At 39.9% G+C, this 72,089-nt stretch overlaps 1 pseudogene; it reads left to right on the top strand.

The window, feature by feature from the left end:
- Nucleotides 1-71,697: 71,697 nt before the first annotated feature.
- The window catches only part of LOC118982603 (39S ribosomal protein L48, mitochondrial-like), an 823-nt pseudogene continuing 431 nt past the window's right edge, over nucleotides 71,698-72,089 (top strand).

Consider the following 72,089-nt stretch of genomic DNA (forward strand, 5'->3'; position numbering starts at 1 on the left):
ATAATAATAGTGCCTATCTCAGAGAGCTGTGTATAAAACTCAGTAACACATGTTATTATTCCAGATCCTATATGTGCTAAAGTAGATATTGAATAGATGAGTGTTGTTACAACAGCTATTCCTTGTTTTTTAAATTTTTATTGAATTTATTGGGGTGACATTGGTTAATAAAATTATACAGGTTTTAGGTATACAATTTCATAATACATTATCTGTATATTTTATTGTGCATTCATCACTCAAAGTTAGGTCTCCTTCCATTAACATTTATCACCCCTTTACCCTCTTCTGTTTCTCCCACCCACTTTTCCTCTAGTATTCACTATACTGTTGTCTGTATCTATGACTTTCTTTTTTTGAATATCTTCACATTTTCACCCAGCCCCCCAAATCTCCTCCCTTCTGACAGCTGTCAGTTTCTTCTCTGTATCTATGAGTCTGTCTCTGTCTGGCTTGTTAGTTCAGTTTGTTTATTAGATTCCACATGTAAGTGAAATTGTATGGTACTTGTCTTTCTCTGACTGGCTTATTTTACTTAGCATAATAGTCTCCACGCCCACCGTGCTGTCACAAATGATAGGATTTTCTTCTTTTTTACAGCTGAGTAATATTCCATTGTATATATACCACCACATTTTTCACATTCATCTACTGATGGGCACTTGGGATGATTCAAAATATTGGCTATTGTAAATAATGCTGCAATGAACAGAAAGGTGCATATATATTTTCAAAGTAGTGTTTCAGGTTTCTTTGGATATATTCCCAGAAGTGGAATCATTGGGTCAAAAGATAGTTTCATTTTTAAATTTTTGGGATAACTCCATACTGCTTTCCACAGTGGCTGTACCAGTCTGTATTCCCACCAACAGTACAAAAGGGTTCTCCAGTCTCCACATCCTCAACAACACTTGTTGTTTGTTGACTTATCGATGATAGCCATTCTGACCAGTGTGGGGTAATATCTCATTGTGGTTTTAATTTGCATTTCTCTGATGATTAGTAATGTTGAGCATCTTTTCATATGCCTGTTGGCTGGCCATTTGTATGTCCTCTTTGCAGAAGTGTCTATTCAGGTCCTCTGCCCATATTTTAATTGGATGTATTTGTTGTTGTTGAGTTGTATAAGTTCTTTACAAATTTTGGATATTAACCCCTGTGCAAAAACTTGTTAGTTTGACATATTCCCTTTTGTTAATTTTTTCTATTCTTTCCCTTGCCCTAGGTAATATATCAGAAAAAAAAACCCCACTGCTATAAGAAATGTCTACGATTTTACTGCCTATGCTTTCTTCTAGAACTTTTATGGTTTCAAGTCTAACATTTAACTGTATAATTCATTTTGAATTTATTCTTATGTATGGTGTAACAAGATGATCTAGTTTCCTTTTTAATTTTTGCACATATCTGACAAATAATCCCAACACCATTTACTTTTTCTAGTCTTTTATAAAATTTTAATTGTTGTTCAAGTACAATTTTCTGTCTTATAATCCCATCCCAGCCCACCCCCCCAGTGCTCCCCAACTCCCTCCCATTTCCTCCCCCTTAGTTTTTGTCCATGAGTCTTTATACTTGTTCTTGTAAACCCTTCCCCTTTTTCCCTGAAATTCTCTCCCCTCTCCCCTCTGGTCACTGTCAGACTGTTCTGTATTTCAGTGTCTTTGATTACATTTTGCTTCCTTGTTTGTTTTGTTGTTTAAGTTCCTGTTAAAGGTGAAATCATGTGGTATTTCTCTTTCACCACCTGGCTTATTTCACTCAGAATAATGCTTTAAAGTTCCATCCATGCTGTTGCAAAGGGTAGGAGTTCCTGCTCTCTTTCTGCTGCATAGAATATCATTATGTAAATAAACATACCATAGTTTTTTGATCCATTCATTAACTGATGGGCACCTAGGTTGCTTCCAGCTCTTGGCTATTGTAAATTGTGCTGCTATGAACATTGGGGTGCATAGGTTCCTTTGGATTGGTGTTTCAGGGTTCTTAGGGTATAATCCTAGCAGTGGAATTGCTGGCTCAAAAGGCAGATCCATTTTTAGTTTCCTAAGAAAATTCCATACTGTTTTCTATAGTGGTTGTACCAGTCTGCAAGCCCACCAACAGTGAACTAGGGTCCCCTTTTCCCCACAACCTCTCCAACATTTGTTGTTTGTTACTTTGTTTATGATGGTCATTCTGACTGGTGTAAAGTGGTATCTCACTGTGGTTTTAACCTACATCTCTCTGATAGCTAGGGGTACTGAGCATCTTTTCATGTGTCTCTGGATCCTCTGTATGTCCTTTTTGGAGAAGTGTCTGCTCAAGTCTTTGCCCACTTTTTAATTGGGTTGCTTGTTTTCCTAAAGTAGAGTAGTTTAAGTTCTTCATATATTTTGGAGATTAAACTCCTTTCTGAGGTATAATTGGCAAATATGTTTGCCCATAAGGTTGGTTCTCTTTTTATATAGATACTGTTTACTTTAGACATGCAGAAGCTTTTAAGTTTGATGAGATCCCATTTGTTTATTCTTTCCTTTATGTCCCTTGCTCTAGGGGACATATCAGTAAAAAAGTTGCTGTGTGAAATATCTGACATTTTCCTGCCAATGTTCTTCTCTAGGACTTTAATGGCATCACAGTTTGTATTTAAATCATTTATCCGCCTTCAGTTTATTTTTGTGTATGGTATAAGTTGGTGCTTGAGTTTCATTTTTTTGCACATAGCTGTTTAGTTCTCCCAACACCATTTGTTGAAAAGGCGATTTTTATTGCATTTTATGTTGCTGTCCCCTTTGTCAAATATTAATTGACCATAGAGATTTGGGTGTATTTCTGGGCTCTGTTCTGTTCCATTGGTCTATGTGCCTGTTTTTATGCAGTACCAGGTTGTTTTGATTACAGTGGCCTTGTAGTACAATTTGGTATCAGGTATTGTAATACCTCCTACTCTGCACTTCTTTCTCAAAATTGCAGCTGCTACTTTGGGTCATTTATGGTTCCATATAAGTTTTTGAACTGTTTGGTCTATGTCTGTGAAATATGCCATTGGTACTTTAATAGGTATTGCATTGAATCTGTAAATTGCTTTGGGTTGTATGAACATTTTGATGATGTTAATTCTTCCAGTCTATGAACACAGTATATGTTTCCATTTGTTTGTGTCTTCCTTGAATTCTTTCCTCAGTGTTGTGTATACAGGTCTTTCTTCAGTTTCCTGCATATAGGTGTTTTACCATGTTGGTTAGGTTTATTCCTAGGTATTTTATTTTTCTTTTTGTTATCTCAAATGGGATTTATTTCTTGATTTCTTCTTCTGCTGTTTCATTGTTGGTATACAAAAACGCCTGTGATTTCTGGTTATTCATTTTTTATCCTGCTGTTTTGCGAAATTCATTTATTAACTCGAGCAGTTTTTGAGTGGAGTCTATAGGATTTTCCATGTACACTATCATGTCATCTGCAAACAGTGACAGTTTTGTTACCTCCTTTCCGATTTGGATGCCTTTTATTTCCTTTTCTTGTCTGATCGCTGTGGCAAAAACTTCCAATACTATATTGAATAGAAGTGGTGAAAGTGGACAACCTGTTCTTGTTCCTGATCTTAGTGGAAAATATTTTAGGCTTTGCCCATTGAGTATGATGTCGGCTGTAGGTCTCTCATATATGGCCTTTGTTATGTTGAGGATTGCTCCCTCTATTCCCACTTTGCTGAGTACCTTTATCATAAATGGGTGTTGTACCTTATCAAAAGCTTCTCTGCATCTATTGATATGATCATGTGGTTTATGTGTTTGCTTTTGTTTATGTGATGTATTACATTTACTGATTTATGAATATTGAACCATCCTTGCATCCCTGGAATGAATCCCACTCGACCATGGTGTATGATCTTTTTAATGTATTGTTGGATGTGTTTTGCCAATATTTTATTGAGGATTTTAGCGTCTATGTTCATGAGCGATATTGGCCTGAAGCTTGTTTTCTTTGTTGTGTCTTTATCTGGTTTTGGAATTAGGATGATGCTGGCTTCATAAAAAGAGTTTGGGAGTCTTTTATCATTTTGGATTTTTTTGAATTGTCTGTGAAGGACAGGGGTTAGCTCTTCCTTAAATGCTTTGTAGAATTCTCCTGTGAAACCCATCTGGTCCCTGCCTTTTGTGTGTCAGGAGTTTTTTGATTACTGCTTCAATTTCATCTGCTGTTATTGGTCTGTTCATGCTTTCTGCTTCTTCTTCATTGGGTTTTGGAACATTATGTTTTTCTAGAAATTTGTCCATTTCACCTAGGTTTTCAAATTTCTTGGCATGCAGTTCTTCATAGTAATTTCTTACAATCCCATCTATTTCTGTGGTATCAGTTGTTATCTCTCCTCTTTCATTTCTGATTGTGCTTATTTGGGTCCTCTCTCTTCTTTTCTGGGTGAGCCTCCTTAAAGGCTTGTTGATTTCATTTATCTTTTCAAAAAACCAACTCCTAGATTCATTGATCCTTAGAATTCTGCTTTTAGTCTCTATGTCATTTAATTCTGCTCTGATCTTGGTTATTTTATTTATTTTACTTGCTCTGCAGTGTCTTTGTTGTTGTTCCTCAAGGTGTTGCAGGCGTAGGGTCAGGTTGTTTGTTTGAAATGCTTCTATCTTCTTTTGGTAAGTCTGTATTGCTATGAACTTCCCTCTCAGAACTGCCTTCTCTGTGTCCCGTAAGTTTTGGGTTCTTGTGAGTTTATTTTCATTTGTTTCCAGAAACTTTTTGATTTCTTCCCTAATTTCATTCTTGACTCATTCGTTGTTTAAAAGCATGCTATTCAATCTCTGTGATTTTGGATATTTGGGGTTTTTTTCCTTTGGTGTTAGTTTCCAGTTTCAGTCCCTTGTGGTTAGAGAAAATGTTTGGTATGATTTCAATTTTCTTGAATTTATTGAGGCTTTTTTTCCTATCATGAGGTCCATCTTTGAGAATGTTCTATGTGCATTTGAAAAGAATGTGTATTTAGCTTCTTTGGGATGAAGGGCTCTATATGTAGCAGTTAAGTCCATTTCATCTAGGGCATTGTTCAGTGCCACAGTGTCTTTGTGGATACTTTGTTTTGAAGATCTGTTAATTTTTGACAGTGGGTTGTTAAAATCCCCAACTATCATTGTGTTGCTGTCAATATCTTTCACGAATTCCTCTAAGATTTTCTTTATATATTTGGGTACTCTTATGTTGGGTGCATATATATTTATGATGTTTATGTTTTCTTGGTGGATTCTTCTTTTGAGTATTATGAAGTGACTTTCTGGGTCTTTCTTTATATCCCTTATTTTGAAGTCTGTTTTGTCTTATTAGAGTATTGCTACCCTGGCTCTTTTTTTCTGTTTGTTTGCTTGGAAAATTTGTTTCCAGCCCTTCACTTTTAGTCTGTGTAGGTCTTTTTTCCTGAGTTGTGTCTCCTGTAGGCAGCATATATATGGGTCATGCTTTCTTATCCATTCAGCTATTCTATGTCTTTTGATTAGAATATTTAATTCATTTACATTTAAGGTTATTATTGATAGGTGCTTATTCATTGCCATTTTTGTACCTGTTCCTCCATCTCTCCCTTTTCCTTTCTTTCCTTAAAGCATTTTTTGTAGCATCGCTTGCAGAGCTAGTTTGGTGGAGGCGTATTCTTTTAGGCTTCTTTTGTCTTGGAAGCTCCTCCTTATTTGCTGTCTATCTTGATTGAAAGCCTTACTGGGTAAAGTAGCCTTGGTTGCAGGCTTCTGGTTCTCATTACTTGGAATATTTCTTGCCATTCTCTTCTTGCTTGAAGCGTTTCCACTGAGAAGTCAGCAGCTAACCTTATAGGGGTTCCCTTGTATGTTACTTCCTGTTTTCCCTCACTGCCTTTAAGATTCTCTCTGTGTTGGAATTTTGCAGTCTTAATTATGATGTGTCTTGAAATGGGCTTCTTTGGGTTTCTTTTGATTGGGACTCTGTGTTTCCTGGAGTTGTGTGACTTTTTCTCTCATCAAAATAAGGATGTTTTCCATCATTACTTTTCCAAATAGGTTTTCTATCCCTTGCTCCTCCTCTTCTTCTTCTTCTTCTCCTCCTCCTCCTCCTCCTTCTCCTTCTCTCCTTCTCTCCTTCCTCTCCTTCCTCTTCTCCTTCTTCCTCTCCTTCCTCTTCTCCTTCCTCTTCTCCTTCTTCTCCTCCTCTTTCTTCTTCTCCTTCTTCTTCTCCTTCTTCTTCTCCTTCTCCTCCTCCTCCTCCTCCTCCTCCTTCTTCTTCTTCTTCCTCCTCCTCCTCCTCCTTCTTCCTTCTTCTTCCTATCCCCATTATAGGGATATTATTATTTTTCATGTTGTCTTGCATTTCTCTTAATCCTTCTTCACTCTTTCTGAGCCTGTTTTTTTTCCTACTCTTTCTGTTTTTTTTTTCAACTTTGTCCATCAACTCGCTGATCTGATTTTCTGCTTCATTGATCCTACTTTTGATTCCTTCCACTGTGTTCTTCAGTTCAGAAATTGTATTCTTCATTTCCTCTTGGCCCTTGTTGATAGTTTCTATTTCCTTTTTCATGTTTATATAGTTTGCAGTGAGTTCATTGTAGTTCCCCTGTAGTTTCTGGTAGCTCATTGTTAGCTCATTGACCTTCTTGATAACCAGTGCTTTGAATTCAATACCTGATAGCTGACTTGCCTCTCTTTCATCTAGCATTCTTTCTGAGGCTTCCTTCTTTCCTTTCATTTGGGGATTGTTTCTTTGTCTTCCCATTGTTTGTGATACTCTTTTTGGTAGCTTCAGTGTCTTAAATTGATTTGTTTTGGCTCCCTTGGTTTATGGTATGAACTTCTGTGGTAAAATACCTTTGAGATTCAGTGGTGTAATCTCCTTGATCTCCCAAGCTCATTGGTCTTGGGCTGTCCTTTAAGTTGGCTCTGTGTTTGTCTTTGTGTTTTGATTGTTTAGGGGTCTTTCTTTTGTGGGCTCTTCCCACCAGCTGGTTAAGTGATGGCCCCTCTATCCACCACCTCTTATAATTTGCTGTGCTGGTGAGGGCAGGTTGTGTTGAAGCTAGCTCTTCCATGTGTATAAATTTTTTTTGATTTTCTTTTGCTCTTGTTTTGTTGTTTGTACTCGGTAGTTTCTCCACTATTTAATTGTATTTCAAGATAGGTCCTTGATTGGGGTTTGTGCGGTTTCCACTCCCTCCTTCACCTTTTTCTGTTGTTATTTGTTGATGGTTCCCTTGTTGTTGGGTTTCCTCTTCCAGTGGGTATCTTTGTGTTCAGTGCTTTCACCTACTCTTTTTTTGTGATCAGTTGGAGGGGAAGGCAAAATGGTTTATGACAGCAGGAGAGTATTCTATGATATTTACAGTAGCAACCTGTAGAGAAGAGTTAGGAGGTCCTTTGGCTATGTATAGTGTTAACCTTAATCTTCAACCCAACTACCCACTTTTAAGAAAGGATGGAAAGTAGATAAGACTCTTGGGGAGGGAAGGATTATGAGTAGGATCTAGAAAGCCATGAGGTTGTGGAAGGTCAGATTCTGAGGTAAGGTGAGAGTAAAGGATAGTAAAAAAGTGTAGTGTGTGAGAGAATAGAGTTAACCACTACCATAATAGAGTTCAGGAGACTTTGAAGTGGGCTAAGATCCAGTAAGGGTAATGTGAAGTATTTATAATTGTATGGAACAGCTATTATTTACAATAATATTAGAGCAACAATTGTATGATAGAACTTATATGATCTGGATAACATGAATAGGGGTTCTAGAACTTTGAGTAATGTGCTAAGGGAACACAAGTTACATGAAGGATAGTAAATTAGCAGCACACCATGAAAGAGAGAACAGAGGAAACCTGTCAAATGATGCAGTATAACTAGACAATCAAAGAAGGTTATACAAAAAGAAGAGGAATACAAAACTACTATTAAAATAAAAGATTTAAGAATAATTAAAAAATACTAATACAACTATACAGTAGCTTGTAGTTTCTCTGCAATATCAAAGTGAAATTTGTCTCACTGTCTCAACTGTTGGGATGCCTCCTCTTTGGGTCCAACTCTGGTCCTTTCACAGTTCCAAGTTTTTTTGTCTTACTTGTGGGTATTAAGTAAAAAGGCAGGAGAAGGGAGGATGGAGTGACGAGATTGGAAAGAAAGGAAGAAGGAATAAAACAGGAGAGAAGGAAAGAGAGAAAAATGTTTTTGAAGATAAAACAATAATACAAGTTAAAAAAATAAAGGATTACTTAAAAAACCCACCTCTTGTTGGTTTCAAACTGGTGAAACTGGTATTTCTGGTCTTTCTGGCTGCAGCAGGCTGAGGGCCAATTGTTGTGGCCTTTCTCCCTTTCCAATGTGTACTGAGCTAGTCTTGGGAGCTCTCCCCCAAGAGCTATTCTGGTGCCTCTCCCCAGTGCCCCAGGCAGGGGATCCAGGTCTTCTTTAGAGCACTCTTTCCTCTGGGGGTCATCGCTGTGGTCTGGGGTGCAGGCACACATGCCCAGCCAGGCTGCCTGGGTCCTGCGGGCCTGGGCAGGAACTCTTCCCAGTACTATGGGGGAACACAGAGACTTCTGCACAACCTGGGGATTGCTGCCTGACTGGGTGGGGAGTAGGTGTAGGAGCAGCTGTCTCAGGAGAATCCTCCAAATAGTTTTACTTTTTTGAGAAATTCCTCCTTCTCAAGGCTGCTGCTCAGTACATCCCAATTCTCCAGCCAGACCTGTGACTATCAGGGTCAGTGCTCATTACTGCAGGGCTCTCAACTTTCCCAAGCCTGTGACCACAGGCTCCATAGGTGATCACAGCCCTTGTGTGTTTCCCTCTTTGCCCTTATTCCCCTCTCTGCAACTTCAAGCAACAAGGTCTCTCCTGGTGATGTTCAAACCTTCCTTGGCTGGGGAAGGATGGAGCAGTTTACCTGGCTCTCTCCCAAGGACTCTGTGGAAGGCCTATGGCTCCCAAAGAGTCTGTGGTAGACCCAGCACCAGGTGCTGGGCCTGGGGCTACAGCCTTGTCCCTGTGCTGTTCCCTGGGACCTTATTGCTGTGCAGCAGTCTCCTTACCGTCTGGTTTTTCAGTGTCTGCTACATTTTTTTGTCTCCTACTTTCATATATGCTGGGGTACTGTTGGCTGTTTGCTCTGTTCCTCTGTAGATCAGCCAGGTTTTTCTTCCATTTGTAGGGCGATGTAGAATCTGCTCCCTCCTACTCTGTCACCATCTTCCACACTGCAATACCATTTATTGAATAGACTATTTTTACCACATTGTATGTTTTTGCCTCTTTCATCAAATATTAATTGACCATGTAGATGTTGGTTTATTTCTGTCTCTCTATTCTGTACTATTGATGTATATGTCTTTTTTTATGCCCGTACCTGGCTGTATTGATTACCATGTTCTTAGAGTATAGTTTGATATCACATAGCATGATTCCTTCAACTTTGTTATTTCTCAGGATTGCTGTGGCTAGTCAAGGTCTATTTTTCTCCCATATACACTTTGGAATATTTGTTCTAATTCTGTGAAATACAGTGTTGGCATCTTGATGGGAATTTTTTGGAATCTATAAATTCCTTTGGGTAGTATAGATATTTTAATTATGTTAATTCTTCCTATCCATGAACATGATATATGCTCTCACTTATTTGTATCTTCTTCAGATTCTTTATTCAGTATCTTATAATTTTCCAAGTATAGGTCTCTTACAAAATTGGTTAAATTTGTTCTTGTTGTATTTTATTCAATGTTGTATTATATTTTTTATGCAATTGTAAATGGGATTGTTTACTTAGTTTCCCTTTCTGTGTACAGATGCAAGGGATTCCTGGTTATTTATTTTGTATCCTGCTACTTTATTGAATTCATTTATCAGTTCTAGTTTTTTTTTGGTAGAATCTTTAGGGATTTCTATATATAGTATCAAGTCATCTGCAAATGAGTTTCACTTCTTCCTCTCCAATTGGAATGCCTTTTATTTCTTTTTCTTCCTTTTTGTTGTTTTTCTATTATAGTTGTCCAAATTTTTTTTCTTTTTTTTTCAAAATATATTTTATTGATTATACCATTACAGTTGTTCTATTCCCCCCTTCATTCCCCTCCACCCACACACTCCCTCCCCCACCATTCTCCCCCCTTAGTTTATAACCACGTGTCTCAAGTTCTTTAGATTCTATATTTTCCCCATTACTCTTGCCCTCCCCCTATCTATTTTCTGCCTACTGTCTATGCTATTTTCTGTACCTTCTCCCCCCTCTCCTCCGCCCACTCCCCTGTTGCTAACCCTCCATGTGTTCTTCATTTCTATGGTTCCACTCCTGATCTAGCTGTCCTCTTGGTTTGCTTTTGTTTTAGGTGTGGTTGTTAATAACTGTGAGTTTGCTGGCCTTTCACTGTTAATATTTTTCATCTTCTTTTTCTTATATAAGTCCCTTAGGCATTTCCTATAATAAGGGCTTGGTGATGATGAACTCCTTAAACTTGACCTTATCTGAGAAGTGCTTTATCTTTCCTTCCATTCTAAATGAAAGATTTGCTGGATAAAGCAATCTTGGGTGTAGGTCTTTGGATTTCATGACTTGGAATACTTCTTTCCAGCCCCTTCTTGCCTGGAAGGTCTCTTTTGAGAAATCCGCTGACAGTCTGATGGAAACTCCTTTGTAGGTGACTGTCCCCTTATCTCTTGCTGCTTCTAGGATTCTCTCCTTCATTTTAGTCTTGGCTAATGTAATGATGATGTGCCTTGGTGTGTTCCTTCTTGGGTCCAACTTCTTTGGGACTCTCTGAGGTTCCTGGATTTCCTGGAAATCTATTTCCTTTGCCAGACTGGGGAAGTTCTCCTTTATTATTTGTTCAAATAAGTTTTCCACTCATGGCTGTTTCTTTCCCCCTTCTGGTACCCCTATAATCCGGATGCTGGAACGTTTAAAGATGTCCTGGAGGTTCCTAAGCCTCTCCTCATTTTTTTGAATTCTCATTTCTTCATTCCTTTCTGGTGGGATGTTTTGTTCTTCCTTCTGGTCCATTCCATTGATTTGAGTCCCAGTTTCCTTTCCATCACTGTTGGTTTCCTGTGCATCTCCCTTCATTTCAATTAGTTTAGCCTTCATATGTTCCTCTAATTTGTGACTATAATCTACCAGTTCTGTGAGTATCCTGATAAATAGTGTCTTGAATTGTGCTTCTGAGAGGCTGGCAATCTCTTGGTTGCTTAGAGTTATTGGCTCTGGGACTTTGAGTTCTTCTTGCGCCATCTTTTGGGCTGTTTGTGCCTGTTCTGTAGCAGGATCGGAGCCCTAAAGTGTTCAGTAGAGCAGGGCAACTAAGTGGCTGGGTTGTGACGTTGTATGTGGGGGCGGGGTCAATGAGGAACTATGGCATCCCATCTGCCACCTCCCACTGTGGCCCCCACAGGTGCCGCAACTGTGACTGTCACCGAGGTCCCGCGCGTTTCATCCCACTACACGCGAGTGTGCCACCGCCGTCAGCCCTCGCCCCTTGGGGCCTGCGTGGTCCGTGTCACTGTGCGCAAATGTGCGACCGCGGTCAGTCTGCCCCAAACCCTGACTGGGTCCGGGCTGCCTGCTCGACTAGGTCGGGGGATCCTTTCTGCCCGACCCTGCTCGCTGCTAACTCTGCCCCTCTTACCATCCCAATTGAACGGTTCGTTGTTGTCAGACTTCCATATAATCCAATTTTCTGTTCTTTGGCTGTGTCTTTGTTCTCCAAACCTTTGTTGTATTCAAACTTGGTTGTGGGAGAAGGCACAGTGTTTCCACCTATGCCTCCATCTTGGCGGAAGTCCTAGTTGTCCAAATTTTTCTCCCTTTAGCCCAGCTCGCTCCCCCCTCCCATAGTTAATACCCACACTGTTGTCCATTCCCATGGATCATTCATACATGTTTTTTTGGCTAGTTCTTTCACCTGTTTCCACCATTATTCACCCCCTTCTCCCCTCTGGCCACTGTCAGTCTGTTCCATGTTTCCATGTCTCTGGTTGTATGTTGCTCATTAGTTTATTTTGTTCATTAGATATCACTTATAAGTGAGACCATATGGTATTTGTCTTTCACCCTCTGGCTTATTTCACTTAGCATAATACTTTCCACTTCCATCCATGCTTTTGCAAAAAGCTATGTAGTATTCCATTGTGAAAATGTACCACAGGTTTTTGATTCGATCATCTACTGATTGGCATGTAGGTTGCTTCTAGCACTTAACTACTGTGAATAATGCAGCTATGAACATTGGGGTGCATAGGTTCTTTTGAATTGGTGTTTCAGGATTTTTAGGCTATATTCTCAGCAGTGGAATTACTAGGTCAAAAAGCAGTTACATTTTTAATTTTTTGAGGAAATTCCTTAGTGGTTGCATAAGCGTACATTCCCACCAGCAGTGCACTAGGATTCCACTTTCTACACATTCTTTGTCAGAACTTGTTTTTTGTTGATTTATTAATGATTGCCATTCTGACAGGAATAAGGTGATATCTCATTGTGCTTTCAATGGGCTCCCCTCCCATGGCTAACAGTGATGAGCATCTATTCATATGTCTATGGGCCCTCTGTATGTCATCCTTGGAGAAGTGTCTATTCAGGTCCTTTGCCCATTTTTAATTGGATTCTTTGTCTTCCTGGAGTTTACTCATATGAATTCTTTATATATTTTGGAGATTAAACCTTTGTTCAATGTATTGTTGACGGATATGTTCTCCCATATGGTTAGTTCCCTTTTCATTTTGATAATGGTTTCTTTAGCCATGCAGAAGCTTTTTATTTGATGTGGTCCCATTTGTTTGTTTATGCATTTATTTATTTTTTGTATTTCCCTTGCCCTAGGGCAGTGGTGTCAAACTCATTTTCACCATGGGCCACATCAGCCTTGTGGTTGCCTTCATAAGGCCGACTATAATTTTAGGACTGTGTAAATTTAACTACTTTTTAACTAGGGGTAAGGAGCTCGGCACTGCCTCTGGGTAGAAACAAGGTGCTGGGCCAGATAAAACAAGGTGGAGAGCCAGATTCGGCCCAGGGGCCTTGTGTTTGCCACCTGTGCCCTAGGAGATATATCGGCAAAAAGATTTCTATGTGGGATATCTGCAATTTTACTGTTTATATTTTCTGCTTGGACTTCTATAGTTTTACAGTGTATCAGAGGTGTCCAATGTTTTGGCATCTCTGGGCCACAGTGGAAAAAGAAGAGTTGTCTTGGGCCATACATTAAATACAGAAACACTAATGAAAACTGATGAGCAAAAAAAAAGCTTTATGTAAATTTACAATTTTGTATTGGGCTTCATTCATAACCTTCCTGGACTTATGCAGCCTGCAAGCCATGAATTGAACACTCCTATATAAGTTTTTATCCATTTTGAATTTATTCTGGTGTATGGTGTAAGTTGGTGATTTAGTTTATTTATTTATTTTTTGGCATTTACTAGTCCAGTTCTCCCAATACCATTTACTGAAGAGACTATTTTTACTCCATTGTATCCTTGTTCCTGCTTTATCATATATTAATTGACCATAGAGATATGGGTTTATTTTGGGGCTTTCTATTCTGTTCCATTGGTCTGTGTGTCTGTTCTTATGCCAGTACCAGGCTGTTTTGATTACAGGGGCATTGTAATACAGTTTTATATCACATATTATGATCCCTCCCACTTTATTCTTCTTTCTCAAGATTGCTGAGGCTATTCAGGGTTATTTTTGGTTGTATACAAATATCTGAAATATCTGTTCTAGATCTGTGAAATATGCCATTGGTGTTTTAATAAGGGTTGCATTGAATCCATAGATTGCTTTGGACAGTATGGACATTTTAATTATGTTAATTCTTCCAATCCATGAACCTAGTATATGCTTCCATTTGTTTGTGTCTTCCTTAATTGCTTTCTTCAGTGTTCTATGCTTTTCTGAGTACAGATCTTTTATCTGCTTGGTTAAATTTATTCCTAGGTACTTTATTTTCTTGTTGCTATAGTAAATGGGATTTTTTTGTCTAGTTTTTCTTTGTGATAGTTCATTATTTTGTTGGTGTACTAAAATGCCATTGATTTCTGAATATTGACTTTGTATCCCATTACTTTGCTTAATTTACTTATTAGGTTGAGTTGTTTTTTGGTGGAGACTATAGAGTTTTCTATGTACACTATCATGTCATCTGCAAGTAATGACTGTTTTACTTCCTCTTTTCCAAGTAGCATACTTTTTATATCATATTTTGGTCTGATCACCGTGGCAAGAACTTCTGGTACCATGATAAAAAAGAGTGGTGAGAGCAGACACCCATATCTTGTTCCTGATCTTAAGGAGAAGGCTTTTAGATTTTAGATAGGTCATACTTTTACAGTACGATGTTGGCATTAGGTTTGTCGTATATGGCCTTCATTATGTTGAGGTATGCTCCCTCTATCATCCCCTCGCTGAGTGTTTTTATGATAAATGAGTGCTGGATATTATCAAATACTTTTTTGCATCTATTTATATGATCATGAGTTTTGTTTTTTATTTTGTTTATGTGGTGTATTACATTTATTGATTTGGGAATATTGTACCTTCCTTGCATCCTGGAGTAAATCCCACTTGATCATGATGTATGATCTTTTTAGTGTATTGCTGACTCCAGATTGCCAATATTCTGTTAAGTATTTTCACATCTATGTTCCTCAGACATATTGGCCTACAGTTTTGTTTTCTTTGTTGTATCTCCACCCGGCTTTGGAATTAGCATGCTATTGTCCTTGTGTTACTGAACAAGGGGATGGGGGGCAATACTTGGCCCACTGAGGGATGCCAAAAACTGCTTCAGAAAACAGAGGCCCCTCCCAAGGAGGGTATACTAATATCTATTGGGCTCTTCTGTCTGCCACCAATTGGAAAGACATCTCTCAATGCCAGAGATTTTTGAAAAAGAAACAAAATGTTTATTTAATGCTATTTAGGCCTAGTGCCTTCATTAAAATATTAAAGTCTTTAAGGGTATATACCAACACACACACACACACACACACACACACACACACAGTGCTCCCTTCTCCCACTGTCCCAACTCCGGGTACCGTAAATCAGGAAAAGAGCACACGTCTGTTTTTCAGGTCACTGGCACTGTGGGCTGTGTCGCCTGTCCAGGCAGGATCTCCAATTAATCTAAAGTCATGGGGCACCTTCCACTGGCAAGAGTTCTTTGTACCAAGTTCCAGTCAAAGTCTCTCCTGCTTTCCAGGCCATGTGGCCAAAGGGAGCGCCCCAAAGCCGCGTGGGCCTCTTCTACCAAAGCTGCAGGGGTCTGCACTCCACCAAAAGCATGTGTCTTTCTTCTTCACCTGGCCACAGGAATCTCCATTCTGGCAAAGCTGCATGATTTTCCCTTTTCTGTCTGGGAAAGAGGAGGTCTTAACTCTGTCGAAACCGCATGGCTCTCTCTCCTAATGGCTACAGGGGTCTACATCTTTCCAAAACAGCGTGGCTCTCCCCCTCACCTGGCCAAGAGGGGGTTCCTCACTCTGCTAAAGCCACATGACTCTAAATCAGGCACTCTCCCAGAGCATCGGCCCCCAGTTTCCTCCTGGGTCCCAGCCACTCACTTCTCCCTCCCCTAAAACTTGGCCACAGCTATTTAACATATCTATGAAACCAGTTAAAGGTTATAGATATGTTAAATGACCATTCCAGAGGTTAGTTGCAAAACTGTTGCTATGCAAAACAGCTCTCAATGGCCCTGCTCCATTCGTCCCTTCCCCTAACTGACACCTGGGTGGGGGGAGGACATCTTAATAATATTTCCTCTAATATTCCTGTACACTTTGAGTTCTGGACACCATTGCAAATCTCCCCCCCCCTTGGCTGCACCCTGTATCACTTGTAAAAAGGGCTTGGGAGTCTCCCCACTTCCCGAATTTCTTGGAATATATTGAGAAGTATAGGTGTTAGTTGTTTTTAAATGGTTGGTAAAATTCACAAGTGAAAGCATGCAGTCCAGGGCTTTTGTGTGCTGAGAGTTTTTTTTTTAAATATATTTTATTGATTATACCATTACAGTTGTTCTATTCCCCCCCTTTATTCCCCTCCACCCACACACTCCCTCCCCCACCATTCTCCCCCCTTAGTTTATAACCACGTGTCTCAAGTTCTTTAGAATCTATATTTCCCCTACTATTCTTGCCCTCCCCCCTATCTATTTTCTACCTACTGTCTATGCTATTTTCTGTGCCTTCTCCCCCCTCTCCTCTGCCCACTCCCCTGTTGCTAACCCTCCATGTGTTCTTCATTTCTATGGTTCCACTCCTGATCTAGCTGTCCTCTTGGTTTGCTTTTGTTTTAGGTGTGGTTGTTAATAACTGTGTGTTTGCTGTCCTTTCACTGTTAATATTTTTCATCTTCTTTTTCTTATATAAGTCCCTTTAGCATTTCATATAATAAGGGCTTGGTGATGATGAACTCCTTGAACTTGACCTTATCTGAGAAGCACTTTATCTGTCCTTCCATTCTAAATGAAAGTTTTGCTGGATAAAGCAATCTTGGCTGTAGGTCTTTGGATTTCATGACTTGGAATACTTCTTTCCAGCCCCTTCTTGCCTGTAAGGTCTCTTTTGAGAAATCCGCTGACAGTCTGATGGGTACTCCTTTGTAGGTGACTGTCCCCTTATCCCTTGCTGCTTCTAGGATTCTCTCCTTCATTTTGGTCTTGGCTAATGTAATTATGATGTGCCTTGGTGTGTTCCTTCTTGGGTCCAACTTCTTTGGCACTCTCTGAGCTTCCTGGATTTCCTGGAAGTCTATTTCCTTTGCCAGACTGGGGAAGTTCTCCTTTATTATTTGTTCAAATACGTTTTCCACTCATGGCTGTTTCTTTCCCCCTTCTGGTACCCCCATAATCCGGATGTTGGGACATTTAAAGATGTCCTGGAGGTTCCTAAGCCTCTCCTCATTTTTTTGAATTCTCATTTCTTCATTCCTTTCTGGTGGGATGCTTTGTTCTTCCTTCTGGTCCATTCCATTGATTTGAGTCCCAGTTTCCTTTCCATCACTATTGGTTTCCTGGACATCTCCCTTCATTTCAATTAGTTTAGCCTTCATATGTTCCTCTAATTTGTGACTATAATCTACCAGTTCTGTGAGCATCCTGATAATCAGTGTCTTGAATTGTGCTTCTGAGAGGCTGGCAATTTCTTGGTCACTGAGAGTTATTGGCTCTGGGACTTTGAGTTCATCTTGCACCATCTTTTGGGCTGTTCGAGCCTGTTCTGTAGCAGGATCAGAGCCCTAAAGTGTTCACTAGAACAGGGCAACTAGTCGCTGGGTTGTGACGTTGTATGTGGGGGCGGGGTCAAAGAGGGACCATGGCTTCCAGTGTGCCACCTGCCGCCTCGGTCTCGTCGCCGCAGCCACCACTGTCACCAGGCCCACACGTTTTGTTCCACTGCACGCAAGTGTGCCACCGCTATCAGCCATCCACCACTGGGTTCGCCCCCTGGGGCCTGTGTTGTCCGTCTCACTGTGCGCAAATGTGGGACCGTGGTCAGTCTGCCCCACACCCCGACTGGTTCCGGGTTGCCTGCGCGCCTAGGTCGGGGTATCTGTCCTGCCTGACCCTGCTCTCTGCTGGCTCCGCCCCCTCTTACCGTCCTGTTGAAGGGTTAGATGTAGTCGGACTTCCGTATAATTCAATTTTCTGTCCTTTGGTTGTGTCTTTGTTTCTCCAAACCTTTGTTGTATTCAAACTTGGTTGTGGGAGAAGGCACAGTGTTTCCACTTATGCCTCCATCTTGGCGGAAGTCCGAGAGTTTTTGATTACTGCTTCAATTACAAGAGTCCTTGCCTCAATTGCATTTAGCTCTTTTTGAGGAGATTCCTCCTTTCTTTTTGATTAGGATTTATTTCTTTGTCTCCTAATTTTAGGTGACTGTTTTTGTTTGTTTCTGCATCTGAGATTATGCTGCTTTAACTGCCTTCATGGAGTGGCCTCCTGTGGTAGGAGTTCTTTGGCACTCAGTGATCACCTTATATGGATGTTCTAGTTCTGCCCTTTATTCAGTATGTGTGGGCTATCTTGTTGACCTCAAGCTTTGATTATTGATGGCTTATTCTCTCTTGGTTTCTCCCTTCACAACTCCTACTGACTGGCTGACTGGGAGTCACAACTCCCACCACATCTTTTATGCTGTTGTACAGGTGCTGGTTAGCAAAGCAATACTACCCAGATAACCAAACCCACAATGGCAAAATACCCCTCTACACATCAGCAATATCAACAGCAAGTGAGCAAAGATTAGTAAAGTTGGAATAAGATTAAGAATATTATAAGATAGGAAAAAAGAATATGAGATGACTAAAGGAGAGAGATGATTTTGAGAGGGTATAGGGAGGAGAAATAATGAGTAGGGAATAGAAACTAGGAGAAGAGAGAAATAAAATTTAAAACATAAGTAAAAAGGAAAGGACAGTGGCACAATGGAGTAAGAAAAGGGAAATCTACTATGAGGTTTGAAATTAAATTTTTAAAAATAGTGAACCAATAATGCTGAGTGAAATAAGCCAGGCAGTGAAAGACAAATACCATATGATATCACCGTTAACAGGGATCTAAACAAAACAAACAAGCAAGCAAAATATGACCAATGACACTCAATTACGGAACAGGCTGATGGGGTCCAGAGGGGAGATGGGAGAGAATCATAGGGGAAAAGGGGATGGACTCACATGAACAAGTATAAAGGACACATGGACAATAACTAAGGGTGGGGGGCAGAAATGGGAGGGAGGTGGGGAGCATGGGGCGGGGGGTGGGCAGGGTTGGGAATATAAGACAGAAAGCTGTACTTGAACAAGAATTAAATAAAAAAATTATTTAAAAAAATAGTGAACCAATAGAAAAAATTGAAAAAAAGCAAAACAGGGTCATTAACATTGAGAGATAAGCAAAAATTAATAAAGGTGGAAAGAGAATATTATAAGAAAGATAAAGGAGAATATGACATGTCTACAGTAAAGAAAAAATATTTTGAGAGGATAGAAGGAGGAGAAATAATAAGAGTAAGGAATAGAATCCAAGCTAAGAAAGGGAAAAAATAAAATTCCAAACTCAAGTAAGCAAGGGCAAGAGGAAGACAAAGTAGAGTAATATAGGAGTAGATTAACTGATGAGATTCGAAATTAAAAAAATAGTGAACAGCCCTGGCTAGTGTGGCTCAGAGGATTGGGTGCCAACCTACAAGCCAAAGGGCTGCTGGTTCAATTTCCAGTCATGGCACATGCCTGGGTTGTGGGCCAGGTCCCCATTGGGGGACATGCGTGAGGCAACCACACATCGATGCTTCTCTCCCTCTTTCTCCCTTCCCTCCCCTCTCTCTAAAAATAAATAAATAAAGTCTTTTAAAAAAGAAAACAAATAGTGAACAAATAGGAATACAATTGAAGAAAACCAGCAATAACTGCAATATTTATGCCAAACAACCCACAACTAATAAAGGTGGAAAGAAAATAAGAATATTTTAAGAAAGAGAAAACGACTATGAGCTGACTAAAGGAAGGAAGAGTGATTTTGAGAGGATAGAGGGAGGAAAAATAGTAAGAGTAAGGAATAGGAACAAGGCAAAGAGAGGGGAAATAAAATTTACAATGAAAATTAAAAAAGACAGGAAGAAGGGAAGGGTACTATGTGAAATTTGAAATAAAAATGCATACCTAAATCTAAATAGGAAATGGAAATAGACAAAAAATAATGAATTAGTTGGAATATACTAGAATAAAACAAAGAAATGTTACAGGGGTATGTGAGAGGGAAAAAAAATAACCAAAATTCTGAAGAAGAATGAGGTGTTGTTATTCACCTCAGCAGAGTTTGATGTTTGCCTTCTATCTTCTCCTTCTGGATCCACCTCTAGCTTTTTATCAGCCCAAGGTCCAGGGGGTAGGTCATCCAACTTCTGTCAGCACCACATATACAAACTACACCTGCCTCTAGAGGGAGCTTCTACTTGTGACTGCGAGGGTAGGATCCCTGTATTTCCCCTAGGAGGCGCTGTTTAGTCTTCTGGGAAAACTGTGGTTGTGTCCCCCACCCCTGTGCCACCGATCTTAGTCTGTCCCATGTTATTTCCAATAATGTATAGTTTCTGATGAGTTAGCTGTTCATTTCACGGGAGGGGCCAATATGTGTAAGAGGATCAACTCTTTCCTGCTTGATGAGAATGTCAGTTCTGTGTGAGAGCCAAGGTTGCGCAGGGCCCTGATTACCCATTGCTGCACCAATGTCTTTTTTTTAATGTTACTAAAATAATTTTATGGGCTTCATTGAGAAAAATAATTTCTGATATATTTTATATTTCAATAAATTTAAATGAGAAAATAAGTATGTATTTTAAAAATATATAATGAATGTTTTTAGTCATAGAATATAAATTTAGAACATTTTCAGTCATCAAATAACATGTGGTATCCTGGTGAATTTCTTCAAGATTGCAATTACACTGAATTTAATTTGGGGACATGCAATTTTATCTATTATTTACATCTATTTGTTAATGTATTCCTTAAATGTTGGAATATCTGTTTCTAGTTATTTACCTTAACGACAGTACTATATTTCTCATGTTTAAATTTTGATACTTAGAATTATTAGAAACTATATTTTCAGTTGAAGGTTCCTCTTGAATTCAACTAAATACTTAAATAATATTTGTGTTTATAATTACATTTAATAATTTAATTAATTTTTCACATTTATACTGTTGTTCAAACAATGAACTATCACAAAGAGAAACTAAAACTTGAACAGTTTTCCAAGCCCAGTTTCCAAGCCAGATCCACCTAAGAAGAGGTATTTCTCACTTGAGAGTTAAGAGTAAACTAGGCAGCCTTGTTTGTCTGCCAAATACAGTTGTCAGACAAATACAGTTGTCTCCATTTCCCCCTCACTATGTCTCCCCATCCCAGCCATCCCCACGCCCCGCCCTTGATCCTAACCCCTTTGGCTTTGTACATGTGTCCTTTATACATATTCCCGACAACCCTTTCCCTTTTTTCCTCATTATTCCCTCCCACCTCCCCTCTGGTTACTGTCAGTTTGTTCTTAATTTCAATGTCTTCAGTTATACATTGCTTGCTTTGACTCCTCTCCAGGAAGACAAACAACCCAATTAAAAATGGTTAAAGGACCTCAACAGACATTTCTCTAAGGAGGACATACAGAGGGCCCAGAGACATATGAAAGGATTCTCAGCATCACTAGCCATTACAGAGATGTAAATTAAAACCACAATGAGATACCACTTCATACCAGTTGGAATGGTCATCATAACCAAATCAACAAACAAGTACTGGCAAGGTTGTGGAGAGAAGGAAACCCTAGTACACTGTTGGTGGAAAGTCAGACTGGTGCAGCCACTGTGGAAAACAGTATGGAATTTCCTCAGAAAACTAAATATTGAACTGCTCTTTGACCTGGCAATTCCACTGCTGGGACTATACCCTAAGAATCCTGAGACACCAATGCACCCTAATGTTCATAGCAGCACAATTTACAATAGCCAAGTGCTGGAAACAGCCTAAGTGTCCATCAGTAAATGAGTGGATCAAAAAACTGGTACATTTTACACAATGGAATACTACACATCAGAAAGAAAGAAGGAGCTTCGATCCTTTGCAACAGCATGGATGGATCTGGAGAACATTATGCTAAGTGAAGTAAGCCAGAGAATGAAAGACAAATACCATACACCACACCAATTTCTGATCTCCCTGCCTTGCTGGCCTCAGTGGAATAGGGCTCTAGGAACCAGTGTATTTTGTCTCCCTGAGGGAAGTTCAAAAGTATCCTTTCAGAGTTACTCTTCCTGCCTTTCTCCTATGGATATACACTCTTCAGGGGGTTCTTGAGCCTGTCCTGTCTGTTCTGTTAAACCTGCAGGAGGTGGGGGCTGGGTAGTTCTTCCTTTCCCAGAAATTTAATTTCTGCTGGGGAAGAGGCTTCTGCCCGGCTGTAAATAATCTCAGGTGCTCAACACTTTCCTGTCTAATTCCCAGCCCCTGCTCCTTAGTAGACACAGTCATAAACTCTCTGTTTTGCATAGCCCCTGTCTTGCTAGCTGTGAAGAGCTTGGACCAGAAATCTCTTTGCTGTGCAGTTTTCTGACCTCCCTGCCCAGCTGTACTCAGAAGGAGCAAACTGCACTTTCAGTCTTGTCCTTTTGTTGGCAAAGCAACTGTACACAGGGTCCCTGTGCAGCACATTTCAGCTCTCCTTTTAAAAAGTCTTTCAAGTCACCGTCCAGCTTTGTACCTACACAACCTCTCCAAAAAGCCAGAAGTCTCTCATGGGTACTGCTGGCTGCAGCCTACCTCTGCCTGACCCAGGTGCAGATAGAATCCCTCTCTTTCTCTCTGACACTCTCCCAGTTGGCATTTGGCGCTGCAGCTATGAATGATGTGCTGCTTGCTGTGTGCATGTATTTTGGTTCTCCCCAACATCACACATCCTCCCAAGCCATTCCTGGCTTGGGTCTGTGAGCTCCCTGCTCAGGACTGGAACCCTGTCTGGGAAGTTAGGGATGACAAAGCTGCAATTTCTGATCCATCCACATGTACAGGCACCACGCACAGGATAGTTCCCCCTCAACTTATAAAATCTTCTTACCACCCATTGTGAAGCATCTTCTGTACTCCTTGGCTCAAAGCTTCATATCAGCTAAGATTCCATTGATTGTTCAGGTTTTTTGTTGGAAGATCAGCTGAGAATCCAAGTTGCGGGCTAAAGCAAGTAGACTCAACTTTGAGCTACTTGGCCACCATCTTCTTCCCTCAATCATCCTTAAGTAAGTTGACTCTCAAGGTTTTGGACCCACAGGTTTGAGAGGGTAGACCTTTAATTTATAAGAACTGATCTCCTCCTCTTCCATCCCATGTGGACAAGTGTGATCATCCTTAAAGCATCTGTACAGATGTGCCTTGCTCTTCTTCAAACTAGTGCCAACAGGGCCTGCTTTCGCTACTTCTACCACAGCCCAGCAAGCTTTACTTTGTACCCCAGATCGATTTTGGAAATTCACTCATAGAAATCTCTCTACCAGAATAGTTTATTCTGTATTCTATCGAGCCCTATATATAACTATTAAGAATTATAGTCAATTAATTTACAGTGACAAAGTATTGTTCACTGATTTTTATTGTTAAAATGCCGAGAATCCACTTTATAGTATTTTACTGTTCTCATGTAGTAATAGAAAATGAATTCTGCATATATTTTTATTTGTTCCCTTCTTGAAAATTAAAAACACTGGTTGTTAATGACTGTCTGTGGGAAATAAGGCAGGGCTTCCAAAAGGGGTTAACTGTGTCTCTATCTTCTCAGTCCTGGTGAAAATGCTAAAGATGAAGGGTGTGCAGGCAAGAGAGTTGAGAAGGGCCCAAGGAGGCAAAGTTAATGGAACATTAGGAATGATTTTGAAGTTGCTTTCAAACCACAATAAAAATTAAGAGAAAGGAGAGAATTAGTTTGGGCTTTGAAGAAGCAGTCACATACAAGGTTGTTGCTTCCCAGGATTTATATATGTAATTCTGTAGATTTGACCAGAAAGGTCACAATACTGTTGAGACAAGTTCTCCAGTGGCACATTAAATCATTCCTTGAAAATATGTCCATTTGGATCTAGTTTCTTTTCATACCCCAAGATGGAGCTAAAGCAATGCCATCCTCCTAAAACTGTGTATTTATTATTTGAAGGAAAGGGGAGAATCTAACCAGATTCTGCATCTTCTGCATCTCACTCTGCATCTTCACATAGCAAGTATAAGAAAAAGGAGAAGGCATTGTGTTTTCTTCTTCTAAAGCATGGGTGTCAAACTCGTTTTCACTGGGGTCCACATCAGCCTCACGGTTGCCTTCAAAGGGCCAACTGTAATTTTAGGACTGTATAAATGTAACTACTCCTTAACTAGGGTCAAGGAGCTTGGCACTGCTGCAGGGTAGAAACATGGTGCTGGGCCAGATAAAACAAGGTGGAGGGCCAGATTCAGCCCACGGGCCTTGTGAAAATGTTAAATGTTTACCACCTGTGTTCTAAAGCATGATGTTTCCCAGCTGAGGAACATACTGGAACATGAGAGAAGTAAAGCATCATTACAACTGTTTGGACTGGCTTCATTTTTCAGCAAGTCACATAATCTTCTCTGAAAAGAAAGTCCATTGTCCATGCCTGGCCCCAGGTGAGGTTTTGGGGGTCAGGGATTTGTTTGTCTCCCTCATTGTCCTTCCCTCTCAGGTTTTAACCACTCTAGAGGAATAAAGGAAAATTGAGAGATACTGAGTGGGCCAAAAATCTGACCAATAACCAGGCATTTCCATAAAATAAAGGAATTTGGTAATTGCCAATTTACTCTGGTTTTGCTGCCAACTGGTATCCTTTTCAGCTGATTGGCCCAAGTGACTATTGAGATCATTAAACCATCTAAGGGATAAGGAGAGAGAAGTTCCATTTTCCATTTCCTGCTATGCTTTATTTTATCCATTTTACAGATGGAGAAACTGAGGATTATGTAGGTTAGATAATTTACCAAAGTCCAAAGAGCAAGTAAGTGGTGGAAGTAAGATTCAAACCCAAGACTGTCTTGCTAAAATAGTTGTGTTCTCCTGTGCCACACTGTATGACACTATTAAGGCTAGAATACCTTCAGGGTCTTAATAACATTAATAATTAACACTATTATTATGGCTTATTCTATGCTAGGCCCTATTCTAACCATTCTTCATGTATTAACTAATTTATCCTCTAATCTCACAACCCTATCAAGAAAATACAGTGAGTTTATAGGTAAGAAAATAAGGCATGGAGAAGTAAATTTCCTATGTTCACAACACTAATAAGCAATGTAGCTGGGCCACACATTCAGGCAGCCTGACTCCAAAGACCATCCTCTGAACTGCTTGACTATATTGGAAGTAATATGCTCATTTCTGTACAAGGCAGCCTGGTCCTCTTTGAGGATCTGCTTTCTTTGTTAGAAAGTTGGGCCTGAAGCTCTAAGACTTCTCAGAAGCAAACAGTAGAGTTCAAAATTCCAACCTACATTTGAGGCTCTTGCTCAATTCCTTCCCAAAACACATACTTCCATTACCCTTTAACCTGCATCTTTGAACAAACTGATATATGGGGAGCTCAGCAATGGCAGATCTCAGCTGTGCCTTTAACATCTGATGAGTCTGCTAGTACACTGTTTTTCACTTGATTTAAAGGAGATCTAATGAGAGATCATTTCCTGATAATGCATTGTCCATTTTCAACATCTCTAGGTCACATCACTTTGCTGCAAACAATCCCTATTTTGGTATAATTGCCTTTGAAAAGGGGCACAAGAGGCAGCTTAAACTTCTCAGAGTTTGGGTCTGATTTCCTGAGGTGTTGTCAGGAGAGGCCGCTGACAACAGGCAGAGAATAAAAACAAGTGTGGTCTGGGGCTGACAATGTTTTTCAAACAGTTGGCCAAATTTCTTCTGGCAGCTGGGAAGCAGCTGAGTCATCAAATGTTAGGCCTGTAATGAAATGGAGGCTGGGCTATATTGAAGTGCATTCCAGACTGACTGTGAAACACAGAGCTGCTGCTGCTGCTTTACCAATGTTTCTTCCAAAGCCCAATTTCATCTCTTCTTTCTCCTTTTCCTCCTCTGCAATTTCCTACAGCATTTGCCTGCCAGTGGATGGAATATTTGAATGAATTTTGGGGCCACCTCAGTTACAGCCTCTGCTCTGTAAGCTAAAGCTAATGAAATCCATTTCCTGGTCAGAAAGTCAAAATAGAAGAAAGTCACTGAGATGGAGCACTCAAGGAATGGACAAAAATGGGCAGGTATTCTTTTCTGAGAGGCAGAAATGATGTAGGCATTCAGAAGTTGAAAGTCAGATGTTTGAACAAAACCCTAGTCTCAATTTGTATCTTAGTTGTGTTAAAATACTCTATGGAACACTTTAACTAAAACTTCGGATAGTGGAGCGTAAGGAAAAGGGAGGGCCTAAGTAGGGTAATGCATCTTGAAAATGATGAGATCCTACATTTATATCTAAAACAAATGTTTGGACTCATTAAGCATAAAGAATGAAGAATATTTTCTGTGTCTTTTAAGATGACTGCCTGTAACTGGCACATTCCTAAGCCTAACTATGAATGTGAACAAAAATATCTGTTTTGTTTCTACATCTCTGCTAATGTGCAGATAACGAATGTTTACTTACATTTGCCTCTAATAAGTAAGGGAAAAGATGAAGTGTCTTATAGACTGACAGTGCCCTTTTGGGCACCAATCAGAACCTGAAGCTGACCTCATCCTGTTCAGATAGGTGTTTCAACTAAAGAAATATTGTGGATGAGAGGAGCCTTCTTTCACTGTTAACAGTAAACTGAATGCATGAAGAAGGGGGGACAATGTGACTTGGAAAGAACCTTGAGATTCCACAATACTATAATCCATTGTCTGGACTCTGATGGGAAAATCAAAGAAACTGGATTCTCCTCATTTCAGTCCTTGCCAACAGCATTCCTCTAGTCTCTTCTCCCTGACCCTACCCATAATAATAATAATATTGTGAGTTATTTTTATAAAACTCTAAAGAACCTTCACACAGGGATAAGAACATTGAGGTCTGGAGATACTACTTGATTTGCCCAAAGTCATACAGGAAGTTAGTTGTAGAGCTAGATCCCCTAGGTCATCCGTTTCTGATGCCATTACTCCTTTTATACAACAAATCATGATGATTTGGATTGCTGGTTCTCAAATTTTCAGGTTCATCAGAGTTATCTGGAAAGCATTTCACAAATGCAAATTTATAGACTCTGTCTTCAGAAATAAAGTAGGTCTAGAATAGATGTGCAGAATCTGCATTTTTTAACAAAGGCTTCTAGATGCAAGCGGTCTTTAGGCCATACATCAAATGAGAGAGAATCCATAAGCTCAGAGCTGTCCAGAGATTTTGTTTAAATCCCTATAGATAATATTTTAAATTAAAAGTTCACACAGGAATAGAAGAAAACTAAGAGGGCTATTTATTCTCAAAAGAACCAGGAGTTGAGGGAGAAGAGAAGAATAGATGCTGTCTTTGGCAAAGGACATTTGCTCCTCCAACTCCTTCCCTTCAACATCTATTTTCCCTAAAAAGATGGATTCAAATGAACATCATCGGAAGTCTTGAAGATAAAGCTATAATGCAAATGGCTCCCAAACACATGGCCAATAGCCAGAGAAAGGAACTTTGCAAACATAGCATGGGGACGTCTCTAGGTATTTAAGATAAATGTACTTGAACCTCAGGTCTTTTTGATGATGGTTGGTAGGGCCTTTTTCTCTGGAGCCAAAGTGCCTGGGTTTGAATCTTCCCTTTGCCAATTATTAGCTGTGTAAAAAGTTAGGCAAGTCACTTAACATTTCCATGTCTCAGTTTATTCATCTGAACATTGAGATAAAATTGTTATGTATTTCAAAGGATTATTGTAAGGATTAAATCAAAGAATGCATATACACCATTTGGAACAGTCCTGGCATCTAGTAAACAGTAATGGTGTCCTGGTTAATTACAATTCACTGAGTTATGACTGAGCTGCAATTGATAAAGGATGGCTTACACCCGGAATTAGTTGTTTCAGTGGTTTTCATACCTGTTCCTCAGTAAGCTATAAAACAAAGGTGCTCTGAAGCCACTATGTGGCACTCTGGTAAGTCCCTTTTCTAGACTAAAAGATGACTCCCAATGAGATACGGGGCTTCGAGTGTTTTCTGTGGCAGCACTGCAGGGCAAAGAGACAACTGACCACCACAACACAATGCTATTTCTCTCCTCTTAAAAATTATTCAGTGGAACCATGTGGTGATTATGAGGAAGTGGGTGGGTAGAGGTAGAAGAGGGTATAAGGGGCATAAGTGGTAAAGGAAAAAATACAATAGAAGTAAATTTTAAAAAAATTTTCAGTGGAATTAAAAAAAAATCTGGCCAGTATTGCTAGATAGTAAAGTACACATTCAAAATACTGTGGCATAATACTATTATTCTTCTTTTAACTTTTCCAGCTCCATACATGACAGAGGATGATGATGATGATGATAATGATAATTATTAAATACCAGGGCACTAGGGCATCTAAAAGTATTAGGAGGGCCATATGAACAGTATGACATATGACATTGTGGAAAGTTACAGAAATTACACCAAGGGATGGTCTTCTCAAAATTTTCTGATGGGTAGTATTTTGGGATTTTGGGAGGGTTTTGTTGGAAGATTTATGGGAGATGTATTAGGTATCCACAAAACCTAATGTGTAGGTGTGAGTGTGTGAGAGGGGGAGAGAGGTGGAGGAATGGAGAGAGAGAGAACTTGGTAGAGAGAGAAAGGGAAAGAGAAGTTGACAGACAGAAAACAATTATGTGAATACATATTGGCTGACAGTGAGGACTAAGGGTGAAAAACAAGAGAAAAGAACTTTTGCAAAGGGGTGGTAGGAGAAACAAGGTGTCTGGAACTGTGTCCAGAATCTCCTAGAAGGTTCTGGAGCACATCATGTGTCACAGGGAAAGCAGAGTTTTATTCCAGCCTGAGTGAGCCCACCTACCAACAGCTTCGCTCCCTGCAGGCTGTACTGTCACTCATGCTTGCAGGCACATCTGTTTCAGTGCTCCCAAGCCATTTTATGGTATATTCATGTGAACATTGGCTGCTCATGTGACCACCAGCCAGCCAGTGAGGCATCAGAGTAACAGAAAGTAGCCTAGGTTGAAATGCAAAGGAAACACTGGGAAATATAAAATACTTATATTCATGAGTACTTGGTGCCAATTATAGTCAGTTAGCACTTAAAAAAATTCAAGAGGCTAGGAGGAGGTACCTCTACAATATAGAGGTATAAAGGCTTGTGTCTTTGATTATATGCATATGTTCATCTAAAGGACACAGTTGCACATAGAAATCTTTCAGTAACTGGTAATTTTTATGAAAATGGTATAAAAAGGATAAGTCTGCCCCTGGCTTTCTCTTTCTTTTTTTTTAAGATTTTTATTTATTTATCTTTAGAGGGGAAGGGAAGGAGAGAGGGAGAGAAATATCAATGTATGGTTGCCTCTCGTGTGTCCCCTGCTGGGAACTGGCCTGCAACCCAGGCGTGTGCCCTGACTGGGAATCGAACCGCAATACTTTGGTTCACAGACTGGCTTTCTCTTTCAACAGGTTCAGTTATACGATGCAACTGTTCACAAATCAGGCTGTTTATTTCCTCATGAATGTCTATTAGAGTTGGACCCAAGGCCTGCTGGGCTACAGGGTGATGGTAGGAGCAGGAGCAGGTTGGCTACTGCACTTTTGTGCACATATAGGTCCAACATTTTGCCCTTGGAATTGCATAGTCCATTGCAGAGTACATTAAACTTGGAAGATTTTTTCTATGAATTTTGCAGCCTCCAAAAACACTGTGGCTTTTCTTGAAATCACAGTTTAGTTGACCTTTGACAAGCTTTTATATGAAGTTCATTTTAACCACTTAAACAGGGCATCATGAAATATGTTTTCATTCTGATTACTTTGCACCTAACAACCACCAAATAAAAAGGACTTCAGGATTTTTTCTGCTAGACTATAAAATCTCTTTAATTCTTTTATGGATGTACAGTTTGGGTGAACTAAAGTCAGGGTTTATAGAAGGTAGGAAAGAAAGCTAGAAATAATGGAAATTAATGGTTTTGCTTTTTGGAGACAAAGTGAATAAGATGGAACTATTCATCCAGAGCTGGGTTCTTAAAAATACCCAGCAAAACAGAATAAAGGCACATCCTTTCATACTTATTGTAAGAACAACTAAGTATCTGGCTTTTGTGATATACACCTTGTTAAGATAATCTTCAGCAATTGACAGGTACCAGCATGGTTTGGAAAAGAAAATCATCTATGCTTTGTGTCCAGGGTGTATATTTCAGAAATCCTGATTGCATACTCTAGGCCAGTTATGAAGATACACACTGGCCCTGCTTTACAGAGTTTTTAAAAAAAGTTAGTGAGGCTTGAGCTACAGAAAGCCTTCCCTGAACACCCCAAGTTGAGTGAAATGTTGGCTGATTTATTTCTAAGTACTTACATGTTTATTTATTTATTTCTAAGTACTTATTTGTTTAGATGTATGTTATTCATAATGCACATTAAGTCACTTGAGGATAGAGACCATATTTGACCCATATTAAAAATAACCCTAGGAACATGCCTTATGATACGGAGTAGGTGCTAAATAAATACTTGTTAAATAGTTGATGTAAGTCAGGGAGTCAGACAAATGTAGACTGGCAGGGGGGTGGCCTACAATTAACATTAAGAATATGGTCTACTTTCTACTCTGCTTTCCATGATTTAAGAAATGTTGCCCTGGCTAGTATGGCTCAGTGGATTAAGTGCTGGACTGTGAAGCAAAGGGTCACCAGTTCGATTCCCAGTCACGGCACATGCCTGGGTTGGGGGCCAGGTTCCCAGTAGGGGGAATGTGAGGAGCAACCACACATTGACGTTTCTCTCCCTCTCTTTTTCCCTTTCTTCCCCTCTCTCTAAAAATAAATAAATAAAATATTTTAAAAAGGAAATGTTGCCATTTGTAACAATATGCGTGGATTGTGGCATGAGGGTATTATGCCAAGAATAAATCAGATGGAAAAGGGCAAAAACTATATGATTTCACTAATATGTGGAATATAAAACAAAAAAGAAACAAACAAACAAACCCAGCTGCCTCTAATAGATACAGACAACAAATTGGTGGTTACTAGAAGGGAAGGAAGTAGAAAGACATTGAAATGGTAAAAGGGGTCAATTACCTGGTAATAGATTGAAATCTAGACTTTTGGTGGTGAGCATGTTATAATGCATACAGATATTGAATTATAATGTACACCTGAAACTTATATGTTATTAACTTGTTACCTCAATTAAAGAAATAGTAAAGGGGAGCCCTGGCCAGTGGTTCAGTTGGTTTATCACCCCACAAAGTGAAAGGTCTCCAGTTCAATTCCTAGTCAGGGCACATGCATGGGTCTCAGGTTCGGTTCCTGTTTGGGGTGTGCAAGATGCAACCAGTTGATGTTTCTCTTTCACATCAGCGGTTCTCTTCCTCTCTTTTTCTACCCCTACCTCTGAAAATAAAATAAATAAAATAAAAATGAAATAAAATAAATGAAGTGGTTGGGGGGAATCTGTAGTCCTGAATCTGAGCCCATCTGTAAGGCAGGGACAGGTTTATATAATATGATTCAAGGCCTGTCTTGTTAAATCACTGTCTTCTAAACTTCATTATTTTATTCTGTAACTTTGCCTGAATTTTGAAGATAATACAATCCCTTTTGTAAAGTTTGAGAATCCTTGAGGAACTTCCAGATGATCATACTTTCATATCTTAGTATGGAATTGTTGGATAAAGTTGCTCTGCTTTGAACACCTCACAAATCAGTCCTGAAAAAAAAAAGAGTTTTAATTAAAGAGGTGTAAGGATAAGAGATGGTGCAAAATTAAGAGAGAGGACAGTGTTTTGGAGCATGGAGAAATAGAGGGGAAATCCAATCTGAATAGATCACTGCACATCCAGGTCCTGGGTGGTATAGGGGCTACAGTGAAGCATAGGTGCAGAAAAGGATTTGGTGAGTGACATAATCATATTTAGAATAGAGTAATAAACTGTGAGAGATAGAAGGATTATAACATTTCCTTAATGCCAACAGGATGTGAAAATACAGAAAAGTTAAACGATTTTTCTGAGGTCACATGGCTTTCTTGGTTTAGCTAGGAATAAAACTAACAGAATGTTCATCTTTCCCCAAAACCAATGATTAAACTCAGTTTAAGTGCTTGTTAAGGATCTACACTATATTCAGTACAGTAGTCTACATTGCTCAGAATTCAAGTTCCATTTATAATCTTTTGTCATCATGAAGTCTCCCATTTTCCTTTCTATCTAATAAAGATATCCTATTGTTCAGGAGAAAATACATGAGCAATACAGCCAAATTTGTGCTGGGATATTGGAACTTAAAGATAACAAGTGAAAGTCCCTGCCTTAAAGCATATTCAAACCAATCAGGGTAACAAATATGATAAAAGAAATCACAAAAATGAATTTCTTACTTTAGAGACAACTTTAACATCTCTCTCTCTCTCTAGATCAGTTTGTCATCAAGGTGTGAAGATTCTCTCTCCCAGGTCTGTCCTTCCTCTCTACTTATATAGCCCTTCATTCTCATTTTAGTCAACATTCTCACCACCTCTCATATAGACTATAATAGTCTTTAAATCATCCTAAGTGACCCAAGGTGGTGGCAGAATAAGTGAAAATTACATTTACCTCCTCCCAGGGAAAAACTGGAATCACAGCTAAAATATAGAACAGTCATCCCCAACAACAACTGAAGACTAGCTGAACAGATGTCTTATAACCAAATATTTACACAAGGAGTCACATCAAGACTAGTAGGAAGAACGGAGATATGAAAAGACTAGGTCACCAGCCACATGTGGTAGCTGAGAATCCAAAGGGATATCTCAGTGGCAAATGTTTCTCCTGAGGAGTGAGGGGTCTCAACACCATGCCGAAATCCCCAGCCAAGAGCACCAGAGCCAGGAAAATGCACTCACATAACATCTGTGTCGTGAGTGAGGGAGTGTCCATGAAAAGAGATTCATGTACATTTGTGTGTTTCCTCAATGCCAGGTTTATTAGGGGAGACCTCTCTAACAAGCGAACAGAGTCACACACAGGTTATACACACAGAGGGGAAGCTTATGCAATAGTAGTGAGCAGAGTGAGCATCCAACACAGCCTCAGTCACTCATGTTGTTCATAAGTAGACAGCTGGGTGTCGGTTTCAAGCCAGGAGGCTGCAGTGGTGGCACCTATCCAGTGGAGTAGAAGTCAGGCAGAACTTCTAGCATTACCTGTGGTACACTCAGGTTCGAGCTCTGAGTGTTTTTAGCTCACCAAGGATGGAGGTCCCATTCATACATGTGTCCAGATAGAGACTTTTTAAAGTATATTTTATTGATTATGCTATTACAGTTGTCCCAATTTTTCCTCCCCTTTCCCCCCCTCCACCCTGTATCCCCCTACTCTCCAGCATCCCCCCACTAAGTTCATGTCTGTGGGTTGTATATATAAGTTCTTTGGCCTCTTTGTCTCCTATACTATTCTTAACCTCCCCCTCTCTATCTTGTACCTACCAATTATGCTTCTTATTCCCTGTAACTTTCCCCCATTCTTCCTCTCCCTCTTCCCACTAATAATTCACCATGGGATCTCCATTTCTTATTCTGTTCTTGTTCTAGTTGTTTGCATAGTTTTTATTTTTTAGGTTCAGTTGTTGATAGTTTTGAGTTTATTGTCATTTTACTGTTCATAGCTTTTTATCTTTTAGTTTTTAAGTCCTTTTAACATTTCATATAATAAGGGCTTGGTGATAATAAACTCCTTTAACTTGACCTTATCTAGGAAGCACTGTATCTGCCATTCCATTCTAAATAATAACTTTGCTGGATAGAATAATCTTGGATGTAGGTCCTTGCCTTTCATGACTTCAAATACTTATTTCCAGCCCCTTCTTGCCTATAAGGTTTCTTTTGAGAAATCAGCTGATTCCCTATGGGCATTCCTTTGTAGGCAACTCTTTCCTTTCCTCTTGCTGCTTTTAAGATTCTCTCTTGATCTTTAATCTTGGGTAACTTAATGATGATGTGCCTTGGTGTGTTCTTCCTTGGGTTCAACTTGTTTGGAACTCTCTGGGCTCCCTGAACCTCCTGGAAGTCTATTTCTTTCACCAGATTGGAGAAGTTTCCTTTCATTGTTTGTTCAAATAAGTTTTCAATTTCTCGCTCTTGTTCTTCTCCTTCTGGCACCCCTATGATTCAGATGTTGGGATGTTTAGTTATCAGGAGGTTCCTAAGCCTCTCCTCATTTTTTTGAATTCTCGTTTCTTCATTCTGTTACAGTTGGATGTTTATTTCTTCCTTTTGTTCCAAATCATTGATTTGAGTCCTGGTTTCCTTCCCTTCACTGTTGATTCCCTATATATTTTATTTTATTTCATTGTGTGTGGCTTTCATTTCTTTCTTCATTTTGCGACCAAGCTCAATTAGTTCTGTGAGCATCCTGATTACCAGTGTTTTGAACTCTGCATTAGATAGGTTGTCTATCTCCCTATTGCTTAGCCTTTTTTCTGGAGTTCTGATCTTTTATTTCATTTGGGCCCTATTTTTTTGTCTTGGAGCACCTGTTATGTGGTATTGGGTGAAGCCTTTTGTATCCACCAGGGCAGGGCAACCATCTTTACTGCATTATGATGCTGTCTGTTGGGGAGGGGTCAGAGAGGTAACAATGCTGCTTGCTTGCTTGGCTCTAACACAACTTTTCAAGGAACTTTCCTGTGGGACTGGGAGTTTCTCCTGTCATGGCAACCCCACAGTATTTTAGAGCTAGAGTTTTCTGAGTCCTTAGTTTTCTGTTCTGCCAGCTCTGTCTCGCTCACACAGTCTGCCACTTGCAGCATGTCCTCTCCATTTGGCTGCCCATCTCTTGCCCTCCTACCAGTCTAGATGAATGTTTCTTTAACTCCTTGGTTGTTGGAGTTCCATGCAGTTTGATTTTATAACACTTCTGTTTGTTTATTGTTTTTAAATTGGTTATCGTTTGGTTGTGAGAGAAAATGAAGTGTTTTTTCCTATGCCTCCATCTTGGCCAGAACTCTCTGGTGTCCAAATAGAGTCTTATCTAAGTGTCCAGACTTGTGGTTTTGGGCATTCTGAGCCCCTGCTATGGGAATTCTGGTTATACCCAATTACTTCAGTCTTGACATAGCACTTCACATAACTGTCATGGCTGACAGTGCCTCCATATTGGAATGTCAAAGGTACCCAAAATGTCCACTCTGATGTTGCTCTATACAATCTGGCTGTGAAAATGAGCAGGGATTTTGATCACCAGGGAGAGATGAGAGTCTGCTGGAAAACCAGGCCCCCTTTTAAAGGGCTAGTGCACACAATCTTGTTCACAGCCACTAGCCATAGGATCCAGCAAATGGAAGGCACAGTGGATTAGAGTAATTTGAGGAAAGACTGAGGTTTGTGGCTCCAGCAAGAGAGCTGAAGGAAAGGCAGCCAGAATACTGGTGCATAGTTCCACTCCTACACCTCAGACACCACATTTCTTGGGCCAGTGCTCCCCTCTATGCAGCATCAGCCTGGAGGAATGCAAGAGCCCCACCATCCGAATTACCTGTCACATTGCCCTGAGGAGCTCATGACCTGCAGAAAAGTCATCTGCCTAGGCACAGTATTTAGAGATCCAGGCAAACTCAAAAAGTAAATTGTGTGGCTCTGGGAGAGCAGCTATTCTCCCCACCTTCCCATGAACCTGACCTGTGCCTCCCCATTATAGGATATCCACTAGCTCCCCTCCTCCTGACTCCCAGAGGTCTCAACCTGCTGGTTTGATTTATTCACAAGGTCCAGGCAGAGTCCTGGACAGACTAAGTTGTGTGTCTCTAGGATGAGAGCCATATTTCTCTCACACACCTGACTAGTGCAGACCTCTCCCTTCAAATGGCCAAATGTTGGTCACTTTATGTACAATGAATTCTGCTTGCATCCTCCTGATGACTTCCTTAGACCCTGCCCCATCATAAAGGTCTGCAGGCACTCCAGGTGGCAGCTAGCCTTGGTGAACCTTGGGAATTTTGCTGAGTGGTTTCAACCCAGCACTGGCACTGTGTTTGAATCTGTATAAATCTGGTAAACATTACTCACTCCTGACTGGTGATTCACTGAAATTTACCTCACACAAAACCAGAGGCTCTTTCTGTGACTCAGCCTAACAGACAACCTGCAGGTGAAGGTAGGCAAAGGTGGATCTTGGGTTTCCTTGAACATTTTGCCGACCTGTCCCTCAGGCTCAGTGCAAATGGAAGCTAACCTTGCTACACAGCTTGGTCCTTCCTACACAAATCCAGGCCCAGCAAAGGCAGCCACAAACTGTGGATTGCTTTGAAGCTCCAAATAGGTTGCCCAGGGCCAGTAACAGGCTACATAGGACATGGAGCTGCACCAGATTTCTCACAAGAGGCCCCAGAACCAACACACCCAGTGCAAGTTTCATACAACATCAGAATAGGAACATAGTGAGAACTTCAACAAACAGAAAGTATAAAAAAGGACATAGAAACCGTAAAAAAGACCCAGTCTGAAATGAAGAATTCACTAGAAAGGATCTAAGATGGTAGCAGAGTAGGTGGAAATTATACCCACCTCCTCCCAGGACCAAACTGGAATCACAACTAAAATTTAGAACAATCACACTGAATAACCAACTGGAGTCTAGCTGGATAGTAGTCGTGTAACCAAGGATTTATAAAAGAAGCCACATTGAGACTGGTAGGAAGGTTGGAGATGCGAAAAGTGCTGGCCCCGCAGCCACAGACAGCAACTGAGAATCTGGAGGGATATCTTAACTGCAAAGTTTCCCCCTGAGGAGTGAGGGGTCTCAACCCTATGCTGGGCTCCACAGCCCAGAGCTCCAGAGCCTGGAATAGGTGCCCACATAACATCTGGCTGTGCAAATCAACAAGGTTTCTCTATACCAGGGTAAGATGGGAGGCTGCTGGAAGCCTGGTACCCTCTTAAAAAGGCAAATCACAAAATCTCATTCATAGCCACTCATCCTGGGCTCCAGTTGAGGGAGGGAAGAGCAGACTATAATTGTGTAAGGAGAGACTGGATTTTATGGCTCCAGGGAGAGAATTGAAAGGACAACCACCAGGACCCCTGTGTTGACTCCTCTTACTCTACAGATGTCATCTTTCTTGGGTCAAGCAAGAGGGAAAGGTGGGTCCATTTCCCCCACCTTCCCTCAAGCATAACTGGGGTTTCACTCCACAGAGATCCAGTATTCCCACCCTCTTGACCCCCAGTGACATCCTCCCTGCTGAGGTAGGGTTCACCACGAAGTCTGAGCAGGATCCCAAACAGACTAGGACAGGGGACATTTTCCCCTTGCATGCCCAACCTGTGAAGAGACTTCCCTTCACACAGCCAAACTGCAGTTGGTTTCAGCCTGATGAACTCTGTTGGCCTCCCTGTGAAGACTCCCTGAGACACCACCACACCACAAAGGTCTATGGGATCCAGCAGGTGAAGATGGTGTTGGTGTAAACTGAGACTTTTGCTGAGTGGCCTCAGACCAAGGACTGCCATTGAATTTCTTTTTCCCTTTTATAAATAGCTTTATTGAGATATAATTCACATACTGTACTGTTCATCCATTTAACATATACAATTTACTGTTTTAAGTATATTCACAAGGTGCAATTTTTTTTTACTTTTTCATTCAACTTATTGGGGTGATATTGGTTAATAAAATTATATAGGTTTTATTTGTATCAATCTGATATCACTTGCCCCCAACTTGTGACTCACTGAGAACATACCACATGCAACCAGTGTACTGCCACAGGCAGCTGGTAGGCAGAAGCACGTAGAGGAGGATCTCAGGGTGCCTTGGGCCTTTTGATGACCAGCTCCTGGAATCAGTGCTGGTGGAAGCCAGCTTTGTGCAGAGCTTGGCCATTTTCATGTACATTCAGACAAAGCCACAAACTGTGGATCACTTTGTAGCTCCAAAGAGGATGGCCAGGGTCAGTCACAAGCAGAGTCTGAGATTGACCTGCACCAGAGTCCTTGTAAGAGGCCCCAAAACCAACACACCCAGAGGCAAACTTCAGACAACATTAGAGTTACATACAATTAGCTCTACAAGTGGTACATGAAATGGGAGTTCTTGGCAAGTACTACACCCTGCTGAGGTAGATTCTGCTTCATGTGATCAGCACACATATAACATCTGGTACACTGTGCAATCAAGACTCAAATACAACAGGAGGGCTCTCATGACCCACACAAGGGACATTTCTAGAACACCTAGTTCAGGTGATAAGGAAGACTATACCACTGGGTCCCACAGGACACATACTACATAAGACCACCTTACCACGATTGGGAGACATAGAAGATCAACATAATATACAGAAACAAATGCAAAGAGGCAGCCAAAATGGGGAGGAAAAGAAACATGCCCCAATGAAAGAGCAGGAGAAATCTCCAGAAGAGAAAATAAATGACATGGAGGTAAGCAACCTACCAGATATAAAGTTCAAAATAATGGTTATAAGGATGCTCAAGGAGCTTAGTGAGAAGTTCAAGAACATTGAAAAGAATACAGAAACCACTAAAAAACAGTCATAAATGAATAATATAATATCTGATATAAAAATCACTAGAAGAAATAAATAATAGGTTAGATATAGCAGATGACTGAATTAGTAATTTGGAAGAAAAGTAGCAAAAAAAAAAACCCCAGCCAATCAAGAGAGCAAAAAGAAAAACAATGAAATGAAAATAGTTAAAGGAACTTTGGGACAGCATGAAGCAAAATAATATCCACATCATAGGAATACCACAAAGTGAAAAGAGAGAGCAAGGCATTGAGAAGCAATTTGAAGAAATAATGGCAGAAAATTTCCTTAACCTGGTGAAGAAAAAAGATACACAACTCCAGAAATCACAAAGACTTCCAAACAAGATGAATCCAAAGAGGCCCACACCAAGACACACCATAATTGAAATGACAAAGAGAGAATTTTAAAAGCAGCAAAATACAGACAGTTGGTTACCTACCTTGGAGCTCCTATAAGACTTGTCAGCTGATTTCTCAAAAGAAATTTTTCAGGTCAGAAAGGATTGGCATAAAATAATCAAAATGATGAAAAGCAAGGACCTACAACCAAGACTACTTTACCCAGAAAGGCTATTAATCAAATTGAAGGAGAATTTGATAGCATCCCAGACAACAAAAAGCTTAACAAGTTCATTATCACCAAAGTAGTACTACAAGAAATGCTACAGGGTCTTATTTAAGAAGAAGGAGGAGGAGAAGGAAAAGGAGGCAGAGGAAGAAACACAGAAACATAGTTATAAAAAATAAAATGATGTGACTGGTATGGCTCAGTGGGTTGGGTGTCATCCTGTGAACTGAGAAATAAAATGGCAGCCCTGGCAGGTGTGGCTCAGTGGATTGAGTGCCAGTCTGTGAACCAAAGAGTCACTGGTTTGATTTCCAGTCAGGGCACATGCCTGGGTTGTGGGCCAGGTCCCCAGCTCAGTATGTGCAAGAGGCAACTAAACAATGATGTTTCTCTCCCTCTCTTTCTCCTTCCCTTTTCCTTCCACTAAAAAATAAACAAATTACATCTTTTTTAAAAAATAAAAATAAAATTGAAATAAATACTTATCAATCAATAATCACTTTAAAAGTAAATGGCTTAAATGCTCCAATCAAAAGACACATAGTAGCTGAATGAATATGAAAACAAAATCCATGTATACTCTGTCTTCAAGACACCAACCTCAGAATGAAAGATACGCACAGACTAAAAGTGAAAGGATGGAAAAATATTTCATGCAAATGAAAAAAGAGCTGGAGTAGCAATACTTCTATCTGGCAAAATAGGCTTTAAAACAAAGTATATAATAAGAGAAAAAATGTCACTACATAATGATAAAAGGATCAATCCAACAAGAGGATATAATGCTTGTAAACATTTATGCATCCAGCATAGTAAGACTTGAATATGTAAAGCAAATTTTAATGGCTGTAAAGGGAGAGATCCACATTTCTTGTAGCAATATTTTTGCCAATATATCTCCTCAGGTAAGGAAAAAGTAAATGGGAGTACCTCAAACTAAAGGGTCACTGGTTTGATTTCCAGTCAGGGTGCATGCCTGGGTTGTGGGAGTACCTGCAAAAAGTTTTTGGACCACAAAAGAAACCATTAAGAAAATGAAAACAAACCCACTGAATGGGAGAACATGTTTGCTAATGATATATCAGATAAGGAGTTACATATCAAAATATATAAAGAATGTATATGATTAAACACCAGAAAGACAAACAACCCAATTAAAGAATGGGCAAAAGACCTATGTAGACACTTCTGCAAAGAGGACATACAGATGGCCCAAAGACATGTGAAAAGATGTTCAATATCACTAATCATCAGAGAGATGCAAATTGAAACCACAATGAAGTATCACCTCACACGTGTCAGAATAGCTATCATCAATAAATCAACAAACAACAGTGTTAGTGAAGATGTAAAGAAAAGGTAACCTTCATGCACTTATAGTAGGAATGCAGACTTGTGTTGCCACTGTGGAAAACAGTATGGATTTCCTCAAATTAAATATGGAACTACCTTTTTACCCAGTATTTCCACTTCTGGGAGTGTATCCTAAGAATTCTGAGACACCAGTTTGAAAGAATATATGCACCTATATGTTTAAAGCAGCATTATTTACAGTAGCCAAAATCTGGAAACAGCCCAAGTACCCATCATCAGATGAGTACATTAGAAAAGCATGGAGAAAATGGCGGCGGAGTAGGACGGAGCGACTGCAGTTTACCTACACTTGGGGGAAAATCCTGGCAGATTTACAGAAGAACAGCACAATCAATTCCCCAACCAACAATTCCCCAGCATTTATGAAAATAAGAGACCAGAGATAGTGACGAACCAGACAGTTAGAGGTCCTTGGGGTCTCAGGGACGCAAGTAAGGACAGAGGCCGCCAGACCGGCAGCAGCTATTAGCCGGCGCGTAAAGACCTCGGAACCGCGGCTGCCGCAGCGGTTGGAGCCCAGAGGCTTCCTTCCGTCTGAGCCCAGCGACAAGGGCGTCTGCCACGGAGAACTCATCGGGAGCCCGGCAACCCTGAGAAAAGTCAAGGGCAGCGGCAGCGGTGGCGGCGGTGGCAGGACGGCAGCCATTGGCCGACGCATAAAGGCCTTGGAGCCTTGGCTGCCTCAGCGTCGGGGCCCAGAGGCTTCCCCCTGCGCCCAGCGACAGGGGTGTCTGACACAGAGAACTCATCAGGACACCAGCACCTGTGAGTAAAAACAAAAGGGGCAGCGGCAGGGCCGGCTGCCCTCCGGAGCCAGGCACCCCAGAGTAAAGTCAAAAGCAGCAGCGGCAGGACCAGCAGCCATTGGCCAGCGCGTAAAGACCTCGGAGCTGCTGCCGCCGCAGCTTCCAGGGCCCAGAGGCTTCTGTCTACGGCCAGCGTCAGGGCGTCTGCAACAGAGGACTCAGCAGGAGCCCAGAAACTGTGAGTAAAGACAAAAGTGGCAGTGGCAGGACCGACTGCCCTCGGCCAGTCCAAAACGCATTGGAGCTGCCGCTGCCCCTGTGTTAGGGCTGTAGAGGCTTCCGTCTGTGTCCAGTGCCACGGAGGACTCATAGAGAGCCCAGCACCCAGTGGAGGATTGGGCCGGCTGCGGGGTCCCTGGAAGAGCTGGCTCCCTCCCTCACCATCTAGGCGGGGCTGGGTGGCAGAGAACTGTCTGCCTAGGTGTGCAGGGAGGGTGGCAAGGACAGGGGGCCGTGTTCAGTTGCGATCTCTGTGGTCGCCAGCCCACCAGCCTGCCAGCCCAGGAAATTTGAGAGGAGCATTGTCCTAACCAGTCAGGTTGGGGATTGGGCTGGGCTGAGAGGCATGCTTTCTGGAGAAGTTTTTACTGGAAAGTGGACTGAGGTGTTCTGTGAAGGCAGCTTGACATGCTTCTCACCCAGCCACAGGACAGTACCAGATCCTGTGGGACCAAGGCAGCCTGTCAGGTGGGTGGGCGCCTGCACCCCAGTCTGGTAGCCTGGCTGGTGGGCGGGTGCGCGCCTGGGCCTACAACCCAGTCCACAGAGGGGTCCCACCGAAACCAGAAAAACCGGATTGGACAGTTTGAAACCAACAATGAAGGAGTTTTTGTTGTTGGTTTTTTTTTGTTTTTGTTTGTTTTTGTTTTTTACTGTTATTTTTAAACTTTTTTCAGTAATCGTATATATTTTTTAATTTTATTGTTGCTGTATCTTTCAGTACTCTGTTCCTCTCTTTTCTTTTTTCCTGTTTTAGTCCCTCTTCATTTCACCCCAAACTTACTGCTTTTTCCTCACTTCTCTTGCCCTTTTTTGTGTGTTTCTTTGTTTGTTTCTTGCTTTCTATAGCACTGTAAATACTTCACAACACATCTCTCCAGTCTTAGCCCACTTTACAGGTTCCTGAATTCTATTACTGTAGTGATTAACTCTACTTGCTCACACGCTACGTCTATTTACTATTCTTTACTCTCACCTTACCTCAAAATCTGACCACCCGCAACCTGACTGCTTTCTAAATACAACTCACAAGCCTTCCCTCCCCAACAAGAGACTTATCTTTGGTCTATGCTTTCTTAAAACTGGCAAATTGGGTTGAATATTACAGTTAACACTATATAGAGCCTAAATATCTTCTATCTCTTCTCTACCGGCAGTGACTATAAATACCATAAAGTACTCTCCTGTTGACATAAACTATTTTGCCTCCCCCTCCAACTGATCACACATACACAAAGAAAGGAGTAGGTGGAAGCGGAGAACATCAAGATACCTGCAGGAGACTGCGCCACTGAATTTCACAGGAATTCTACCGCAGAAGTTCACACCATAAACCTAGGGAGTCAGAACAGATCAATTTAAGAAGCTGAAGCTAACAAGAAGAGTCTCATAAGCAATGGGAAGACAAAGAAACAATGCCCAAATGAATGAAAAGGTGGAAGTCTGAGAAATAATGTTAGATGAAAGAGAGGCAAGTCAGCTATCAGATATTGAATTCAAAGCACTAGTTCTCAGGAAATTCAAAGAGCTCACAATGAGCTACCAGAAACTAGAGGGCAGCTACCAGAAACTAGAGGGGAGATACCATGAGCTCTCCGCAAACTATATCAACATGAAAAAGGAAATAGAAACTATCACCAAAGGACAAGAGGAAATGAATAATACAATTTCAGAGCTGAAGAACACAGTAGAAGGAATGAAAAGCAGGATCGATGAGGCAGAAGATCGGATCAGTGAGTTGGACGACACAGTAGAAGAATCTCTCACAAAGAGCAAGAAAGGGAAAAGAGGCTCAAAAAGAATGAAGATGGACTAAGAGAAATGGTAGATAATATGAAACATAATAATATCCGAATAATAGGAATACCAGAAGGAGAAGAAGAAGAACAAAGGATAGAAAACCTATTTGAAAGAGTAATGATGGAAAATTTTCCTAATTTGATGAGAGAAAAAGTTACATGAATCCAGGAATCACACAGAGTCCCATTCAAGAGGAACCCAAACAGGCCCACTTCAAGACACATCATCATTAAAATGGCAAAATTTCAAGACAAAGAGAGAATCTTAAAGGAAGCAAGGGAAAAGAAGGAAGTAACATACAAGGGAGCCCCAATAAGGTTAGCTACTGACTTCTCAATGGAAACACTCCAAGCAAGAAGAGAATGGCAAGCAATATTTCAAGTAATGAGAACCAGAGGCCTACAACCAAGGCTGCTTTACCCAGCAAGGCTCTCAATCAAGATAGAAGGCCAAATAAAGAGCTTCCAAGACAAAAGAAGTCTAAAAGAATATGCCTCCACCAAACCACCTCTACAAGAAATACTAAAAGGGCTGCTTTAAAGAAAGGAAGGAAAAGAGAGAGACAGAGAGGAACACAGGTACAAAAATGGCAATGAATACGTCCCAATCAATAATAACCTTAAATGTAAATGGATTAAATGCTCCAATCAAAAGACATAGACTAGCTGAATGGATAAGAAAGCATGACCCACACATATGCTGCCTACAGGAGACCCACCTCAGGACAAAAGACCATCACAGACTAAAAGTGAAAGGCTGGAAACAAATTTTCCAAGCAAATGGACAAGAAAAAAAAGCTGGGGTAGCAATTCTAATATCAGACAAAATAGACTTCAAAAAATAGGCCATAAAGAGAGACCCAGAAGGTCACTTCATATTGCTCAAGGGAAGAATCCAGCACGAAGACATTAACATCATAAATATATATGCACCCAACATAGGAGCACCCAAATATATAAGAAAAATCCTAGAAGACTTGAAGAAAGATATTGACAGCAACACAATTATAGTAGGGGATTTAAACATCCCACTGTCAAAAATAGACAGATCTTCTAAACAAAATATCAACAAAGATATAGCTGCACTAAACAACACCCTAGATGAAATGGACTTGACTGATGTATATAGAGCGCTTCATCCCAAAGAAGCTAAATACACATTCTTTTCAAATGCACATGGAACATTTTCAAAGATAGACCACATGATAGGACAGAAAATGAGCCTCAACAAATTCAAGAAAATTGAAATCATACCAAGCATTTTCTCTTACCACAAGGGACTGAAATTAGAAAAGAAACCCACAGGAAAAAACCCCAATACCCCAAATCATGGAGACTGAATGGTATGCTATTAAACAACGAATGGGTCAAGATTGAAATTAGGGAAGAAATCAAAAAGTTTCTGGAAACAAATGAAAATGAACTCACAACAATCCAAAACTATGGGACACAGCCAAGGCAGTCCTGAGAGGGAAGTTCATAGCAATACAGGCTTACCTAAAGAAAATAGAAACATTTCAAACAAACAACCTAACCCGATGCCTGCAAGAACTCGAAGAACAACAACAAAGACAGCCCAGAGCAAGTAGAAGGAAGGAAATAACCAAGGTCAGAGCAGAATTAAATGACATAGAGACCAAAAGCACAATTATAAAGATCAATGAATCCAAGAGTTGGTTTTTTGAAAAAATAAACAAAGTGGACAAACCTTTAAGTAGGTTCATTAAGAAAAGAGGAGAGAGGACACAAATAAACACAATCAGAAATGAAAGAGAAGAGATTACAACTGATACCACAGAAATAGAAGGCATTGTAAGGAATTACTATGAAGAACTGTATTCCAAGAAATTTGAAAACCTAGGAGAAATGGACAAATTTCTAGAAAAATGTAATCTTCCAAAACTCAATGAAGAAGAAGTAGAAAGCCTGAACAGACCAATAACAGCAAATGAAATTGAAGCAGTGATCAAAAAACTCCCATCACACAAAAGCCCCGGACCAGATGGTTTCACAGGATAATTCTACAAAGCATTTAAGGAAGAGCTAACCCCTATTCTTCACAGAATATTCCAAAAAATCCAAAATGATGGGAAACTCCCAAACTCTTTTTATGAAGCCAGCATTATCCTAATTACAAAACCAGATAGAGACACAACAAAGAAATAAAACTTTAGGCCAATATCGCTGATGAACATAGATGCTAAAATCCTCAACAAAATATTGGCAAATCGCATCCAACAATACATCAAAAAGATCATACACCACGACCAAGTGGGATTCATCCCAGGGATGCAAGGATGGTTCAATATCCGCAAATCAGTAAATATAATACATCATATAGGCAAAAGCAAAGAGAAAAATTGCATGATCATATCAATAGATGCAGAAAAAGCTTTTGATAAGGTACAACACCCATTTATGATCAAAACACTCAGGAAAGTGGGAATAGAGGGAGCATTCCTCAATATAATAAAGGCCATATATGAAAGACCTACAGCCAACATCATACTGAATGGGCAAAAACTGAAAGCTTTTCCACTAAGATCAGGAACAAGACAAGGTTGTCCACTTTCACCACTTCTATTTAATATAGTATTGGAAGTTCTAGCCACAGCAATCAGACAAGAAAAGGAAATACAAGGCATCCAAATCGCAAAGGAGGAAACAAAACTGTCATTGTTTGCAGATGACATGATAGTGTACATGGAAAATCCTATAGACTCTACCAAAAAACTGCTGGAACTAATAAATGAATTTGGCAAAACCGCGGGATACAAAGTCAATATCCAGAAATCAAAGGCATTTTTGTGTCCTAACAGTGAATCAGCAGAAGTAGAAATAAAGAAAAAATCCCCTTTGATATAGCAAAAACAAAAATAAAATATCTCGGAATAAACCTAACCAGGGAGATAAAAGACCTGTATGCAGAAAACTACAAAACACTGAAGAAAGAAATCAAGGAAGACACAAACAAATGGAAACATATACCGTGTTCATAAATTGGAAGAATTAACATCCTCAAAATGTCCATACTACCCAAAGCAATTTACAGATTCAATGCCATACCTATTAAAGTTCCAGTGGCATATTTCACAGACATAGAACAAACACTTAAAAAAGTTATATGGAACCATAAAAGACCCTGAATAGCAGCTGCAATTTTGAGAAAGAAGAACAAAGTAGGAGGGAACACAATACCTGATATTAAACTGTATTACAAGGCCACTGTAGTCAAAACAGCCTGGTACTGGCATAAAAACTGGCACATAGACCAATGGAACAGAACATAGAGCCCCAAAATAAACCCAACTCTCTACAGTCAATTAATATTCGACAAAGAGGGCAGTAACATAAAATGGAGTAAAGAGAGCCTCTTCAACAAATGGTGTTGGGAGAACTGGATAGCTACATGCAAAAAAAAATGAAACTTGAACGCAGACTTACACCATACACCAAAATAAATTCAAGGTGGATAAAAGACTTAAATATAAGTCTTTTATATTTAAGTGCCACCATGACACCATTAAAGTCTTAGAAGAGAACTGTGGCAGGAAAATCTCAGATATTTTATGCAGGAACATTTTTACTGATATGTCCCCTAGAGAAAGGAATATAAAGGAAAGAATAAACAAATGGGATCTCATCAAAATAAAAAGCTTGTTTATGGCTAAAGAAAGCAGTATTAAAATTAAAAGAGAACCAACTATTTGGGAAAACATTTTTGCCAATGATGCCTCAGACAAACTTTTTTTTTAAGATTTTATTTATTAGAGGAACATATATAAAGGATACATGGACAACAACTGAGAAGGGTGGAAATGGGAGTGAGGGGGAGCATGGGGGTGGTATGGAATGGGAGTAACAGAAAATTGTACTTGAAAAATAATTAAATAAAAAATTGGAAAAAAAAGATGTTATTTATTTGTGTTTAGAGATGAAGGGAAGGAGAGAAGGAGAGAAATATCAATGTATGGTTGCTTCTTGTTAGTCCCCTGCTCTGAACTGGCCTGCAACCCAGGCATGTGGCCTGACTAGGAATCGAACCTCGATCGTGTGGTTCTCAGGCTTGCGCTCAATCCACTGAGCTACACCAACCAGGCCTCAGACAAACTTTTAGTCTCCAAAATATACAAAGAACTCACATGACTTCACCTAAGAAGACAACTAACCCAGTTAAAAAATGGGCAAAGGACTTGAACAGACACTTCTCCAAGGAGGACATACAGAGGATCCAGAGACACATGAAAAGATGCTCAATATTGCTAGCTATCACAGAAATGCAAATTAAAACCACAATGAGATACCACTTTACACCAGTCAGAATGGCTATCATAAACAAAGCAACAAAGAAGAGTTGGAGAGGTTGTGGGGAAAAGGGAACCCTAGTTCACTGTTGGTGGGATTGCAGAGTGGTACAACCATTATGGAAAACAGTATGAAATTTCATAAGAAAATGGACCTGCCTTTTGACCCAGCAATTCCACTGCTAGGGTTATATCCTAAGAACCCTGAAACACAATCCTAAAGAACTTATGCACCCCAATGTTTATAGCAACACAATTTACAATAGCCAAGTACTGGAAGCAACTTAAGTGTCTGTCAGTAAATAAATGGATAAAAATATTATGGTACATATACACAATGCAATTCTATGTAGCAGAAAGAAAGGAGATCCCACCCTTTGCAACAGCATGGATGGAACTGGAAAGCATTATACTGAGTGATATAAGGTAGGTATTGAAAGACAAATACCATATCATCTTATCTTTAACAGGAAGCTAAACAACAAAACAAACAAGCATGCAAAATAAAAACAAAGACACTGAAAGAAAGAACAGGCTGACAGTGACCAGAGGCGAGAGGGGAGGAAATTTCAGGGGAAAAGGGGAAGGATTCACAGGAACAATATAAAGGACACATGGACAACTACTAAGGGGGGAGTGGAAATGGGAGAGAGGTGGGGAGCACTGTGGGGGGGGGTTGGGATGGGAGTAAAAATCAGAAAACTGTACTTGAAAAATAATTAAAAGATACAAGAAGTAAAAAGAAAACCCACAAAGTAAAAAATATAAAGATGGCAGAAAAGAGAGAGTAGGAAAATGTAGTGAAATCTGGTTGTAATTGTGACCTGTAAAGGGGAAGTCAAAACAGGATAATACATATTATTTTATACAACTTCACAATGTATGTAGCAAAAACTGATGTCAGCAATCACCAGCTAGTAGTTAGTGATGATCAACAGTCTAGTGTTAGTCATGTGGACACATCTCTGCCTAACTTGGTCACTAAACCCTTTCATCAGTGAAACTTCAAATGTTGTAGTCTTGCTGAAATTTGGTTCATGGATCATGACAGTGAACAGAAGCAAAATTTATTATTCACTAAGCTCAAAATTTTTCTTTTGATCTGCCAGCAACCCCAATGAGTACTATTTTCAGAAATATTTTGAAGTAGCATACCTTTTTCTTTTATCAACCTTTCTGAATTTGTTGAAACAGGACAAAGTGTTTTACCAGCCTTGTACTTTCTTTTTACTTTTCATACTTAACATTATTATGATTGGCAGATTGAGAATATTTTAGAGTTTTGGGATGAAATGTATTATTAGAAACAGAAGATACAAATCATCATAAATAAAATTTGAATCAGTGAAGCTTACTGAATTCAGATTTCAAGGAAGAAAACCAAGAATATTATTAAGAATAAGTTAATCTTTTAATTTTGACATAGACATACTATTTTCTCTGAAGCATGAGCAAACAATAGTCTTATGGCTTTTGACACACTAGAGTTATTGTGGAAACATCACATTCCACGTTGATTCTTACACTCTGGGTAAAGAAAATTAATTTGGATAAAACAAATTCTTTCTATTTAACTTCCCATTGAAATTGGACTTGCTTCATGTGTCCCCATTACTTGACTTTGAGTGGAGGTAACTATATTCCCTTCCTATGGCTCTGCATGATTAGAAAAACTCACAGCAGCATTTGGCCTCTAGGTTGTCTTAACCTGACCTAGACAATCACTCCTGGGATCCCAGCAAGGCATAGTTCAGAGTTTAGAAGAAAGCCATTTTATGAGAAATTGATGGCAGTTTGTAAAAGGGGAGACTAATAAAAGCATTTTCAAAAACAAAACACTTTATAATCAACTTCTTTTCAGAGTTCATCTTTTTGTATATAAACAGTGCTCCTACAAAGTACGCCTCATTTTCCATAGCCTCCATGATTGAAGGGCTTCCTTCTATCATTAGTAGGGATTGTCACCAGAAGGTTACATTTGTTAGTAGATAAGGCATAACTCTAGTTACTGAAATCAATTTTTAAATTCTCCACAGCTGATCAGGTGGCAATTTCAAGGCTTAGTCATGAAAGCATATTTAAATAGATTTAAGATCTGAGCCACAACCAAGAGGTATGTCATGATCTTTTGGAGGACAAAAACCCATGATTTCCTCCAAAAGACTTTTTTTTTTAAGCTTTAGGAATAGTCAAGTATGTCTTATGATAAAAATTAATGAGACCTCTGGTCAAGATGGCAGCATAGGTAAACACAGCTGGCTTCCTTGCATAACCACATCAAAATTACAACTGAACTATAGAACGACCATTATTCAGAACTGTCAGAAATCAAGCTGATTGGAAGTCCTACAAATATAGAATTAAAGATAAAAACCACATTGAGCCTGGTAGGAGGGGCAGAGACACAGATGAGGCTGGTCCTACACCCACATATGGCAGATAAAAATTGGAAGAGATATCTCAGGAGTGAGGGGTCCCAGTCCCACACCAGGCCTCAAATCCAGGGTCCCAGTGTCAGGAAGATAAGTGTCCTTAACTTCTGGCTGTAAAAATAAGCAGGGATTGAGGCTATGGAAGACGTAATCTTCTGGAGTCCCAGGCAGTTTCTCTTAAAGGGCCCACGCTGAGACTCATTCATTCTGAGGTCCAGCACAGGAGCAGCAGATTGAAAGGCATCAGAAACATATGTGGAGGAACTGAATTGTCTGGCATCAGGGCGAGAGCTGAGGAGCAGCTTTCTCCTAGACAGAAGTGCTGGTGGAGGCCATTGTTTCTTTTCTGAGATCTCACTTCACAGAGCCACAGAGCCAGCAGAAGGGCGCCATATCTGAGATTCCATCAACTTGGTTCACACTCTTTGCCATACCCTGGTGATTCCTGAATTCCCTGCCCTACCCAAATTTGGGCCCCATCCAGGCTGTTTCCAGTGCTTTTCCATATGAATGCCTTGTGTTGGCTCAGGCTTCAGATTTTCTTAAATTCTCTCAAACAAGCATAATCTGACTTCAGCCAGTCCTGTTCTTGGTAAGTTGTCCCAAGCCCAGTGCCAGTAGCAGACAGCTTTAGTTCACAGAACAGACTCTCCTGGGCGCCTCCAAGTCCAGCACAAGTAGCAGCCATCTGCAGATCATTTCGTAGCTTATTCTGTGACCCCAGAGAAAACGCAAGCAGTGGCTGACCTTGGATGTGCCAACAGCAATCAAAGCTCAACTACAATGGAAGGGCATATACTCAGCTTACACAGTAGGCACACCTTTAGTACCCAGCTTGGGTAATAGGGGATGCTGTGCCACTGGACACTGCAGGGCACCTACTACATTAGGGCATTCTACCAAGCCTGGGAGACATAGCAGCTCTACCTAATACATAGAAACAAACACAGGGAGGCTGAAAAAAATGAGGAGACAAAGAAAGATGTCCCAAATGAAAGAACAGGAAAAAACTTGAGAAAAAGAACTAAACAAAATGGAGACAAGCAATCTACTACATGCAGAGTTCAAAACACTGGTTATAAGGATGCTCAGTGAACTTAGTGAAGACCTCAACAGCATAAAAAAGATCCACTTAGAAATGAAGGATACACTAATTGAAATAAAGAACAATTTACAGAGAACAAACAGTAGATTCGATGAAACCAAGAATCAAATCAATGTTTGAGAATATAGGGAAATAAAAAGCAACTAATCAGGGGAACAAGAAGAAAAAAGAACCCCTCAAAATGAGGATAATGTAAGAAGCCTCTGGGAAAACTTTAAGGGTACTGACATTTGCATCATGGGGGTATTGGAAGGTGAGGAGAGAGAGGAAGAAATTGAAAACTTATTTGAAAAACTAATGACAGAAAACATCCCTAACTTGGTGAAGGAAGTAGACATACAAATCCAGGAAGCACAGAGTCCCCAGAAAGATGAGCCCAAACAGGTTCACACCAAGACACATCACAATTAAAATGCCAAAGGTAACATACAGAGCCGCGGCCAGCCGCAGCAAGGGTGGTCGCGAGGTGAGGCGAGGGACTGAAAGAATGGAGAGGACCAAATGCTCTGCTGGCAAATGGCAACTTTATTCAAGGAACAGCTGGCTTATATGCAAACTGCTGTGGCCTAAAGCAAGACCGCAAGGAACTGGAGACAATGTTGCTTTTCAAAGTTTGTTCGCACCCTAGAGTTATCAAAAGGGCAAGATGTTCTCATATCCTGAGAACATTAGCCTGAAGATAATAGTGTCCTCATTACTATCATTTCCTTGGAACATGATGCATATGCCAAGATCTTTTTCTTTCCTTCAAGGCTGAGAACGAGAAGGTCTGGAAAATGTTAAGATACCCGCCGGCTCCAGGGACCAGAAACTAAGTTCCTCCACCATTTTCACAGTGGAGGACTCTGTCCTTGGTCCCCTGCGGCCTGGCGGGCTCCCACATCTCTCCCTTTTTTATTTTATGTAACGCACTGGCTCCACATTCTTCGTCATGTTCAGCTTATGTTTTTTGAGGTCAACGTATAAGCCACCAATTTGTTTGATAAAAAGCCGAATGATGCAAGGTATACATAATAAAAGCAGGATAATGAAGACACCAAAACCTATCCAGTTATAAAGAAAATGTCCAAAAGAGGGAAACTGTTTGGATAGAGCAGATAAGAAATTCTGAGCATCTCGAGCAATATCTATGCTTAAAGGGGGGGGGGGGTTGGAGTCTTCTCCGAGCTCGCTCCGGGTGGTTGAGGCGAGGTTGTATTGTCAGTCGTGCTAGCCGTCTCCGCAGCTGGTTCATCTTGCTTCTGGGCATGTCGGACACAGCGTTCAGGAAGCCAAGGAGGGGCTTGTGCGTCTGTTGGAAAAACACAAACACGCCCTCTGCCCCAAACTAAAACTGGGTCAGGTCCATGATGAGACCCATCTATGGGGTCTCTCCAATACACCAACGGGTAATGCCGCATACACGGCCCCCAATGCCGATCAGCCGCGGAGCGTCCCTCTACATCCAAAGTTAAAAAATTAAGAACAAATAAGGAATGTGACACTAACAGTTTAGGAGAATGAGGATCATACCATCTAGGGACTTGAACCCTGGACCCTCAGATTAAAAGTCTGATGCTCTACCGACTGAGCTATCCGGGCTCGTAATATCGCCACTGCTGGCCTTGGTTCTGCTGTTGGATAACAGGGAAAATATGAGGGGTAGAGGAAAACCCTTCTATGGATTCGCCCTCATGAAATGCCCGCCGCATCGCCATCTGTAACGGGGATGCGCTCACATCATTAGAAGGAGGATTCGGGCGAAATCCCACTCGAGCTATTAATGGGGTAGTAGAGTTATCTGGAAACATGGGATCCTCAGAAGGAAGAGCCATTGGGACTGTATCCTGAACTGGTTCCTCTTTAGTTTCATAAGTCTGCTTTTTTAAAGCCTGAAGAAGATGAAGGAGGTCTTTAAAATTAAAATCCAGTTCTGTTTCCTTTGGATTCTCATTTATTTTCTTTACATTAAGAAAAGCCCCATGGGAGGGGTCATAGGCGGCCGCTTGATCTGCTAAATCTCCCCAATCTACTCCATCGGGGCCTGGCGGCCCTGACTTGACGGCCTCTGCCTTAAGGTCAGGTTGAAGCGCCCCTATGGGATGCATGGAGGCGTTGACCTTTCTTAGGTCTTGTAATAATCTCCATTTTCCTGATTTCTTTTTGATGACAAAAATGGGGGAATTCCAGGGCTATGTGGAAGGCTCAATATGACCAGCAGCAAGCTGCTCCCCCACCAGCTGCTGGGCTGCTTTAAGTTTTTCTTGAGGTAGCAGCCACTGATCCACCCATATGGGGTTATTATCTTTCCAAGAGATTGGATCAGCACATGGGGCAGGAGAGATAGTGGCTGCTATGAAAAAGACTGAGAGGGTTAGGGTTAGGGTTACAAAACGATGTATTTGACCCTTAGAGGTGGCAATGCCTTGCCCCCTTAATAAGGAGCAAAGGACTTGTTCAAAAAGTCCCCGATCTGATGAGTGGGAAATCCCCATAATTATAAACTCTCCAAAACCACTCCCTGCTACTTTCACTTTTAACTTACCGGGTTCCCGTAGCAGCGGTCCTCTCGGGCTCCTCTATCCTCGCGATTAGGACTCTTCAGGTCCCCCAGAGACCCCCGTTTCCGGTCCCTGTTCTGGCGCCACTCTGCCGCGGCCCGCCACAGCAAGGGTGGTCGCGAGGTGAGGCGAGGGACTGAAAGAATGGAGAGGACCAAATGCTCTGCTGGCAAATGGCAACTTTATTCAAGGAACAGCTGGCTTATATGCAAACTGCTGTGGCCTAAAGCAAGACCGCAAGGAACTGGAGACAATGTTGCTTTTCAAAGTTTGTTCGCACCCTAGAGTTATCAAAAGGGCAAGATGTTCTCATATCCTGAGAACATTAGCCTGAAGATAATAGTGTCCTCATTACTATCATTTCCTTGGAACATGACGCATATGCCAAGATCTTGTTCTTTCCTTCAAGGCTGAGAACGAGAAGGTCTGGAAAATGTTAAGATACCCGCCGGCTCCAGGGACCAGAAACTAAGTTCCTCCACCATTTTCACAGTGGAGGACTCTGTCCTTGGTCCCCTGTGGCCTGGCGGGCTCCCACAATACAGAGAATCTTAAAAGCAACAAGAGAAAAGTGGTTGGTTACCTACAAGAGAGTTTCCATAAGACTATCAGCTGATTTCTCAAAAGAAACTTTGCAGGCAAGAAGGGACTGGCAAGAAATGTTCAAAGTGATGAAAAGGAAGGATCTATAACCACGACTACTCTAGCCAGCAAAGCTATCATTTAGAATTGAAGGGCAGATAAAGAACTTCCCAGGACTTCTGGCCAAGATGGAGCTGTAGGTAGATCTGTTTTGCTTCCTCATGCAACCAAAAAAAAAAAAAAAAGAGAACAACAACAAATTTAAAAACAAAAACAACCAAAACTACCAGAAAATCAAACTGTATTGAACTCCAACAATGAAGTCATTAAAGAAGAAACATTCATTCAGACTGGTAGGAGGGTTTTGGGAACTGCTCTGCCTGTTTTAAGGAATTGTAAACCGTCTCCCATGGCTAAGACTGAGTGAGTGACCTCCGGAATGCGAGCCACAAATGAGACAAAGCTTGTCTCTGGAAGCAAGCACTGCTTCTGCTTCATCCTCATGCCCCCAAAGCATGATCAGTAGTCAGAGACAGATAAGACCCCTCAGAGGGGGGCAACCTAAGCCAGACATGATCACTTGGAAGGCCATCATGGAATGACTCGGTGGGCTGCAACAAAGAGGGAGTGATGGACCCTCACCCTCCAGCTATTCTGACATAGCCCAGTTCCCATGTCCTCTGGGAGAAGTGATTCCTGGCTCTAATCCATTTAAGCTTAAAAACCTATAATGGGGAAGGCGGTGCAGCCCTGTGCTAGAAAGGATGGGTTCCCTGGGTGATCTGGCAAAGGAAAGAATTCCTAACAATCCTGTGAAACCTGCTTTGACAAGAATGTTTTTAGTTAAATGATAAAAGCCAGAGCCGAAAAAGAATTTATTTTCCCAAAGTTCTGTAGCCTTCTAGCTGATAGACCCTGGCTTAGAAGAAGCCCTAATGGTTCTTTGTATACTGTCTACTGTTTACTGCCTGACAATGATTAATAAGTTGTACCTGAACTCCTGTGCAAAAAAACAAAAAAACAAAAAACAAAAACAAAAAACAATGGATGGAACTGGAAAGCATTATGCTGAGCGAAATAAGCTAGGCAGTGAAAGACAAATACCATATGATCTCACCGTTAACAGGAATGTAAACAACAAAACAAACAAGCAAGCAAAATGTAACCAAAGACACTGAAATACAGAACGTGCTGACAGGGTCCAGAGGGTAGAGGGGAGAGAAGCACAGAGTAAAAGGGGATGGACTCACATGAATAAGTATGAAGGACACATGGACAATAACTAAGACGGGGGGCAGAGATGGGAGGGGGTGGAGAGCATGGGGGGCAGGGCTGGGAATACAAGAAAGAAAACTGTACTTGAACAAAAGTTAAATTAAAAAAAACCAAAAAACAATAAAAGCCTGTCTAGGCAAGGGTCAGTGCACTCTCTCTCCCCTTGAGAGAGTTGCCAGGCTGCTCTGAGGCACTGCCCCTTGAGGGAGTAGCCGTGCCATCCCTTTTCCTCTGCAGGACTTAGTAGTCATGTGAATTTGTCTCATGTCTCATCCATGATGCTGCAGGCACTGCGAGCCAGTGCATGCTTCAGGAGGGGTGGAGACAGGCAGCTGGGGCTGAGAGAATGTGTGGCAAGACAGCAGCTGGTGGACCAGCTGGGCTGGGCAAGGCAAGGCTGGCAGACCAGGTGGTCCCATATTTGTGTGCAGATAAACTGGGAAGAACAACTGAGGAGCTAGACAGACAGCACAATCCAGGGTTTCAGCACAGGGAAATAAAGCCTCAAAAACTCTGGCTGTAAAAACCAGTGGGGCTTGCAATGGCAGGAGAAACTCCCAGTCTCACAGGAGATTCCATTGGCAAGACCCACAGGGTCTTAGAACATACACAAACCCACCCACATGGGAATCACACTAGAAGGGCCCAATTTGCTTGTGGGTAGGAGGGTAAGTGACTGAAAGTGGGGCAAGAGCCAAGCAAGTGGCATTATTCCCTCTTGGACCCCCCCCCCCCACATACAGCACCACAATGCAGTGAAGTGGGTTGCCCCACCCTGGCAAATACCTAAGGCTCAACCCCTTACAATATAACAAGTGCACCAAGACAAAGAAATATGACCCAAATGAAAGAACAGATCAAAACTCCAGAAAAAGAAGTAAACGACGAGGAGATAGCCAACCTATCAGATGCATAGTTCAAAACACTGGTAATCAGGATGCTCACAGAAATGATTGCATATGGATGGAAAATAAAGGAAGAAGTGAAGGATATACAAAGTGAAATAAAGAAAAGGATACAGGGGACCAACAGTGAAGGGAAGGAAATAGGGAGTCAAATCAAAGATTTGAAACAGAAGGAACAAATAAACATTCAACTGGAACAGAATCTAGAAACAAGAATTTTTAAAAATGAAGAGAGGCTGAGGAACCTCTGGGACAATTTAAGCTCTCCAACATCTGAATCATAAGTGTGCCAGAGGAGAAGAGGAAGAGCAAGAAATGGGAACTTATTCAAAAAAAATGAAGGAAAACTTCCCCAATCTGGCTAAAGAAATAGACTTCTAGGAAGTTCAGGAAGCCCAGAGATTCCCAAAAATGCTGGACCCAAGAAAGAACACATTAAGACACATCAGAATTAAATTACCCAAGATTAAAGATAAGGAGAGAATATTAAAAGCAGCAGGAGAAGAGTTATTACAAAGGAATTCCCATGACTCTATCAGCTGATTACTTGAAAGAAACCTTGCAGGCAAGAAGGGGCTGAAAAGAAGTATTTGAAGTCATGAAAGGCAAGGACCTACATCCAAGATTACTTTATCCAGCAAAGCTATCATTTAAAATGGAATGGCAGATAAAGTAATTCCCAGATAAGGTCAAGTTAAAGGAGTTCATCATCACTAAGCCCTTATTATATTAAATGTTAAAGGGACTTACCTAAGAAAAAGAAAATTAAAACTGAACAGTAAAATGACAATAAACTCACAACTATCAACAACTGAACTAAAAAAAAAACTAAGCAAACAAGTAGGACAGGAACAGAATCAGAGAAATCGAGATCATATGGAGTGTTATCAGTGGGGAGGAGGAGGGTGGAGAATGGGGAAAAGGTACGGGGAATAGGAAGCATAATTGGTAGGTATAAAATAGTCAGGGGGAGGTTAAGAATAGTATAAGAAATGGAGAAACCAAAAAACTTATGTGTATGATCCAGGGACGTGAACTAAGGAGCGGGGAATGCTGGTGAGAATAGGGGTGCAAGTCAGAAGGGCATAAATGGAGGAAAAGAAATTGGCTATGTATAATAGCATTATCAATAAAATATACTTAAAAAAAAGACCTTCCCAGACAGAAAAAGCTAAAGGAGTTCATCATCACCAAACCAGTATTATACAAAATGTTAAAGGGTCTTCTTTAAGAAGAAAAAGAAGATCAAAACTATGAATGAAACTATCAATGAAATGGCAATAAATACATATTTATAAACAATTGAATCTTAAAAACAAAATAAACAAACAAGCAGAACAGAAACAGAATTATAGATACAAAGAACATTTCAATGCTTGCCAGATTGGGGGTGCTTGGGAGATGGAAAAATAGGTGAAGGGATTAAGAAGTACAATTTGGTAGTTACAGAATAGTCACGGGGATGTTAAGTATAGTATAGGGGATACAGTAACCAAAGAGCATGTACACATGACCCATGGACATGGAACATGGTGTGGTGATTTCCTGAGGGAGTACGGAGTACTAGGTGGAAGGAGGCAAAGGGAGAAAAATTGGAACAGCATAAACAATAAAATATAATTTAGAAAAAAGAAAACATAATGAGATGTGTTTTGAATAAGCAGGTAATAAGATACAGACACACAAAAGAAGTAATAAAATTATAATATCTTCCCAGTATCTAACTTTAACATACATTTTGTACAATTAAAGATTTTAAGATCTTATCTTTTCATCTGGAGATGGTTTTAGCATGAAAATATGGTACATGAAATGGATAATTCAGGTTGCAAGTCTATAAATTTTATATTCCTCCAACTGCATGTTGTTTCCCTCTCAAGACGCCGTCTCAGAGGCTTGCCAATTACAACAATGTGACTATTTTGGAAGAATGTTCATTTGAGTTCCCAACAAAAATAATTTCAAGGAGACACTGCCATTCAAAACATTCACAAATGAGCTTCATATTTTATTACCTCAATTGCAGGCACAAATATAAATGCAATATGACTTTTTCATTCAAAATATGTTTTTGACTGAAACAAACAAAATATCATACTCTCTGTTAGAAAAGACATCCAAGGAAGGGTAAAAGTAGACTGCCTCTACTGCTTTGTAAACTTGAAAGTTATATTCTGTTACTGATAATGAGACATACATTTTGTTCCCCACAGAGCCCATTTTACTACCTCTGATGATTTTATGGTTGTTTGGGTTTATAGGCTGTATAATATTTGTACCCATGGCAAAACACTGAAGATAAAATGTGTAGAGGAAAGAAAATGTGGTTTATTGGATACTAAACTAAACTGAAAGCCAACAGACCTTAGCTCTATTTCTGTCTTCTCTTTGGATAAATCACACCTTTCTTGACCTTGACCAAGTAATTTACTATCACTCTACCCCAGATGATACTGTTAAGTCCCATTATAAGAAAACTCAATACCACTTTCTCCACAGTATAATTTATAAAGTAGAGAACAAATGTAAAATGCATTAATTGAAGAATTGCTCACTCAAAATACTTCAAAGCTCCAACGCCTAATAGTACTATCAAAAGCATAGGTAAAAACAAACTCCAGAATACGAGTGAAATATGTGGCACATATGTCCTCAGGTAACATCTGAGGGTGAAGTAATGGGGAAAAAAGGAGAAACCCAGGACAAGTGTTTGCAAATATTCTCCCTCCTATTCCTTTTTTTCTTTCTGGATTTTATTGGAAGAGGAATGGGAATTACTGATGTTGCCTATATTGGGGACATCACGATGACAATACTGTTGACCAGAGGAAAGTTATCTTACCTGAACAAGGCAAGGGAACAATAATTGAGAGTTTCTTGAGTGAGGAGAAGGGGACTTGTCCATCATCTGTACCCCTGGTAATGCAATAAAAGTTTCAGAAGGGGAAACCAGTATGATTGCCAGAATATCTGGGATTTTTAAGCAATTGGGTTATGAAACAAGCCATTCTTCTGGGACTAGTTTTTTTTTTTTTTTTTTTTTGCCTAGATCTGGAAAGATGACTTTAAAAAGTCATGTCCCAGGAATACATCTTCAGCTCTATGATGTAAGATAGTAATAAAATACAGCTCCGAGGTATATTTATTTTATATATTGAAGGATAGTTAGAGCAGGTGACTATTATTTATGTTCTACATTATGGCATTAAGAGAACTAACTATAATAAAATAGAATCAGAGAATTCTGGAGCTGGAAGGAGTGTTAGAAACAACCCAGTCATTTTACAGTCATGTAAACTGAGGCAGAGAAAAAGAGAGTAGCCCAAGATTAACACTTAGTAAATACTGAGAGTAGAAATCAAATCTGAATCTCATTACAGCTACAAATATTCCATTGCTTAGATTTGACGTTGTATGACCTGACAAGTTCCTAGAATTACTACCACTTGAATTTTCCTTTTATGCATAACAGGTCCAATTACTAAACAGAAACCCAGTTACTGAGACCATAATTGACTTCAATTGGACGCTCCTCAGTTTTCATATTGCTTTTCATTTTCTACCAGTATGACATAATTAATTAATTATTGATTGTTATTACTAGATGAAAAAGAATGAAAGGAGGATAGAAAATATTGAGGTTAAAATGTGTTTCCCTCAAAAGCCACAGAATCTTGTACAAAAAAGTTTTAATTGAGAAGAAAATTACTGATGGTTTATTTTCCTGCCTAAAAATAGCAGACAAGATTAATCTTTGCTAAAGCAATCTTCTACAAATCTATAGCATTGCCAGAGCCACTCCTGGCACATACAGTGCTTCTGGAAAATTACAAAATGATACTTCCTGTAGGCAGACAAATTGAGAGAAAAAAAGATTTTCCCTTTAGAGGATCAATTACAAAATAGCATAGCTTCCAGAAGCACCTGTGCTAGAAGGATTTCCTCATCTCCTTCCCATCCACCCAACCCCTTTTGTGCTGGATGCAATCTGCACAACTTTAAGCAGAGACCCTGGGCATTATTCTCTTTATTCCAAACTTGTGACTTCTATCTACATCTTTTTCTTTAGTAACATGTTCAAATTCATCTGTGGAAAACATAGTCTTGAGTTTCTCTGTCTCAACATCAGTATAAACAAAGACTCAGCCCCAAGTGTCTGCAGTATCCTAGCAGTAAGCATTGACTTTTATGTTATTAAACACATGGATTCATTCTGACACATCTGTACACTGCCCTTTCCGCCTCTTCTCTCCAGCCAAATCTTACTAATGTTTTAAGGCCTCATCTTCTCTTCCAAGCAGTCCTTGCTGACTTATTCCAGTCCTTACTGATATTTCTTCCTTACATCCACTATGACTCATTATCTGTTGAGAACTTGGCATTGATTAATATGGCATTAAATAGCATTTGATGAGAGGATCCAATAATGCTTAAATCATCCAGTGCAAGGAAGTGACAACTGCCTTCCTGCAGAAGTGGCTTCAGGGCAAGGTATACAATGCCTAGATGAGAATGCTGTTTGACTCCTCTTATCTAGCCATGTGCAAATGAAGCGGCAACTGTAAGAAAGGCAGATGGCCCAGCTTGCTCAGAGCAGCCACTATGCTTTTAGGGAATAGAAGGAACTCAGCCCTGGCTGGGTAGCTTAGTTGGTTAGAGTGTCCTCCCAACATGCCAAGGTTTTGGGTTTGATCTCCAGTTGGGTCACATATAAGAATCAACCAATGAATGCAATACATGCATCAATAGGTGGAACAACAAAGCGATGTCTCTCTCTCTCTCTCTCTCTCTCTCTCTTCCTCTCTTTCTCTAATTATGAATAAATAAAATTTAAAAAATAAAGAGCCCACTTCACTTTGTTACTCTATTCACTAGAAGAGTGAGCAGACAGTAGAAGCCAATATCTTTTGGGTTGGGGAGGACATTTGATTATATTCAATGTAATACATATATTAAAACCTACCATGATTGTTTTATAAATATTTATTTTTATCCTCAGAAAAATTAGAAACTCATTGAAAGCCAGGCAAATATCTCTGCTGCTTCTATTTCCTAATGGTCTTGACTGAAACATATAATTAGTGCTCAGTTGGTATGTGTATGTTTAAATGTAAAAATAAATCCTAATTTTGAAACTCAGTATAAACTGATTTTCCAAATATAAGGATAATGGTATGGCATATTGTGTCCAAAAGGAAATTAAAAAAGTTAAGAATTGGCAAAAGAATTTAAACAATTAAGAGTAGCTCCATTGGATGAAAAAAAGGGACAATCTCAAATCTTCTAATTATAGACAAAGTTCTGTGAGTTAATGACATTTCTTTATAAGACATGAAATTTTTTTCTGTCTGGAAGCAGCACACATTAAGGAATTGAGACAAACATCAATAGAACAAAAGGTGTAGCTGAGCTGTTTGGGGAAAATCAATTCAAACAACTCATAATTTTCTGGGTGACACATCATGAAACATTAAGCTAAGTGGTGGCACCTGACTTCAGAAGCATGCTATCTAAGACAACTACCAATTTATTCTTACTGAAAAGAAGTCTTTCCATTCTCACCCCTTTTATGTGAAGTTTATAAACCAAAATGATAAGGATGTAAAAGGATTTTTTAAGTTGCCCAATAAATGATTATCTCTTTGCATGATATTTCATGCAACTTTCTCAAACAGAGAAAACAATGAGCTAAGAAAATACTCTGAGATCTCTAAGCTGTGACCAGAACGTATGAGATTCAGTATGGAAAGGAAAGGCATGCAGTTTGGTGGGATATCTGTATAATGGAAGTCTGGTTCACAACTTGGGGTTGCCAATGAAAATGTTTTTATTAGTAATTGGGATTAGAGAGAGAAAGCACAAGCACCTCTGTGCCTTAAAGTTTAACAACAACAACAAAAACCCAGCAGGCTGAAATATTGACACCATTCCATCGTGAACAGCTACTTCCAATATGTCATCTAATGGGAACAAGATTAATCGAAAACATTGAACATTTTCATGTCAAATAATGTTTTACATATGTTAACTTACAACATAATCTTCACAACATCACAATAAAGTGGGTACTATTGTTCCCTTTACTGTACAGATGAAGAGACTGAAATCAAAAGAGGTTCTGCATCTTGTGAAAAATCATTCATCTAGTGACAGAGCCACAATATGAACTGTGGTCTCATTCTGGAGCCTAAACATATAATCACTAAAGTAGAGCCAACTGTAAAATGGGCATAAAATGGTGTCTACCACAGAGTTATTAGGAGAATACATGAGTTAACATATAAAAACAACAAGGAGAGTGTCTGGCATGGAGCTAGTGTTCAAAAACGGTCAGCTGTTTTCATTTTCAATGTCACCAGTGTTTTCCTTTATCTTAATGCATAAATCCTTTTTAAAACATCCTTGACATCCAGGTAATTCCCAGCTCCTGATTATACATCTCCCCAGAAACAGGAAGCTCAATACTTGACCAAGCTATTTTATTGTACAACAGCTCTTGTTTAGAGAGATTTCCTTTTCACCTTAAGTAAATGTTTCTATAACTTTTGCCCACTAGCCATGCTTCTGCATAATAATGCAGAATAAACTGACATCCTTTTCCATTTGACATGACGGATTAAACACAGCAAGAAATAGAGAATTTCATTCATGATTTTTTACAGAATAGAGAATTATTAATGATTTTTATGCTGGAGAACAACACAGGGAAAATTGAGCCTAAAGAATACGTGTATAATGAGAACAAGTACAGCTGTATTTGGAAAGCAGTGAAAATGGAGATGGGGGATCAGTGATCCAGGTCAGTATAGGACCTGACAGTAATGATGGAGAAATAGCAAATAATGGAAACCTTTCATGTAAATTTCACGGGATTTGGGGATTGGCCCAATATGGAAGGTAGGATAAGTAAAAGAAACCCCAATGATGACCTTCAGTTTACAAACCTAGCTGTTGGGAGAAGCCAAGTCTTTCGGTTTTGTTTGCTTGTTTAGGGGTGGAATGCATTTGAAGGGTGGGAATGTGATGAGTTTGGCTTTATGTGGAAAATCAAATAATGCCCCACCCCCCAAAAAAACCCATTACATAGAAGTAGGTCAAAAGATATCTGGGTAAGATACTAATTTTTTCCTTTAAAAAACTTTATTTTTATGGTAATTATTTTTTTAGCATTGACTGTTCAGTTATGAAAATTGCATCCTCTCTTATCTCCTTCTTTTCTTAATTAATTTATTTATTTTAATTGTTTTTCAAGTACAGTTCTCTTTCTCTCCCATTCCAGCCAACTACCCCAGTGCTCCCCACCCCCTTCCTATTTCCACCCCTGTTAGTTTTTGACTATGTGTCCTTCATACCTGCAAACCTTTCCCCCTTTCCTCTGAAATTCCCTGCCCTCTCCCCTCTGGTCACTGTCAGCCTGTTCTCTATCTCAGTGTCTTTGGTTATATTTTGCTCGCTTCTTTGCTTTGTTGTTTAGGCTCCTGTTAAAGGTGAGGTCATATGGTATTTGTCTTTCATCACCTGGCTTATTTCACTCAGCATAATGCTTTCCAGTTCCATCTATGCTGTCCCAAAGGATAGGAGCTCCTTCTTTCTTTCTACTGCATAGAATTCCATTGTGTAAATGTACCATAGTTTTTTGATCCATTCATTGATAGATGAACACTAGGTTGCTTCCAGCACTTGGCTATTATAAATGGTGCTGCTATGAACATTGGGGTGCATAGGTTCTTTTGGATTGGTGTTTCAGGATTCTTAGGATATAATCCTAGCAGTGGAATTGCTGGGTAAAAAGGCAGATCCATTTTTAGTTTTCTGAGAAAATTCCTCTATGTTTTCCATAGTGGTTGTATCAGTCTGCAATCCCACCAACAGTGCACTAGGGTCCCCTTTTCTCCACAACCTCTCCAACACTTGTTGTTTGTTGCTTTGTTTATGATGGCCCTTCTGACTGGTGTTAAGTGGTATCTCATTGTGGTTTTAATTTGCATCTCTCTGATAGCTAGCAATATTGAGCGTCTTTTCATGCGTCTCTGTATCCTCTGTATGTCTTCCTTGGAGAAGTGTCTGTTCAAGTCCTTTGCCTGCTTTTTAATTGGGTTGGTTGTCTTCTTAGAGTGGAGTGGAGTAAGTTCTTTGTATATTTTGGAGATTAAACCTTTGTCTGAGGTATCATTGGCAAATATGTTTTCCCATACAGTTGGTTGTCTTTTAATTTTAATACTGTTTTCTTTAGCCACGCAGAAACTTTTAATTTTGATGAGATCCCATTTGTTTATTCTTTCCTTTATGTCCCTTGCTCTAGGGGACATATCAGTAAAAATGTTGCTGTGTGAAATACCCGAGATTTCCCTGCCTATGTCCCCCTCTAGGACTTTAATGGTGTCATGGCTTATATTTACTTCTTTTATCCACCTTTAATTAATTTTGGTGTATGGTGTAAGTTGGTGCTCGAGTTTCATTTTTTTGCATGTAGCTGTCCAGTTCTCCCAACACCATTTGTTGAAGAGGCTATTTTTACTTCATTTTACCTTGCTGCCCCCTTTGTTGAATATTAATTGGCCATAGAGACTTGGATTTATTTCTGGGCTCTGTGTTCTGTTCCATTGGTCCATGTGCCTGTTTTTATACCAGTACTAGGCTGTTTTAATTACAGTGGCCTTGTAATACAGTTTAGTATCAGGTATTGTGATGCCTCCTACTTGCTCTTCTTCCTCAAAATTGCAGCAGCTATCTCTGAGATATTAATTTTAAAGTTATCAGCCAGAGGTATTGAATGGGTTAAACAAACTGTTGATTCAGGGCTTCAAATGGTAAGGTGAGAATCTGAATGTGGTCCCATAGCTGGGATTGGCCCTGTGTGAAACTCTGAAGTACCTGGGATTCTGAATATTTGGTTTCCCTTTTACTCTCAGCTGAGCCTTTTTTTTTTCTTTTGACGGTGTCTGCTTTCCTAACACTTAAGTTTCCACCACCCTTATCTCCTTTCACTGGCCCTCCTATTAATACTGTGATGAAGGCAAAACTAATTTTAGTGAGACAAGGTGATCATATGGCAAGGACATGAACTAGGGGTCAAGAAACTGAATTCTCATCTCAACTCTTTCCCTCCTCCTTCTGAATCCCTTAGGGCTTTACAACTCAAAAAATCAGTGTGTGTCTAACAAGTCTATATTGAAGACTGTCCCAGTTCATTGGTGTAGTACTGTGAATTTGTTACCAGATTCTCCATTCACTTTACAGTGCAAAAGACAGACAACAGAGCTTAGTGTATCCTGTTGGAAAGAAAGGAATTGATAAAATGTTCAATAAATTATCCAGAAACAATACTCTGTGGTCTTGGAATAGAGTCTGATACAGATATGCAAACATATACCTACTAGTACAACCACCCATTTACTCTCTCAACTGGATGGTTCACTGCTGGGGCTGGGTAAGATACAGTGGAGGAAGAAAGCAACTGCATTCAATAGACTTCTTTTAGGGAAAACCTAGAGTTATCTGTCTGTTGGATATAGTTTATGTGCAAATATGTAGATAAGAATAAAATGTCTGGAGGGTTATATATGAAATAGTTAATAGCAGTTCCCTCTCAGGAGGGGAACAAGATCAGAATGAAGGGGTGAGAGTGAAAGGAGATGTTCCTTGTACTCTAGATAGTTCAGGGTTTAAATTTTTACAAGGAGAATGTGTTCCTACATTACTTGTGTAATATACAAGACAATAAAAAATGCTTCCCATTTTTGATAAAAGACAACTGCTTATTCCATTTGAGAAGCTAAAATGTTTAGAGTAGTGATTTTGGTATTACAATGATAAAAGATTTCATCTAAGGGTGCTTGCATTTTTTGAATGGTGCACAATGGCCTCCTTTCTTGTCCCAAGATTACCAGCCTCTCTAGGCTCAGAGCCACCTAGAAACAGAACCAAGATAAAGGGTATTTTAAAAGAATGCAAAGAAATTAAGTGGCTTAAATGGCCTCAGGAACATTGCTGGTGGGCTCCAGGTCCCAAAGTTGAGCCAAGCAGTGTGTGAGCCAGTATACCAGAGAGGCCCCTTTAAGGTCCTCCCACCATTTGACAAGCAAACAGGAGGAAAGGTGACTGGTGTGAGTCCACTCCAGAGGTGGGGAGTACTTTAGTGCAATAGTGCAATAGTTCTTTAGTGCAATGCCCTGCTTCTCCAGATCTGGCACATTTCAGAAGCTGCTGTCATGTTAATGCCTGCTAAAACAATGTGGGAAGAAGAATGAATGTGGGCAAGCTTGGCTAGCCACTCGGAGGGAAATGATCTCATTTCTTCTGCTGGGCAACCTCCAGTTGATGGTAAATGGAATAAGACAGGGTAGCATTTAAATTCCATTATGTTTTTTTCTTCTTAAAAGCCACAAGTTTACAGATGATGGCTTCTGTTGTCTCTTGAGTTATTTATCATAGCTGTAGCCAGAAAAGGACAGAGATTCAGAAACACTGTTTTGGCAAGAATTCCATTCTGCTTCTCTTTGGGAATATTTTTATTATTTTTTCAAATGTACAGGGGTGGCCTTTGTAACTTGTTATGGTCTTATTTACTGGTTTCTTGGAAGCCATGAATATTGGAGCCTTTAATCCATAATCTCTCCCAATGCAATTTGTCTATGAGATTTCTTTCCTGTCCTGCCAGAGAGCAGTAGAGTTATAGTTCATGATCCTGTGATCTTCAACAAGGCTTCTGGCATAGTGAGTAAGTTCTTTGTTCTTTTAGGACAGAACTGTCACTCATCCCTAAACAGCCCTTTATTTTTCCCCTGAACACTGACTCACAGAATCATAGATTCTCAGAGATGGAAGGAAGCCGAGAGGTCGTCTAATCCAACCCTCTTCTAGTTGACTCCAGGCAGTGCCTAGGCATGGGAATTACTTCATGCCTCAAATAAGTAATATTTATTAAAATAAAAAGGGTGATTTGTGAGGGTCAGAGAGGAACACTTCAAAAAGGACTCTAAAAGGTATGATGTGGACAAAGGCATGTTTAATAACATCTTTTTTTCTCTGAGAATTGATCAGATAAAAAACCAAACTTTAAACTGAGAACCTATCCATAGTGCTAATAATGATGATGATAATTACGAGCAGTTAAAATCAGTTAAGATTTTTCTGAAACACTGCTATGTGTCTCACATGAAGCTAAGTTATTTATGTGAATTATATGATTTACTCACTCCTATGGGTCTCATATTATCCTTTATTTTATAGATGAGGAAACTGGGGCTTTAGAAAAGTTGGAATAGTTTACCCAAGGTCATATACCTATCAAGTGACAAAACTAAAACTTGAACCCAGAAATAAATCTTTCCCAGGCCATGCTACCCTAGTATTTTCACAAGAGGACAGTTACCATAGAAAATAATTATCTCCCAAATTTGTCCCCAGCTGCCTGGTTAGTGAAGGGATGTGTTTCATAATCTTTTCCCTAAACCCCTTGAATCTTTTCTTAGTTTATAAACCCACATTTTTTAAATATAATTTTTATCTAATTCTTGTTCGAGTACAAGTTTCTGTCTTATATTCCCAACCCTGCCCACCCCCCGCCCCATGCTCCCCGCCTCCCTCCCCTTTCCACCCCCCACTCTTAGTTATTGTCCATGTGTCCTTTATACTTGTTCGTGTGAGTCCATTCCCTTTTCCCCTATGATTCTCTCCCCTCTCCCCTCTGGACCCTATCAGCCTGTTCCATATTTGAGTGTCATTGGTCATATTTTGCTTGCTTGTTTGGTTTGTTTAGATTCCTGTTAAAGGTGAGATCATATGGTATTTGTCTTTCACCGCCTGGCTTATTTCGCTCAGCATAATGCTTTCCAGTTCCATCCATGATGTTGCAAAGGGTAGGAGTTCCTTCTTCCTTTCTGCGGCATAGAATTCCATTGTGTAAATGTACCATAGTTTTTTGATCCAGTCATTGACAGATGAACACTAGGTTGCTTCCAGCACTTGGCTATTATAAATGGTGCTGCTATGAACATTGGAGTGCATAGGTTCTTTTGGGTTGGTGTTTCAGGATTATTAGGATATACTCCTAAGAGTGGAATTGCTGGGTCAAAAGGCACGTGCATTTTTAGTTTTCTTAGAAAATTCCATACTGTTTTCCATAGTGGTTGTACCAGTCTGCAATCCCACCAACAGTGAACTAGGGTCCCCTTTTCCCCACAACCTCTCCAGCACTTGTTGTTTGTTTCTTTGTTTATGATAGCCATTCTGACTGGTGTTAAGTGGTATCTCATTGAGGTTTTAATTTGCATCTCTCTGATAGCTAGCGATATCGAGCATCTTTTCATGTGTCTCTGGATCCTCTGTATGTCCTCCTTGGAGAAATGTCTGTTCAAGTCCTCTGCCCATTTTTTAATCGGGTTGCTTGTCTTCTTTGAGTGGAGTTGAGTGAGTTCTTTGTATATTTTGGAGATTAAACCTTTGTCTGAGGTATCATTGGCAAATATGTTTTCCCAAACAGTTGCTTCTCTTTTTATCTTGATACTGTTTTCCTTAGCCATGCAGAAGCTTTTAATTGTGATGAGATCCCATTTGTTTATTCTTTCCTTTATATCCCTTGCTCTAGGGGATGTGTCAGTAAAAATATTGCTGCGTGGAATATCTGAGATTTTCTTGCCAATGCTCTCCTCTAGGGCTTTAATGGTTTCACGGCTTATATTTAAGTCTTTATAAACCCACATTTGAACCAAAGCAGAAATAGTTCTTGCTTCTATTTCTTCACACAAAGGATGTTTTGGTTTCAACTAAGAGCAAGAGAAATGCTTCCCTGAGCTTTAGTTATCATACTAGGGCATTTGGAGCAGGTGATATGTTTAAAGAGAAAATAATAGCCTATAGTCCTGGACAGCTGGCTTGACAGGAATTAAAAGCCTACTCTCATTCAAAGAATAAGGATCTTTCATACAAACTCTTCTGCCTAGCTAGAGAAAATCCATAAATCTATCAAATAAAGTTGGTTAAAATGTCTCAAGGATAAGTTTTCCTATTAAGTGTGTCCTCCTTTCAATGCTGCCCTTTAAAAAGCTGGGTTGCTGTGCTGTGAATAAACAGCAAAAGTGGGTAAAAATGGCACAGGAATAAGTAACCATTAAGATGTGTAACAAAGCATCATGCTTATGTCTCACATTCATACTTTACCAAGTACTCTCTCATATTTTATTTCTTTAAAGATTTTATTTATTTTTAGAGAGAGAAGAAGGGGAGGCAGAAGGAGAGGGAGCAAAACATCGATGTGAGAGAGAAACATTGATAGGTTGCCTTGGATACAGGGACAGAACCCACAACTCAGGCATGTGCCCTGACCAAAAATGAACTGGCAACTTTTTGCTTCATGGAAAAACACCCAACAAACTCAGCCACACCAGTCAGGCTTCTCATACTTTATTTTAATCGATTGTAACAATAACTGTGAAATAAGCAATACATATTATATTTTTCCTAATTTGGTGAGAATGAAAATTCAGAGTTAAAGAGGGTCACTCCAACACATATGGCGAAATAATGAAAAAGACAGGACTAGGACCTAGGAATTGTTTTATCTTGTTCTATTGACATTGAATAGTTCTATGCTAATGGTTAGTATGCTTGTAATATTAAGTCATTATGAAATATCTCTAGCAATTTTATTATCCTTCATTGGCCTTAAAGACCTTGTTGTTAACAATGTCCTTGTTCTTTGATCTTCACGGGAAATTAGTGTATGTAAAAGTGCTAGTATATTATATCTCTGCTAGAATTTTCCCAATCTAATTTTTGAAAATTCAATGTATTGTCATTGTCTTTACTAAATATTAGTCTAGCAATAATCTTTAATGATTTTGTAAATGTAATGGATATACATTTGGAAAGAAGGGAGGAAATAACACTAATTGAATATTGACTACATGCTTTAACTCATTGAATATGACTATGTGCATATCGCATTTAATGCTCTCACACCAAAAAGGAAAATATCAAACTGTTCCACTTCATATTTAAGAAATTGATCTTAGAGATGTTAAGAAACACCAACAAGGTTCCACAGATATCAAATGATGAATCTATAACTCAAACTGCTATAGTCTTACTCCAAAGTCCAGGTTTTTAATAAATCTGCACACTGCTTTCTAGTAGTCAAAGCTAAAAAAATAGTAATAGCTCATTTTGAGTGCTTATTATCTACTAGCCACTGTGCTAATGACTTTTCCTTCTTCGTCCCATTAATTGTTATAGCCTATAAAGTAGGTACTGATATTATCTCCATTTTAAAAATGAGAAAACTGATATTAGTGATGTTAAATAATTTAATTCATACAGCTAATAAGGAAAGGAACCAGAATAAATTTTTGAAGATTTGTATTTATTTACTTTTAGAAAGAGGGGAAGTGGGAGTGAAAGAGAAGGAGAGAAACATCATTGTGTGGTTGCCCACTGGGGACCTGGCATGCAACTTAGGCATGTAACCTGACTGGGAAACGAACCAGTGACCCTTTTGTTTGCAGTGAGCCACACCAGCCAGGGCTGGACCAGAATAATTCTTATACATCTCTCATTTTTTCTGTGCCATTTAGATAACACAGCCTATGAGTGTGAAAAAGGAGTAAATAATCACTTGGCAACAATAATTTGAGTTGGCATGTATGCACACAAAATCACACATCAAAAACTATGAGCAACATTACTCTTGTTTTTAAGGTTACTGGCCAGTTATGGTGGAGAAGGGAGGAGAGCATTTCTGATATGACAAGAAGCCCTTTGTGAAGACAGAAGTCATTAAATAAATCAGTAAGGTTAAGAACAGAAGTGTTCAACTGGAAAAGAGTTTATTAATTTGTTGACTGAGATGACACTAGACAGTTCATAAACTTGAGTTCTGACATATATAATCTTTTACTTTGTACTTGTTTTGGAAATTTTTTAAGTGAAAATTTAAAATAGTGATGTGATGAATTGTTTTGTAATGACACATGAACCAAATGTGTAATGACACTATGTTATCAAACTATATAAAAGGTACAGTATATACAGACAGAGCTATTATTTGGGATCCCAACTTTATTGCTTCCTAGATGTGTAAAGCTGGTCAAGATAATTGAACTCTTTGAGCCTTAGTCTATTTGTCTTTAAAATGAGGCTAACTATACCTATCTCACAGGGTTGTTGTGGGCCTCTAAAAGATTTAAATATGCAAAGCACCTAGTCCTGCAGGTGGCACATAGCAATAACTCAATATATCTCAGTACCGTTTGCATTTTCCTTAAGAATCATTATTTAAAATTGATCTCCATACAAAAGTTTCCTAAAAAAAAACTAAAAATGTAACTGTCTTATGACCTACCAATTCCACTTCTGGATACATATCTGAAGAAATCCAAAACACTAATTTGAAAGAATATATGCATCCCTGTGTTCATTGAAGTATTACCTACAATAGCCAAGATATGGAAGAAGCCCAAGTGCCCATCAACAGCTGAGTGGACAAAAAAAGTTGTGGTAAAGTGTATACAATGGGATATCACTTGGCCATAAAAAAGAACAAAGTTTGACTGGACCTGATCAAGGATATTCTGCCCATATTGTCAGCCAACCAGGGAGTGCAGCTGCTTGCACTGATCTTCAGCTTTAATAATAACAGGCCACCATAGCAAAGGATGAATGGAACTCTGGAAAAGGTGCTGTGTTTAAAGAATAATACCATTTTTTAAGCAAACCTTTCCTCTCTTAAGGTTCAAGACTTCAGGAGAGAATCCCATTTGTTCCCCAGGTGGCATTTTGCTGAGTACCAGTCGGCACTACAGGACAAAACCCACCCATGGCATTGGAAGATGCAAGCACCTAATTAAAGAATAACAGCCTGAGAAGAAGAGGGGAAAAATGTAAGTGAGACCAATTAATTTGGGGACAGATTTTAAGTATGGAGTTTCAAACATTCACCTGACTGCC

This window comes from Sturnira hondurensis, unplaced genomic scaffold (assembly GCF_014824575.4).
Source record: "Sturnira hondurensis isolate 20B ecotype Veracruz unplaced genomic scaffold, ASM1482457v3 Scaffold0025478, whole genome shotgun sequence".
NCBI lineage: Eukaryota > Metazoa > Chordata > Mammalia > Chiroptera > Phyllostomidae > Sturnira > Sturnira hondurensis.